The sequence below is a fragment of the Herpailurus yagouaroundi genome, unplaced genomic scaffold (assembly GCF_014898765.1).
Source record: "Herpailurus yagouaroundi ecotype Mexico unplaced genomic scaffold, PumYag 186, whole genome shotgun sequence".
NCBI classification, from domain to species: Eukaryota; Metazoa; Chordata; class Mammalia; order Carnivora; family Felidae; genus Herpailurus; species Herpailurus yagouaroundi.
Window position 1 is genome coordinate 47785565 of NW_024412417.1, and position 69365 is coordinate 47854929.

The 69365-nt window shown below is 52.4% G+C and overlaps 2 protein-coding genes and 2 long non-coding RNA genes across 5 annotated transcripts; 2 read left to right on the top strand and 2 right to left on the bottom strand.

The window, feature by feature from the left end:
* The first annotated feature begins 1259 nt into the window (after positions 1-1259).
* Positions 1260-2271, top strand: LOC121043071 (uncharacterized). Its single transcript, XR_005796678.1, has 2 exons — positions 1260-1729; positions 1958-2271. It is a non-coding gene; the product is annotated as an uncharacterized LOC121043071 (long non-coding RNA).
* An 8437-nt stretch (positions 2272-10708) lies between these two features.
* LOC121043246 (uncharacterized) lies at positions 10709-12584 on the bottom strand. Its single transcript, XR_005796758.1, has 2 exons — positions 12490-12584; positions 10709-11477 (listed from the first exon to the last, which is right to left on the bottom strand). It is a non-coding gene; the product is annotated as an uncharacterized LOC121043246 (long non-coding RNA).
* Positions 12585-20251: 7667 nt separating this feature from the next.
* On the bottom strand, positions 20252-21844 carry LOC121043072 (lymphocyte antigen 6H-like). The gene is made up of 4 exons (XM_040494591.1): positions 21722-21844; positions 21514-21570; positions 21174-21293; positions 20252-20879 (listed from the first exon to the last, which is right to left on the bottom strand). Exons 2-4 carry the CDS (start codon positions 21563-21565, stop codon positions 20623-20625), a joined length of 429 nt encoding a protein of 142 aa, XP_040350525.1. The 5' UTR covers positions 21566-21570; positions 21722-21844; the 3' UTR covers positions 20252-20622.
* A 27613-nt stretch (positions 21845-49457) lies between these two features.
* LY6L (lymphocyte antigen 6 family member L) lies at positions 49458-53126 on the top strand. 2 transcript variants are annotated; one of them, XM_040494593.1, is made up of 4 exons: positions 49481-49923; positions 50068-50160; positions 50257-50373; positions 52101-53126. In XM_040494593.1, the coding sequence occupies exons 2-4, from the start codon at positions 50085-50087 to the stop codon at positions 52316-52318; spliced, it is 411 nt and encodes a 136-aa protein (XP_040350527.1). In that variant the 5' UTR covers positions 49481-49923; positions 50068-50084; the 3' UTR covers positions 52319-53126. The 2 variants fall into 2 exon arrangements, with proteins under 2 accessions (XP_040350526.1, XP_040350527.1); XM_040494592.1 differs by having other exon boundaries at positions 49458-49923; positions 50257-52203.
* The last annotated feature ends 16239 nt before the right edge of the window (positions 53127-69365 follow it).

Consider the following 69365-nt stretch of genomic DNA (forward strand, 5'->3'; position numbering starts at 1 on the left):
CTCTCTCTGCCCCTCCCCCGTTCATGCTCTGTCTCTCTCTGTCCCAAAAATAAATAAACGTTGAAAAAAATAAAAAATAAAAACATCTAATCAAAAGCCCCTATTACTGATGTCACATCAGCCTGGAAGGCACCACAAAAGCCCCTAGTTCACGACACTTATCTTTCAGAAGGCTTATGAGGCCCTTCTTAGAGGAAATCGAGTTGCCTAAGTAACTAATTTCCGTTCGTGAAAGAAACGGAATGTTCAGGGCAGATGAACTTGACCTGAGCTGTGGAAGCCGCGCCTGGCCCCGCTGTGAAGTGCGAGTGGCCTCCTGGAGTCCCACGGGCGCCCCCCACACCTGGGGACCCTCCGAGGGGTCCCCTGTGCCCTCGAGCAGAGCAGGCGGCGAGCAGGCGGCGAGCGGGCTGCAGGAAAGGAGCCCCGCGGGCGCGACACGCTCCTCGGGCCTCCCAGGCTCCGTGTCAGCAGCGCCTCCCCTCGTACAGGAGCTCGGAGCCCGGGGGACCGCTGACTCGGGTCCGCGGGTCCACCCGGACATGGGCAGACGGGGGTCAACTCGCGGTCTGTGGCAGGAGGAGGGGGGCGGTGGGAGCCTCTTGGGCGGGGGGAGGGAAGAGAAGCTGAGGGGTGGGGTGAGGCAAGGATGGGCAGACACAGCCGCGGAGGAAGAGGAGCCCAGGCCTGGGGGCGCCCGGACTACGTGCGCGGGTGGCGAGCCTGCGCTGAGTGCGCGCGCGCGCGTGCACGAGCGGATGAGCCGCAGTACAGGAACGTGCCTGTAGGGGGAGCCAGGTAAGAAGACTTAGCCCACCTGTAGACTCTTCGTCTGCCCTCCGAGGAAGGGGGTGCACCCCCTACCGGGTGCAGCAAAGGACAGGGTTCCCCACCTCCCCTCTCTTACAGCATTCGCTTGAGAAAACTTGTCCTTGTGAATTCTTTCGCTGCCCCTTGGAGATGCATTTCAGTCTCTCCAAGAGGGGACTTGAGGATGGGCTGTGAGAGCCGATGGTGGGTGCCGTCCCCCAGGCCTACTCCTTCGTCTGGAGACTCCGAACCAGGGGGCTGGCCCTGCGTGGAGGTGAAAGGTGAGGTTGCCAGGGCCCCTGCCATCCCTCCCATGAACCCACACTCCGGTTCAGTGCTGATTCAATAATGTAATTTGATGAAGTTTTGGGGTGATGGTGGAGTGGTCTGTAGCCGACGACCAAGAAAGAATTTTTGAGGACGTCTTGGTGCAAAAAAAAGTGATTTTATTAAAGCACGGGGGCAGGACCTGTGGGTAGGAAGAGCTGCACTGGGGTTGTGACAAGTAATTCATTATACACCCTCAGCTTGGGAGGGGATCAGGGATAGAGTCTCTAAGGTATTTTCGAAGCAAGGTTTCCAGGACCTTGAGGGGCTAACCGTTGCTACGGAAACACCATTTATTACTGTTTCCTAAACCTCACTCGTGAGGTTTCAGATGCATATCCAGGGCCATTGGCTTGGAGTATGATTGCCAGCATATATCTTGGGGCAGTTGAGACAAAGGAAGTTTCCCAAGGAATTTTTATATGTTAAAGTAGACTTACAGGATGGGGGATTGGAGGGGGTGGGAGGGGGTCAGAACAATGTTAAGCCAAGGTTCCCTTTTGTCCCCAGCAAAGTGTCATCATCGAGGCAGCTGAGCTCCCAGAGGAGGTCACCCTGCCTGTTTCAAGGACTTGTCAATGGGCCGTAGGCAGTAAGGGAACTTAGTTTTTATTTGCCTTAGTTTCCCACATCGCCATGGCAAGCACTTAAGCCCCTTTCCTTTGTTCTTGGGCGGCCAGGAGTGTCTGAGGAATATCCCACAGATCCCACCAGGGAGTGTGGGAGGTGCCAGCCTGTATTTTGCCCTCAGAGACCCCCCCCCCCCACCATGCTCCCTCATCATATCCCCCTGAACAATTTTGACCCTTAAATCTTTCAGGTTGCTGAAGGTGGAAGGTCTCATCTTCTGTAGCTTCTTGCTGCTGAGAAGGGGTGTAGAGACGTCCCTACCTACATGGGTCAGTATTGGTCAGGTGGGGAATGCATGAAGGAATCACGAAAAGCAGAGGCAGCTGAATCCAACACGGACAGTAAGGTGGTATCTCTGTGGGTAAGGATCGTCTGCCGTCGAGAAGCCATTGCAGCGATGGAATCTCTGCACCAAGCGAAAGGACACGGGAGAAAACAGCAAAACATAACTAGAATAAGTAGAAGGATTAGCTCGAATAAAAGTTCTTTGGTAGTTGACAAGAATCCTCCAGTCCAAGAGTTTAACCAACCATCAACGGAAAGGGAGGGATTGCGTAAAACATCACTTTGAGTATTCGGGTCAGTTAGAAATCCCGAAGTATTTGTGTGGTCGTCTGGAGCGCACACACAGCACTTTGTTTTTGTGAGAGTGTAAGTTCCACGTTGTGCAGCAGTTAGAACATCTAATGCCATTCTGTTTTGTAGAACCGTTTCATGCATTTGAGTTATTTTAGTATTTAATGCTATGATGTTAGCTGGAGAGTCATTTAAGGCCTTCACCGTGTGACAGACGGTGTATTGCCATCCTATAGACTCTGTTTTGTTCAGTAAGCAATCAGATCATTAATAAGAGGTATTGTTTTTAGAAACAAGAAAAGTGGAGGTTAATGGTTAGAGCGAACTGCAAACCCAGGGCCTCCCTGTGCTGCCAGTGAGGTTTTTAGATATCTGGCTTGGAGCCTCCTGGGATCAGAGTGGGAACAGGCAGCAGGAATCAGATGGGTCTTTCTGGTTTGTAACTCAAGTGCCTGTGGCGGTCCTTTCGAATGGCCCATTGTAAGAAGGAATTGTTAGTACAAATCGGGAGAGGAGAATGAAAAGGAAAGACACAACATCATGAGAGAAGTTTGAGGTCTTCCACAGGCTCGAAAGAACAAGAAGGTACATTGGTTTGCTCATTGACTTCCCGGGAAGGGGGCACAGGCTTTACTTAGATACGGGAGCCCATGAAGAGTGCCCCTCTAACTTACTGCAGTGGGAGGACATACTATGACCCAGTAAGGGCCTTCTCATTTTGGAGTTAAGTCCCCTGCTGTATTAGACTTTTAATCCTTTACATAAACCAGGGATGGGTTTCCAGTAACTGTCAGATCAGGTTTAGGGAGGACATGGTTTGCCTATTTAGAGATTTATGAATTAACCCAGCCTCAAGTGAATAATAAAGCACTGTGGTCTTTATCTATTGATAGGTCGACAGTGAGAAAAGTCTTTGCATACGGTTGTTCCAGGAGTCTATCCCACTTTCCAGTTGTTTAAATAATCCTATGCCCACGGGGTCTTATTATTACCCCCACGGAATAACAAGCACAGAAGATTTTCTATACATGAAATATTGTGACAATTTTTCTGAAGTTTACATCAGGCTGTCTAGTTTAGGCCCACAGCAAACATTTAAAGACAATCAGAGCTGGAATTTAACATCCATAAAGATGTTATTGAAACAGCGTTTCTCTCTAAAAACCTCATTTCCAGAGACAGCCAAATCAAGCCTAATTTGTTTGCAAAACAAGTCCAGTTTTAACAAACTTGGCCTAATGATTTGCATAACCTCAGCAGGAATTGTCATTGATCATAGGGATCTTTTCAAGTTTGCTTTGCTGGAAACTTTCATAAGGAATCTCCAGGTTGAACTTTTAGTAGCCTCTCCAGGCCGGAAGCCAAGCCAAGTACTTCCATCGACAGTCCTGCAATACCCGTAGACTTGGGCGAATTGCTCTCCATGAGGTCCCCAATGTATCCTGAAGTCCCTGCACCTGCCAGGAAGGGACATTTTTTACCCACCTTGTGAGGTTGCTGGGAACTCTGGAAGCGGGTATCAGGCCAACATTTCCAAGGGGCTTTATGGCTCCATGTTTCACAAAGTCAACCTTAGATCCTTAGAGCTGTATGGTCATATCTGAGTCTATGCAGGACTCTCATATATGACATTCCAGTCAAAGCCTTGGTAAAATGACCAGTATTTCCAATGGTGTCCTGTTACAAGGAGAATAGATTCTTATTGAACGTACACAAACAATTGTAATTGCCATGAAAGAAAGAATACTCTGAGAGTTTTTGAGTTTCAGAGGGTTTAGGCAGAGAGAAAAGTTCAACGCTTCAGTTTACAAGTGAATATTTGATGACATTTTTTAGATATCTTAAGAGAAAGTTTAAAGAAAGTTTTTTTTTATGTTTTTAAATGTTTTATTTATTTTTGACAGAGAGAGAGATAAGCATGAGCGGGGGAGGGGCAGAGAGAGAGAGGGAGACACAGAATCGGAAACAGGCTCCAGGCTCGGAGCTGTCAGCACAGAGCCTGACGTGGGGCTCCAACTCACAGACCACGGGATCATGACCTGAACCGAAGTCGGATGCTCAATCAACTGAGCCACCCAGGCTCCCCAAGAGAAAGTTTCCTTAATCTGGAAGAGAAACATTAGAGAACCAGCAATATTTCAAACAAGGGTCAAAAAACTATAATCTTCTTCAGTTCATTTAGTCTCATGTTCCTAATTCTTGTTTAATTTGAATGCAGCTTTTTAGTTCTGCCCATTTTAGTGTTAATCTTCAAGATGCCAAATACCTGTATTTGTCCTAAAAAAAAAAAAAAAGGCCTTTTCGTGAATCTCCTTGAAGATGAAATAGGTTTTGTGAGAGAATAAGAACAATTATAAATGACAAAATCTCAGAAATGGACATTGTTAAAGATCTGATAAGAGTTCATTATGATGCAATTGACAAGGGAATTCAGTTATTTCTGTGACACATAACACTTCAATAATCAGAATATCAAGTGAGGGCCTTATACCAAAACCTTAAAACTTTAGGAATTGCATATATATTTGGGCAGTTACAGCAATACAACCTAAGGTTTACCATTGTACAATGGTGCTTTTCCCAGTAACTCAGCACCCCAAATAAAATGCCCAATTGGTCGAAAAAATTTCATTTACAATTTAAACCTTGGAAGTTTGTTAAAACCTTAGAAAGTTGTAAAGCACATCCTAGATAGGGTTACAGATCATTAAAATCTTAATTTATTTACCCAACATGGCAATAAGAGATCATAAAGGCAAATATGTGTCATTATATGTTGTTAGCGAAACCAAGCTACTTAAACATTGAGAAGTTTTAACTTTAACTAATCAAAGACCTGATAAAAAGGAAACCTAAAATTAAAAAAAAAAAAAAAAAAAAAGGAGGAAACCTAAAGCTTTGGTTTTCCTGGCAGACAACAGACAAAAAAAAAAACAAACAAACACCTTTGTTTACATTGTCTTATCAAGAGCAGATCAACAGTCCAAGAAAACTTTGTCTTTTGAACAGAGAGACTAGCAGAATTTCAACCTTAGGCCAGTGTACTTTTAAAATTCCATTCCTCTCAACCTTAGACCATCCTGAGCACACATAGAATTCCTTTCCAAAGATTTCCCTTCATGAACCTTCTACAACTTTCCTTTGCCTTCAAATTTTGTCCCAAGCCATTTCTCTCCAAACAACCAGTCTCATTTAGGACAAAATTATTTTCTTTAACCTTCAACCAAAAAAAAAAAAAAAATGTATTTCCATTCATTTTATCTTTCTTACACATCTCCTACTTTCTTACATACAGGGTTGCTTTTCTTATTTCCATCCGTCTTAAGTATACTTAGCAAAATTTTAACTTAGAAACCTTAGTCCCCAAGGAAAACTTAGGAACCAATCATAAACTGTTACACCAGAATTCGTTAGATAGCAAATTCATGAATCAATTAAGCACAAAGCATGTTTTTTCAATAGACCCAAATAGTCTTAGTTTCTCTGCAATAAGTCAAAAGCAGATAAACCTTATGCTTAATAATCCATGCTTTAGCCCTCCGTTCGGTTTGGAAAAGACCTAGATGTCCAAAGAATTTGCTCTCATTTGTCATGCAAACTTTAAAGCAAAATTTTAAAGTTTCAGGTTACCAAAGACTTTGAAAGCTATCTTCACAATTACCCATGAAAACTTTGAGAGGGACAAAATGAACCATTATTTTAAGTCATCTTTTTGCCAACAAATTGCAACAGAGATAACATGAGCTTCTTTGACCTTTAGTAAACCTTGGTAGAATAAAAGTTTCGTATTTAATGCTGATAACTCTAAAGATAGGTCTATCTTAATTAAACCAGCAAACTTAAATTAGTTTAAACAAATATGTTCAACTTGGGTCCACTTAAAAGACAACCTGATCCCCATTGTCCGTTTCTGCCTGGGACACTGGTGGGCAAATCTGAAGTGGGCGGTCCAAGGGGTGGTGCTCTGTCAGAGGCACAGATGCCACGGTTTTTGTTCTGCCAAAGTGGAAATAGTCCATGTCAGGCTAGAGAACACAGGGAACTTCCCCGAAACAAATGGAGTTGCGGTGGTGGCTTGGGAATGTTCCTTAAAGTCCCCTTCCTGAGGTAGACTAATCACAGTTGGCTCCAATTATCGTAGTCATTAACCCAGGAGATGAATGAGGGAGAGGTCCTCACATCTAGTAGGGGTAAGAATAGAGAGTCAGTGTTGCCTTTATCGGGATGGCCTGTGTTTCCTCCAGCGACCTGGATTTACTTGGACGTCCAATATGTCTAAAGGGGGTCTACTAACCTGGTTGGTCCTTAGGCACATTCTGCAAGAGGCCCTCAGGTCCAGATCCTCATACCTCTGTCCATTTGCCCTGTTTGCTGAAGGAGAGATCTAACTGCTAGATCCTACTGAGGCCATGCAGGGTTACAGGGAATCAGTCCTTTCCTAAATTTTGCAATCCCAATTGTTCCCAGTGGGTTAAAAAGGCATCCCAAGGGAGAGTCCTTGGGGACTGAGGAGAAGCTCCCATGCTCCTCCTAGAGAGAAAAGTAGAAAGAAAGGAGAAGAAGGTCCATTACTCCTGAAACCACACCCCCCCCCCCAACTCTTGGGTGGCATCCCATGGACAGGATATGTCAGAATTTCCTGGTGTAAAAGTGACCCAAGGCGTCCCTCGAACAAAGCCACTATGACCACCGACCAGCTGACTGAGGGTCCCTGAAGGGATGCTAGGGTCCCCCCGCTTCCCCATTGCATTCTAGACTACAGATGGGTGCCTGGCGTATGGACCAAAATATTGTACCCTGAAGCCCGTGCCCTAAAAGGCAGTGCCTCAAAGAACATGCCCTGATTACCTAGTCTTTGAAGAGCATGCCGTGGGAGCCATGCTTTAGTTTCTTGAAGATCTGCTGTTTTTAACCCATGGAAAACACTAGAAAAGTTTTACAAGGGGGAATTACCCAACTTTGTAATTTAAGTGGTAGTTAGTAGGGGACATTGACCAAAAGCAGTAAAGGCAGAAATCCATCATGATCTCAGCGAATAAAAGCACTAAATAAATAAAGGCAAGAATAAAGAGAGGGCATCAAGTTTCTGGGTCTTATTACCATTCTGGCCAGAGTACTAACTTCCAGCCCAAAGGCAGGCTTCCTCCTCCCTGTAGAATAACCATGGGCTAAAGGGTTGCAGCCTGAGCAATCAACATGAAAGTGTTCCAGAAAGACCATACTCCTCAGAAAGCTGCTACAATGAGTGTAAAGGAGGGAAAAAGCAAGTATACTCGACGAGTTTGCACCGAAGGTCAAAGTCCAAATGAAAAGACTCATTGCCCCACGTTGGGCGCATATGATGAAGTTTTAAGGGGGGTGATGGGGTGGTCTGGAGCTGATGACCCAGAAAGAATTCTGTGTCATCAAGAATTCTTGAGGACATATTTTGTGCAAAAAAGGTGGTTTTATGAAAGACAGGACCCGTGGGCAGGAGGAGCTGCCCTGGGGTTGTGACAGGTGACTCATTATATACCCTCAGGTGGGGAGGGAGTCAGGGATAGAGTAAGTCTCTAAGGTATTTTGGAAGAAAGGTTTCCAGGACCTTGAGGGGCTAGGACAATGCCATTTATTACCGCTTCATAAAACCTCAATCATGAGACATTTCAGATGTATATCAGGGGCCATAAACCTGGAGTATGATTGCCAGCATATATCCTGGGGCAGTAGAGATAAAGGAAGTTGACTTACAGGGTCCTCGAGGTTGGGACAATGTTAAGCCAAGGTTCCCTTTTGCCCCAGCAAAGTGTCATCATGGAGGCAGCTGAGCTCCTAGAGGGAGGTCACCCTGCCTGTTTCAAAGACTTGTCAATGGGCCTTAGGCAGTAAGGGAACTTAGTTTTTATTTGCCTTAGTTTCCCACATCGTGATGGCAAGCACTTAAGCCCCTTTCCTTTGTTCTTGGGCGGCCAAGAGTGTCTGAGGAATATCCCACCGATCCCGGGGGGGGGGGGGGGGGGGCAGCCTGTATTTTTCCCTCAGCTAATCCTACACTCCCTCATCATAATTCACATGGCACTGTTTTCTGGGTTGGCAGGTTTTCTTTTATTTTGCTTTATTACATTTTATTTAAGTAATCTGTATACCCAATGTGGGGCTCCAACTCACGACCCCCACGATCAAGGGTTGCAGGCTTCTCTGACTACAGGCCAGCTGCCCCTTGGCTCAAGATTTTAGTTTCAATTACGTTTCCCAACACGGCTGTTTTGCTGTCGGGCATGAGTGAGTGTTCACAAAGGTCATCGTGGCCCCACTGATGACGGGGCATAAGGCAGGCTGACACCCTGCAAACACCCCTCCCCAGGTGCTGTCCTTGTGACACTCCTCGTGCACTCCCGGCTGCCCAAGAACAAAGGGAGGGAAAAAAACCAGTGGTTGACCAATAGAGATCACAGTCCTGGAGGACCTGAGTCTCCATCAGTTTACAAACGTCTTAGTAAATTCCAAGAAGGCAGTCTTATCAATAGCCTCATCTCCAGAAAACTATATGATGTGGGAGACAAAGGCAGAAGGAAATGGCAGATAGAACTAACTCTCCTTAAAATCTGCAGCCCTTTGACAGATACTTAAGGCCAGCTGAGTGAAACATTTCTCCAGGAACTCCCTATGTCTTAATGCTAATGCTTTGCTAGAGGGAAGAACAACCTTAGCTTACCCATAGCTAGGCCTCCAGTACCTTCCGCCTCCTCTATAGCACAGGAGAGTCCTTCTACCTCCCCCAACCCCTTAGTATGTAACCTGTCTCTCCTCACAGCCTCACTGCAGCTTTCTGCCCCCAGGTCCCCGCGGTTTAATAAAATCACCTTTTTGCAACAAAGACGTCTCGAGAATTCTTTCTTGGCCGTCAGCTCCGGACCCCCACCACCACTCCAAAACCCCACTAACACCAGTAAGGCACTGACTTCAGCTCCTGGTGATGTGGAAAATGTCGCGAAAGAGGACTCCCAAGATACTGGAGGCCTGGCTATTGTCAATTAAGGTTGTTTTCCCTCCAGTAAAGCATTAGCATTAAGACAGCAGGGAGTTCCTGGAGGACATTACACTCTGTATTCGCCTCAAGTATTTATTTGTCAGTGGGCTGCGGGTTATAAAGAAATTTAATGTAGGGGCACCTGGGTGGCTCCGTTGGTTAAGCATCAACTCAGGTCAGAATCTCCCCGGTTTGTGGGTCCAAACCCCGCGTCGGGCTCTGTGCTGACAGCTCAGAGCCTGGAGCCTGCTGCCGATTCTGTTTGTCTTTGTCTCTCTGTGTCCCTCCCCCACTCGAGCTCTGTCTCTCTCTCTCAAAAATAAACGTTAAAAAAATTTTTTTATAGAAATTTTGTTATTTACATTTCCTTCTTGCCTGTGTTCCTCATGTCACTATGAAGGAGAGGGTGGTGTTGGGGCTCCAGGAAACTGAGTCTCTAGGTTGCTGGAGATGAGGCTATTGACAAGACTGCCTTCTTCTTGTAACTTACTGGAGACTCAGGTCCCGCAGGACTGTGATCTCTATCAGTTAACCATTGGTTTTTTCCTTTCCTTTGTTCTTGGGCAGCTGGAGGTGCACAAGGAATGTCACACGGACCCCACCTGGGGGGAGGGTTGCTAGGTGGCAGCTTGCCTTATGCTCCCTCATCATTTGCACACCTAATTCCTGCTCCGGAGCCCCCTCGTCCTGGCTGAGCCTGGAGGCCCCTTTCTGGGACAAGCTGGTCCCTTCCGCCCCCGGTCCCCTTCCTTTCCCCACCTGACCACTGATCTTGGCTCACTGAGTGCTGTCTGGCTGTCGGTGGGGAGGAAGGGTGGGGGGCTTCACCAGTCCCCCCAACCCCTACCTGGTGTGATTTGATGTGGAGTCCAGAGCTAACGGTCAAGAAAAAATTCTTGAGATGCTTATTGGTGCAAAAAAAAGGTGGTTTTATTATAGCACAAGGACAGGAGCCCAGGACAGAAAGAGCTGCAGGGATTGTGAGGAGCGATTGGTTATATACTTTTAAAGGGGGGGAGGGAGGTGGAGACAAAGGAAGTTTCTGAAAGGATTTTAAAGAAGACACAGGATCCTGGAGGCCTGGCTTTCATCAGGCTGAGCTTGTTTTTTCCTCTAGGGGAGCATGAACAGTAAGACAGTTGGGGAGTCCCTGGAGGAATGTCTTCCTCTGCCCCCCTCAAGTATCTGTCAGTGGGCTGCAGGTTCTAAAGCAGGTTAATTTTATCTACATTTCTTTTGCCTTTGTTCCCCACATCATTCCTCCCCTGAACAATTTTGACCCTTAAATCTTTAAGATTCCTGAGGGTGGAAGGTCTCTAAAACAGGGTGCTGTCGAAAAAACCACCAGACGCCGAATAGAAGCGAGGCAAGATTTTATTCACGGCCGGGCCAAACCTGATCTCCTGATCTTAAGGAGAAAAGTGCAGAGAATGGCCCCCAACAAAGGCAGCCGTGAGCTTATATGGATTTTAGCAAGTCAGAATACGTCATTATTTGGTTAACCAATTACAATTTACAGCATTTCATGGTAGCCAATTATATTGTGACACACAGACGTCAGTTTTGGCGGGAACCTATCAATTTAAAAGTCTTTGTCCTAAGAGGGCTTAAAATGACCAATCATAGTTGGACACCTGAGATGCCGTAGGTGAGTAGGTGACGTTTTACATGTTGGTCTTGCCTAGGCCAGATCTTGGTAGAGGGGGAGGGGAAGCGTTTTCCATCCTAAGTTATCTATACAGCAAGCTGGCAAGGTCACAGAAGTGAGATAGGGCGGTTAGTAATTTCCGATCACCCTAATAGGGAACTACATAAGCCTTTTATCTCGACTATTCATGAAAGGTGAGTTTAAGCCAAACTTATATACAATAAGCTTTCTGATATCTTATAAGTTGACCTATTACAGTCTCATCTTCTGTAGCTTCTTCCTATTGAATAGGGGTGTAGAGATGTCCCTACCTATGGGTCAACACTGGTCAGTTGGAAAATATGTGTCCTATCTCTATCTCTAAGAGTTACCAAAGGCAGAGGCAGCCATTCCAAGGTGGACAACATATGTGAACCTCCCTTGCGTAGAAAGGATCATCTGTCGGCTGGAAGTTATGGCAGGGAAGGAGTCTTGACCCTAGGCAGAGAGATGCCAGAAACGACAACAAAATATTATTATTTCAATATCATAATATTTTTATGAGAAAAAGAAGCCCAATAAAAAAGGCCTTTGATAGTTGACAAAAACCTTCCTCCAGTACAGGGTTTTAGCCAATCACTGAAGGAAAGAGAGAGATCATTTAAAGTGCAGATTTGAGGGGCGCCTGGGTGGCGCAGTCGGTTAAGCGTCCGACTTCAGCCAGGTCACGATCTCGCGGTCCGTGGGTTCGAGCCCCGCGTCGGGCTCTGGGCTGATGGCTCGGAGCCTGGAGCCTGTTTCCGATTCTGTGTCTCCCTCTCTCTCTGCCCCTCCCCCGTTCATGCTCTGTCTGTCTCTGTCCCAAAAATAAATAAACGTTAAAAAAAAATTTTTTTTAAATAAATAAATAAAGTGCAGATTTGAGTATTTATATCTTTTAGCAATCCTGTCATGTTTTTGTGATATCAGGAATGTATACACAGCGTTCTGTTTTTGTGCTAGCAAGTACATGTTCCACCTTGTTAAAATATCTAATGCCATTTTGAGAGTCATTTAAGGCCTTAATTGTGTGGCAGGTGGTATTAGCCATGATATACTCGGTTTTGTTTTGTAAGCAATCGGGTAATGAATAAGAGGCACCTTTATGGAAACGAAAGAAAAATACAAGTTCATAGTTGGAGCAAATTACAAACACAGTGTCTTGAGTTTTGAGCGCTTAAAATCTAATATCTACGAAGATGGGTTATTGGAACACATTTTCTCTCTATAATCACCTTCATTTTTAAACAGAGATAACCAAATCAAGACTAATTTGTTTGTAAAACAAGTCCAGTTTTAACAGACTTGGCTTAATTATTTGCATACACTCAGCAAGAATCACGATTGACCACACAGATCTTTTAAAATCTGCTTTGCTGGAACTTTCTATGAGAAATCTAGATAGAACTTTTAGTAGTCTCTCTATTCAGAAGCCACGCCAAATATTTGCCATCAGACATGCCTGAAGTACCTGTAGATTTGGGGAAATTCCTCTTCATGAGGTCCCCAAACATCTTGAGGTTCTTGCACCTGCCAGGAAGGGACATTTTTTACCCACCTTGTGAGGTTGCTGGGAACTCTGGAAGCGGGTATCAGGCCAACATTTCCAAGGGGCTTTATTGGCTCCATGTTTCATAAAGTCAACTTTAGTTCCGTAAAGCTGTCTGGTCATATCTGAGTCTATGCTCTCAAATACGACACTTCAGTCAAAGACTTGGTAGGACAACCAGTGTTTACAAGAAGAGGTTCTTATTGAACTTAATGCAAATAAATGTAATTGCCAAAGAAAGAATACTCACTGACGCTTTTTCAGTTTCAGAGGGCTCAGGTACAGAAAAAAGTCAAACATTTCCATTTGTTCACAGAAGAATATTTTATCCTATTTCTGTGTATCATGGATAACTTAAGAGAAAGTTTTCTTAATCCGGAAGAGCAAACATTAGAGAACCAGAAATATTTCAAAAAGAGTCACAAAACCATAATCTTCTTCCTCAGTTCATTTAGTCCCATGTTGCTGATTCTTGTTCAGCTTCAATGCAACTTTTTAGTTCTGGAAATTCATACCAAATTTATTTGTTTGTTTTTTTTTTCAAGTTTACTTATTTATTTTGAGAGAGAGAGCACGAGCACGGGAGGGACACAGAGAGAATCCTAAACAAGCTCCGCACTATAAGCTCAGAGCCCAATACCGGGCTCCATCTCATGAATCATGTGATCAGGGCCTGAGCCAAAATCAAGAGTTGGATGCTCACTGACTGAGCCACCCAGGAGCCTCCCTCCCTTTTTTTTTTTTTTTAAAGATCAAAAAAACCCTGATTTTGTCCAAAGCCCTTTTTTTTTTATGAATCTCCTTGAAGATGAAACACATTTTGCAAGAGAATAAGAATAATAACAATAAATGACAAAAGACTCAAAATGGACATGGTGATTTTGAGGTCATAATATAGCTGACAAGGAAATCTCATTATTTCTGTGACACAGAACATTTCAATAATCAGAATATCGAGTGATGGCCTCATACCAAAGCTATTAAAAGTTTAGGAATTGCATGTAATCTCAAGAATAGTTATACTATTTACCTAAATGCAATCTAAGCTTATTTGTTTAACAATGCTTCCAGAGTCACTTCCCATACCCAATAAAAAGACGGAATTAGTCAAAAAGACTTCATTTACACTTTACATCCGGGAAGTTTGTTTAAGAACCTCAGAAAGTTATGAAGCACATTTCTGAATAGGATTACAGATCTTTAGAAAACTTAAAAGTTAATTATTTATTTAACGGAAGTGGATTTATTTAATCCAAAGGGAAATATGTAGGGCTATATAGTTGTTAGCAAAACTTTAACTCCCTTAATATAGAGAGGTTTTGACCATCTTAAGTAATCAAAGACCTGCTAAAGGCAAAACAGAAACTTGGGTTTTCCCAGCAGACAAAAGAGAAAAGAGAAATTTATTTACATTTTCTTATCAAGAGCAGACCAATCCAAGAAAACTTCGTCTTTTTAAGAGAAAGAAAACAGAATTTCAGTCTCACGCCAGTGTACTTTTATTTTTTTAAATGTTTATTTTTGAGACAGAGAGAGAGCATGCATGACAGTGGGCAGAGAGAGGGGTGCAGAGCGTCTGAAGTGGACTCCGCACTGACAGCAACAAGCCCAATGTGGGGCTTGAACTCACGAACCATGAGATCATGACCTGAGCCAAAGTTAGATGCTCAACCAACTGAGCCACCCAGGTGCCCCACCAATGTACTTTTAAAATCCCTCGATTTCAACCTCAGTCCTGATGATATATAAAATTTCTTTCCAAAGATTTCCCCCCATAAACCTTGTATCACTTTTTCATTCAGAGTTGTTTCCCTATCTCCAACAGTCTTAACTACAGTTAGCAGAATTTTAACTCTTAGGAAACTTAGTCTCAGTGAAAATGAAGAAGTAACCAATTGTGAACTGTCAAAATAATTTTTTTAATAAATCTGAAATTTATAAATACATGCCACAATTTTCAAAACACATTTTTTCCATAGTAAAATCTTTCAATAAAGCACAAAGCATCTTTACCAATAGACCCAAATATTCTCAGTTTCTCTGCAATTGGAAAGCAAAAGCACAAACCTGTGTTCAGTGATTGATGCTTTAGTATTTTATCTCTTTTGGAAAAAACTTACAGGTGTTAATGAATTCATTCCAATTTATCATCCAATCAAAACTTCAAAGTTCCAGGTTCCCAAAGACTTTGAAAGCTTTGAGACAAAATTGACCTTCATTTGAAGTCACCGTTTGGGGAACAAATTGCAACAAAGATAACACGAGCTCATTTGACCTTCAACAAGCCTTGGTAGAATAAAAGTTTTGTATTTAATGCTGACTGATGTGGGGAACAAAGGCAGAAAGACATGTAGATAAAATTAGATTTCCTTATAACCTGCAGCCCTTTGGCAAATACTTGAGGCAGGCAGAGTACGATTTTCCTCCAGGAACTCCCAACGGTCTTGATGTTAATGCTTTGCTAGAGGGAAAACAACCTTAGCTTGACACTATCCAGGACTCCAGGATCCTGGGGGTCTTCTTTAGCATATGAAAGTTGCTTTGGACACTTCCCCTTGCCTTTACCTCCCCCAACTCCCAAGTATATAATCAGTCACTCCTCATAGTCCCGGGACAGCTCTTTCTGCCCTTTGCGGCCTGTTCCCGTGCTTTAATAAAACCACCTTTTTGCACCAAAGACGTCTCAAGAGTTCTTTCTTGGCTGTCAGTTCCAAAACCAAACACCCCAACATTTTCCACATTACTGATAACTCTAAAGTAATGTCTATTTTAATTAAACCAACAAACTTAAATTAGTTTAAATACTGAATTTTGTTCCACCTGCGTCCACTTAAAAGTCAATTTGTTTCCCATTGCTAATTTTTACCTGGGACATCGGTGGGGAAATCTGAAGTGGGAAGTGTAAATCCAAGGGGGTGCTCTTTGTTCCTTGACAGCGAAGGGAGAGGAAGAAGCCAATGATGCCTGAGGCATGCAGGATGGTATAGGAGCCAGTTGTGCACGCCACACCCAAGTGATGAGGAAACGGGAAGGTGGGGAGGCAGAAGAGGTGAGGTGCCACCAACAAGGCTGGAGCCAGATAAAACCCCAGAGGGCAGAGAAGGAGGACTCCTGGTCCTAAAGCTCATCAGCTTGGAGAAATGAAAAGACAGGTTTTCTTTCCACCAACAAGTGGAATTTAGCAGTCCATGTCAGGCCAGAGAAGACCAGGAACTTCCCTGAAACAAAGGGAGGTTCAGCAGCTGCTTGGGAATATTCCTTAAAGTCTTTGTCCTGAGGTAGACTAACCAGAGACAGTTGTCCCCAATTACCATAGCCATTAAGTTGGGAAATGAATGAGGGAGAAGCCCCCACAGACAAGAGTTTCCTGGGTCTAATAAGAAGGAGGAACAGTAAGAGAGAGTCAGTGTCCCCTTCATCAGGGATGGCCTGTGTTTCCTCCAGCAACTTGGGTTTATTTGGAAGAGGCCAGTTTAGACAGTTACCATCCAATATATCAGGAGAGAGCTTTCTAGCCTGGTTAGTAGACAAACACATTCTGCAAGAGGCCTTTAGGTCAGGGTCCTCATCTAAACCTATGAAGGCCTGGACCAAGGGTACCTCTGTCCATTTGCCCTGTTTCCTGCAGAAGAGATCTAACTGATCGATCATACTGAAGCTGAATGTCCCATTAATGGGCCATTTCCCTTCATCTCCTAAGGAATACTGAAGCCATGCATTCTGATTACAGAAAAATTAGTTTTTTTCCCTTAAATCTTGCAATCCAAATTGTTTCCAGGGGGTAAAAGGCATCCCAAGGGAGAGTCCTTGGGGCCTGAAGCAGAAGATCTTATGCTCCTAGAAAAATACAGACCAGGTGGTGTCCCATGAAGGATAGGTCAGAGGTTCCTGGTGTCAAAGCAAACCAGGGGTCTTATGACCAAAATCGCTATGATCACCACCCTGCCCCAGAGGAGGGATGCTGGCATCCCCCTACTTCCCCGTTGCATCCTAGGCTACAAATGGCCGCTGGTGTATGGACGAGATACAGTGCCTTGAAGAACCTGCTGTTTTCAACCCATGGAAAACACTAGAAAAGTTTTACAAGGAGACATTACCCAATTCTGTAATTAGTAGGGAACAATGACAGAAAACAGTAAAGATAGAAATCCATCATGGTCTAAGTGACGGTCTAACACATGGAGTCTTTGCAGCCAACTTCCTAGGAAATGGTCCCCAGTTGGGTTTTAATTCAATCTGGCACTGGTTTCGGCCAGCTCCCAGTGGAGGTCTCCCAGCCAGAAGAGACTGGACCACAGAAGTGGAGTGGATCACATTTGACCAACGAGGAGGAAACCTCACACGAGGGTCTTGAGATTGGCGGCCGTCCTGGTGACTTAGGTGGCTGTCCAGTGCCCAAGACAGCTTTGTATAAGGACAGGAATAAAGAGAGGGCATCAAGTTTCTGGGTCTTATTACCATTCCAGCCATGGTACTAGCTTCTAGGCAAAAGCATGCTTTCTCCTGCCCGTAGAGTAGTCACGGACTAGAGGATTACAACCTGAGCAATAGACATGAAAGTGTTCCAATGAGACCATACTTCTGGAAAAGCCCCTGAAATGAAAGTAAACAGAGAAGAGAGGAAGTACTCACCAAGTTTGCACTGAGGCTTGGAGTCCAGATGAGAAGACTCAGGCCCCACGTTGAGCGCCAAATGATATGGTTTATGTTTGAACCCACGGGCGAAAGGCCAAGAAAGAATTCTTGAGACATTTTGAACATGAAAGGTGGTTTTATTATAGCACAGGGACAGAAAGAGCTGCCGTGGGCAGAAAGAGCTGAAGAGATAGTGAGGAGTGACTGGTTATACACTGTTAAGGAGGGGGGGGGCAGGTAGAGACAAAGGAAGTTTCCAAGAGGATTTTCTTATGTTGAGGAAAACTCACAGGATCCTGGAGGCCTGGCTATTGTCAAGCTAAGGTTGCTTCTCTCTCTACTAAGGCCTTAACATTAAGACAGTAGGGGGTCCCTAGAGGAATGTCCTTATCTTCCGGTCTCAAGTGTTTGTCACTGGGCTGCAGGCTATAAGGAAGTTTAATTTTATCCATGTTTCTTTTGCCTTTATGAGGCACAGACCTTACATGTGAACCACCCAAACGGACCAGGGCAGCATCTCTGCCTCTTTGTCTTTGCCACAGACTGGCTGAGGCTCCCTGCGCCTCCCTCTCCTGGCCTCTGCCTCCACCCCTGGAAATGCCGGGCAGCTCTCTCAGGAAGGGTAGGCTGTGGCCAGGCTCTCCGTGACCTTGAGGGCTGACTCCTGCATTGTTTCTGCATTGGCATTCCCTTTCTGGCGGAGATTTTATCTCCTCGCTAGGAAGCCTCCTCCCCCTTCAGGGAAAGGTCGGGGAGGTGGGGGAGGCCAGGAGCCCGGATCCTCTGGCTCTGGGTGGGCTGGGGGCGGCCCCTCGCCACACTGGGTGCCCAGCCTCTTGGCCTGCTGCCTTCCGGGCTAAAGGATCCCAGATGTCTTGGAGCTCCTCACCATCCCTCTGCTGCTCAGGCTGGGCCAGGCCCTAGAGGGTGGGAGTATAGTTCTGAGGAAGAGGGTACCGGAGGGAGGCCGTGGCCTTGTTCTCGCCCAAGGCCCACCCAAGAGTTCCACTGGTGTAACATGCCCTCCCCAAACACGCACGTAGCACGCATAACACACACGTAACACCCACCCACACGACACACGACACACACAACACACAGGCATACAGTACGCACGCACACCAGAACCATACACCACTCATGTGCAGCATCGCACCCATGCACGCACCACACATACACATGCACGCTGCCCCCCGACACCTGGCAGGCCAGGAGGCCTTCCTGCCAAGTGTGACTGGCAGCTGGGCCGTTGAGGCAAGCGAGGCCATTCACCCATTGCACGGAAAGGAGAGCGGGGTGCGGGACAGGGGACACTTGGTCCTAACTGTGCGGAGGGTCCAGGCGGGATAGAACTGAATCCGGGACAGATGGAAAGAGCCACTCTGACTCAAGTTGGTCAGCTTACCCCAGGCCACTGCTATTCAAGCCCGTGCCCAGCGGCCTCCCTCAGATAGGAACACGTTCAGGGTGGGCTGGGGGCGATGGGGTCGGACCTGGGACCTCGCCCCTTGTGGTGCCTGGAGACCCTGGGTGAGGAGGCTGGGGACCGGGCTGGGAGTGTAGTGCCTGTTCCAGGACTGGGCTCTGGCCCCCAGGAACGTCTGGTGTGCAGCGGGGACCTTGGAACAGGGTCTGCGTGCAGCTCTGTGAGAGTCAGTGCTGATTTCCTGTTTTTGACCCCGGTTATGTAAGAAGTTAGTGTGCGGGGAAGCTGAGTGAAGGGAAGATAGGAACTGTGTACTATTTTTGAAACTTCTTTGTGTGAACTGATTTCAGAATGAAAAGCTGAAACGTTTTAAAAGCAGACTGAGCCTGCCCAGCCCTGGTCCAGATGGGACCCGGGTTTTCCTGGAGAAAACACTTCAGATGGATGAAAACTCAGATTGCAAATGGAGAACTTAACAATTTTAAGAAAAACCATAGGAAAATCTCTTCATATAGTAACAGAAAATATTTTGAAGTAACCCACTAGTACATTTAAGAATATTAATGGTGAGGGGCGCCTGGGTGGCGCAGTCGGTTAGGCGTCCGACTTCAGCCAGGTCACGATCTCGCGGTCCGTGAGTTCGAGCCCCGCGTCGGGCTCTGGGCTGATGGCTCGGAGCCTGGAGCCTGTTTCCGATTCTGTGTCTCCCTCTCTCTCTGCCCCTCCCCTGTTCATGCTCTGTCTCTCTCTGTCCCAAAAATAAAATAAAAACGTTGAAAAAAAAATAAAAATAAATAAATTAAAAAAAAAACTGTTTAAGAATATTAATGGTGAAAAAGTTTGCCTGTAATCATGATACAGCAGTAAAAAAAGACACATACTAAAATACTTTCAATAATCAGTACTAGTTATCAAGATGGACCGATTAAAAAGCCCGAGGAAATTAACTGGCCGGGAGGCACGGACTAGCGGCTCTGGCTGTGGCTGCTGCAGGGGGATGGGACCCAGTGCGCCCCGGGGGGGGGGGGGGGGGCCCGGTCGCCAGAGAGAAGTCACAGGGGCAGGCCAGAGATGTGGGCCCAAGGTCACCCAGGGGACAGCGTGGCAAGGTCAGCAGTCTGGAGACTGGCCCACCAGCCGTGGTTCTCCTAACTCCTCTGCCCACAAGCACCTCTGTGCCTCACGTAGGTGCCCTGGCTCCGGAGCCCTCCCCCATCTCACTGTGGGTGGGGCGTGTAGGGTCAGGGTGTGTGGGTTGAGAAGGTGTGAAGGAGGGAAGGAACCAGCCCAGGCCCCCTCTTCCACCACCACCCCCTGCCTCTGCTGAGGATTCCCCCCCGCACAGCGGCCACCAGAGGCCCTGGGAAGATGCCTCCCTGGGAAGTCCCGGGTAGGCCCCCGGTGGGGCTGGGGGGGGTGGGGTCAGGGAGGATGCACTGGACGCTTCATGGGGAGGAGAGGAAGCCATCACCCAGCGGTGCAGGGCTGACCCCAGGTCACAGCCCCTGGGCCACGGGCGCTTGCCTGGCTGAGGCAAAACCGAGCGGAAGCCGAGTGTCCCTCCCAGGCAGGCCACAGGAGCCACCCACCCTGCCCCGGCGGGGCGAAGCAAGCAAAGAACGCTGGGGTGTTGAAAGCGTTTATTCTCTTTCGGTCTTGACTGGCACACCATTAGCGGGCCCCGGGCTGCGCTGTGGGCTCTGCTTTCCTGGGGGCCCCCGTCCAGCCGGGGCTTAGCGGCCTCTGCATCTTGGGTCGGTGGTCAATCCATGGTGTTTGCAAAACGGGACAGACTTGTTGGTGCGGCAGGGCCCTGGGCGCCTGACGCCGGGGCTGGCCAGGTGGGCAGGCAGGAAAGCCTGTGTGTGGGCGAGCGTGCAGGGTGTAAATATGTGCGTGTGGGTGCATATGTCCGCGTGCGTGTGCGAGGCCGCGAGCTTGCTTAACGCGCAGGCTGCAGGAAGCTTCGGCACGCTGGCCGGCCTGCGGGGTGCTTACGGCAGGGCCCGGAGGAAGGCGGGTCCTAGGCTGAGCAGGAGCCCTCCCACCAGGGCCCAGGAGCTGCGCGCCACCTGGGCCACCCCGTTACAGAGGTCCTTTTCACAGCACGTCACCTCCTGCACTTCGAACTTAGTCGGGACCCCCTGGCTCAGGCTCCCAGGGTTGGTCATCTGTGAGAGCTGCGTCATAATATTCGAGGCCACCTCGCAGGAGGGGGTGCAGCCCTTGTGCTTGGACTTCACCTTCTTTCCTGGGGGCAAGGAGGGAGGAGCGTGGTAGGCGAGCCCCGCAGGTGGCCCGGGTCACTCATCCCCTGGGGGCACGAGGCCCTCCTCTGCCGCTGGAGTCCCATCCGGTCCCACCAGGCCCCCACACGCTCCCCCGGAAGGCCTGGGGGAGGCCACCCCTCAGCTGGCGGATGGGGACACTGAGGGAGGCTGGAGGAGGTCCCCTGCCATACCTGCACCCATCCGAGAGACTGGGAGGCCTCAGGGCAGAGCTCCCTGAACCGCCCGCCCGCATCCTCTGGGTGCTGGAGACTCACCAGTGCCCAAGGTCACGGTCATGTCACTGTTGAAGCAGACGCCGGACATGGGACATTGGATGGGCTGGCACTGGCTCGTGGTCTCCAGTTCCAAACAGCTGTAACACTGCAGGCTGAGGACTAGGCCGGTGGGGAGGGCAGGAAGGCTGGGTTTAGAGCCCCTGAGGCCAGAACCATTGTGGGGGGGCCGGGACCATGTCCTGGAGGACAGACCCCTCACATGCACAAAACCACCCCGCCTCTGGGGGGGGGGGGGGGGGGGGGGGGGGGGTGCCACCCACGGTCCCCCCCGCCACCCCCCACGTCCCGGTGCAGACCCCTCCGGTGCCCTGATGCTCACCACGCTCCCAGCACAGCAGGAAAACCAGCAAAACCAGCTGGAGGCCTCTCATGGCTCCTGGAAACAACACGTGTGGGTGGGACCCTGGGGGCACCCCAGGCTCAGGCTCCTACCTCCCAAGACCCTGGCCCTCCCTGGATGACCCCTCCTGTGCCTCCGCAGGGATTCAGACGGGGATACAGACGGGGCTCCTTCCCGCTTCACTCACCTACTGACGTCAGGCTCCCTTCGGGTGAGCGGGCATCTGGAGCCTCTTCCCTGGTGGCCAAAGAACTTGTTCTCCAATCTGTTGGTGCCCCACCCAGAGGAAGCGGGGGCCGGGCTCTCCTGTCTCCACCTCTTCCGGGAGTTCTAGCTGTCGGACCCCAGGCAGGACCCTGAGTCCCAGACCAAGAGGGGGTGTCACCTAGCTGACAAGCAGTGACTTTGGGGAAATTCCAGAAGGAAGCTGGGCGCCCCTCCCTCCCCCCTGCCCCGTTTCTGGCTCCACCTTCAGAGGTCGTCTGTCTCCCTTCCTCCCCCAGTCCTCCCCACCCCCCCACCCCACAAGCCTGTCCTGTCCTGCATGCATCGTCCCCGAAAAAGTACCCCCCGAAATCACAGAAGCAAAAAGAAAAAATTTTGAACGTTTCAATACATTGTTTTTCGTTTTCCTGCTGCACCTGACTTCCATGTAGTAATGGGTGTCGAGCAGCTCATTTTTATGGCCTCTTCACCTTGTACATTGATTCTTCGGTTGAACTGATCACTTATATAATCTTAAAAAAAAATATTTATTAATTTGTCTTTGGAAGAGCAGGGGAGGGCCAGAGAGAGCGGGGACAGAGGGTCCGAAGCAGGCTCTGTGCTGACAGGCTGACAGCAGTAAGCCCGATGTGGGGCTCGAACTCACGAACCCCAAGATCCTGACCCGAGCCGAAGTTGGACGCGCGGCCAACTGAGCCACCCAGGCACCCCTAAATTCACATGATCTTAAACATCCAGTAGATGTAACATTAGCTTATTTGACTGGCAAACTCAGAATAAAATCAAAACGTATGCTTATGTTCTACTTAGTGATGCGAACTCAGGAGACATAGCTGTGTTTCCTAAACCAACGATATCCGATCTTATTTACCCAAGATTTACCCAAATCACATAAACTTGAACAGCATTTGGTTGGTTTCTAAAATTCATAAGAGTTTTAGGGATATTTTGTCTATGTGAGCACTCACTGACCTCTAAGCAAATTAGAGCAATCCTCTCTACAAGAGTTTATAAATTATTTCGATAGTCTTATCCAGAGGCAGGAGAAGATCATATATACACGGCACAGTGGACACAGAAACATCCCAGAAGACACAGATAGATGCGGTATAGCTTTATTCCAAAATGTTAGCAGGTGAGGCATAAACGGAATAACAGAAAACTCCCTGGTTTATATAAGAGTTGGTTCTTACCTTCGCCCCACTTTCTAGTTTTCTCTGAACTGCGTTTCTGCAGAGGAGCCCGTGTGAGGTCACCCATCGGTGATTGTGGAACATCCCTCGAGGTTCTCTCCTGCCCCGATGTGTGGTCTCTCACGGGGGCTGCGGACTACACTTTGGTCGAGGTGCTGAGGGGTCGCCAAGCAGCCCTCCGGTGTCTCCAAAGCTCCCCTGGGCGGATAAAACTGTTTCCGATTAGCCTCTCAGCCTCAGTGGTTGTTGTCGGGGTCCCTGCGTCCCTGAGGGCCCCTGGGGGTGGCAGGTGGCCTCAAGTTGGAGCGACCGTAGAGGCTGAGTGTGGAGCGGAAGGGAGGCGGAGAGGAGGCCGGAGGACGCGAAGCAGGACTCTCGGACGCTGGCGGGGAGGCCGGTGGTGGTGAAAGGAGGCACGGGGACAGACAGGTCCTGCAGAAACTAATTTGGGGAGATCTTCCGTCTCTTCAGGAGGTCACCAAAGGTCCAATTATCTTAGAAAAATCTTGCCAACAGGGAGGAAGTGGACAGCTAGCCCCGTCGTGGCAAGGGTAGAAGTGTGCAGAAACCGGGGGCGGGGAGGGGCGTTCAACAAAGGAAAGTTCCAGCAGGGCCTCTGCCAAGAAAGAGCATCCTGAAAAGCAAGAGACTGAATTTCCATCAAGTTAGACTCCAGGGTCAAGCTCCCATGTTCTGAACTGGGGCCGGGGTGGGCCGGGGGGGGGGGGCTGTGACAGGCCCTGTGGTGGTATCCCTCCCACCTGGCTCGCTCCACTCGATACCTTAGCCTTCAGTACAGGAGCCCCTTGTCCACAGGAGCCAGCTCCAAGACCCCCAGGGATGCCTCAACACGGATAGTACTAACCCTTGTATGCACGACGTTTCTTCCTGTGTGTACATACCTATGAGAAAGTTTGATTTACAACCGGGCACAGGAAGAGATTGGGTCCCTAAGTGAGAAGAAAAGGCAGCCACGAGAAGTATACCGTCGTGGAAGTCCCGAGAACCTGCGCTCTCTCTAAAGCATCCTGCCTGCCCCGGCCCTTCTTTTCGTGAGCGGGTGAGATGATGGAGTGGCCACGTGGCCCGAGGGAGCGGGGCGAGGGGGAGGACCATCCGCCCGCGGGCCACACGGGTGACGGAGACCGCGGGTGGTGGAGACTGGGCAAAGTGAGACCGCAGACAAGGGGACCGCTGCACCTCATCGTGTGACTGTCTGGAGACGGGGCCCTTCAAGAAGTCATTAAGTCATTAAGGGTACATGAGGTCCTATGGGTGAGCCCTAATCCGATGTGACTGATGCCTCATAAGAAGAAGACATTTGGACACACGTCGAATGCCAGCATTGGAGGAGGTCATCGAGAGGACGTGAGGGCTGGCCCTGTCCTTGGAACGGGCGCTCTGCCAGCCACTCCCACAGCGGCTGCTGTTCCAAGGACACGGCCTTGACAGAGGAACCTGACATTGAGACGGTCTGGACCAGTTATGGCCTTTACATAAACTTGGAAGGTGCGGCAGCCGGGCCCCGCCCGAGATCTAGGGGTCTTGTGGCTCCCAAGACAAGCCTGGTGTGTAAGTTCCCTCTGCTTATAAACCTGCTACCTACCAACCCGGCCTGCTTCTTTCTTCCACTCTCCCTGTCCTCTGTGTGCCTGGGCCGGTTGGCAAACCAACAGCCAGAGATGAATATTCACGGAAGACCACGCACGCAAACAGCTGTCCCCGCCACGCTTCTCGACTGGCACCCAGAGCACCGGCCCAGGGGGCGGACACAAGGCTTCAAAGATGTGCACCTGGGGCGGGCAGGGGGCATCTGATGATGCATCTGATCCTTCGGAGGGACGGCGCCGGGCTCTTAAAGAAGAATCACGCTGACACTTTCTCCAATGGTAGCAAGATTTTATTCGAGACACTCAACGTGCGGCAGTAGGAGCTGGGATGACTGCCGGAGGGGGGAGGGAGTGAGCCCAGCTCCCTGAGCGGAGAGAGGGGAGGGCCTGGGACATCTCGGAGAGGAGTCCAGGCCAGGAGGCTCTGGCTCCTGACGCAGAAGGGCTTACGGTGAGTCACGGTCACGGGTGGAGATAAGGGATCTCATCCACAATCGAGTGCGGCAGGAGCCTCACCAAACTCCCTTAGCGGGGCACCCGCGGGGCTCAGTCCACTGAGCGTCCGACTTCGGCTCAGCTCATAATCTCGCGGTCCGGGAGTTCGAGCCCCGCGTCGGGCTCTGTGCTGACGGCTCAGAGCCTGGAGCCTGCTTCGGATTCTGTGTCTCCCTCTCTCTCTGCTCCTCCCCCACTGGTGCTCTCTCTCTCTCTCTCTCTCTCAAAAATAAATAAACATCAAAAAAAAATGTTTTAATACATAAATAAACCCACTTAGCAGGATTCTTTGCTAAACGGGGGCAGTTCAGGCCAAAGAGAGGATGGGGGCAAGGTGCAGGCCTTGTCAAGAAGAGGGCTCAAAAGATCCTGCCAGAATTTGGTTGAGGGTGGAGTCTTGGTCAGATGGTAGTTGAAAATAAGCCGGCTGGATATGACTAGAGCCCCGCTCTGTCATTAATAACGAGTCCAGTCCATCATAATCCGGCCGGAAAACATGCCCCTGAGCAAGTGACTCAGGCGACTTCACAGGCCCCCGCTTGGCCCCAGAAAGCCCTTGCTGGACCGTGGCCTCACCTTTTCTCTTGGCGACCCTTAGGGGACAGGAATCCTGACGTTAGCATGTCCCAGCCAGGAGCAATTGGCTGTGCCAGGGGACATCTTGGCCATGTCCAGGGTGTGGAGACGTGGGAGGAGAGAAGAGGCTGGGTTTGGAAGGATGCACGGGAAAGGCAGCGCACCTGAAAGGTTCAGATGGCCACGCCTCGCCACATCCAGGAGGCAGTGTGGACGAGGAGTGAGGCGGGAGGTAAGTTCTCGGCACCCAGCATGTGCCCCACCACCTCGAGGAGCCCCCCAAGCCTCGCGGTGGACGCTTTTCCACCATTTCCCAGCCAGGGCCTGGAGCAGACACAGCGCGGAGGGAGGGCTGGCGCTCAGAACTGCTGTCTGCCCAGGAGCTGAAGGAGCCGCAGACGAGCTCCCTCCTCCTGGTCTCTGGGGCTCTGTTCACCCCGCTCACCAGGCGAGCGTGGACTTGGGGGCGTCCACCCCGTGCAGTAGGCTGAGATCCGACTCTGTCTCTGTGCAGTGTGATGCTCAGGTTACCCCAGACGTGGTGCTCCGAGCCTTAGAGCTGGTCTCTCTGTCCTGCCGTGTCCCCGTCCTGCAGGGGGGGCATCCAGGCTTTCGCATCTGAAACGTTCCCAGCTCCTCTTGCTCTGTTCTGGAACCAGCCCTGGAGCAGCTCTTCTCCCAGGAGCCCGGCTTCTTCTTGGCAGAGCGGTTCCGGGGTCAAACTGTAGACACGCTTGTCCCTGCTGGGTGCCGCTGTGAGTGCACAGACCCAGGAAACACAGGCCACCGCTGTCTTTCACCTGGACACTTGTGGCACATCCGTGCCCTGGGCCCATCGGAACCGCGCGTTCAAACCAGTGTCTGCATGTGATCCAACACGGGGCGGGGTGGGGGGGGAGCTCATTCCGGGGCCACCTTTCCCACAGGCTCCGCCGCCCACAATGTTCAGTCTATTCACTCTGTCCCGCTGCAGGTGGCCAGTCTCCATCTCCCCTCTTCTGGGTGGGACTGTGTTCCCCAAACAATCTGTCCAAGTCCTACCCGCCCGTGAATTTGACCTTACTTTGCCGTAGGGTCGTTGCAGACAGAATTGGCGAAGACGAGCCCCACCCGCCGCAGGGTGGGCCCTAAGTCCTGTGTGACTAGTGTTCTTGTAAGGAGACAGGCGTGCAGGGAGAGGAGAGCCAAGTGACCACAGGGACAGAGACTGGAGAGATACAGCCAGCAGCCAAGGACCCCGGAGGGCGGCAGGGGAGGTGAGGCGTGGGTCTGCCCTGCTGTCTTCAGAGGGGGCCCAGCCCAGCCTACACGTGGGTTCCGGATTCCCAGCGTCCAGCACTGCCACAGAGGACAATTCCAGTGTTGGAAGCCACCTGCCGTGTCGGTCCTTTGTTGCGGCGCCCCTCCCCCACCCATGCGCGCCCCCCATCGGATGCCCGTCGCTCAGGCTGAGGCTGCGGGGAGTTTCCACCTGCTGAGCAACCACCACCGCCCCCCCCCCCACCGCCCGCCATCTGGGGCCGTCGAGGCAGAGAATGGGGCTGTAGGGGCCGGTGGACTGTCCCGGTGACCGAGGGATAAGAGCTTACAGCTTCACTGACGGAGCAAGAGTGGCGAACCGGATGCCCTGGGGTCCCTCCCTCCTCCCGTTCCTTAGGCCCCGACAGCCCCGGGCAACGGGAGAGCTGAGAGGGGGAGCCCCTGCACCTGCCAGCCTGCAGCCGCGTGCTCACATTGGTGGGGGAGCAGAAGCAGGGGCCCTCACCTCCCCCCCCCCGGGGGGCTGCTCACCCCCACGCCCCCATCCGCCCACCACCGTGTCTCCCCAAACGCGGCGCAGGCCAGCTGCTGGGGGCTGGGGTCGGGGGACGGCGGAACAGGGGGCTGGAGAGAAGGGGACACAGACCCGGCCTTCTGGGGAGCCCCGGTCCTCGGGTGGGCTCTGCTGAGACTGGGACAATTAAAATGCACCAGGAGAGAGAGGAGTCGGCTGTGTCAAGCCCGGTGTAAAGGAAGAAAAGGAAGGAAGGGTGTGAAGGAGGAAGCGGGAAGGCCCCCCTCCCCGCAGCCCCAATATCCGCGATCCAGGGGCCTTAGCTCAGGCAGGTAACCCCTACCAGGCCCCAGTCACACGCCCGTGTCCACTTAGCACCTGTTCTTAACGAGCAGTGTGCCAGCGACTGGGTGCACATCAGGGGAAAAGGACACTTCTGTGCCCTAAAGAGACCTGGAAGGCAGCAAGTCGGGAGTGGCTCACAGGTAACTCCCTGTGCCCAGCCCCGGAAGTGCTCTGGAGCGTGGGGGGCAGGGAGGGGTTTGTGTGCAATTTTACATGTAATTTTGCAACTTCAAAGGTCGCAACTTCAAGGTGGAGAAAGGCATTTTTGAGCAAAGACGGAAAAGGGAGCGAGCGGTTAGTGCGCAGCGTGCATAGAAAGTTCCAGAAACAGCAGCGGGGGGGGGGGGGGGGGGGGAGTGCAGGCCAGTGTCTGAGGGGGCCGCCAGCCGGAACAGAGGTCTATCTCTAGGGCTCTGAGGGCAATACCCACAGGATTTCCTTGTGAACAACCGATAAACTCGATAAACTCGGTGAAGAAAGACTGGGCCCTTGCTGAGGAAATTCTGATTGTTTTTGCGCAAACAATGGAATGTTCTATAGCCTGTAGCCACTAAATTAAGCCAGAGGTCCTTCCCACCGTGCGCGCCCTGCTCACTAGGGCGGGACCTGTGTGCGCACAACGTGTCTGTGTCTTAGGAGGTGACACCCTGCGGCTCTGTTCCCTCTGAGGTTCACTTTGGCTTTTTAACATTTTTATTTTCACGTAACCTCTAAACCCAACGTGGGGCTCAAACTCATGACCTTGATGTCTAGAGGCGCGGGCTCCATCAGCTGGGCCAGCCTCGGGAGGAGACTGTGAGGGTTACTTTTCTGAGCCCTGCCCCCCATTTCTAGCTCAGCTTGGGGCCTTTCACTAGCCTTGGTGATTGAGCCCCTTCCTGGGGTGGGGGGGGGGGGCCCCGCCGGGGCGGGGGGGGGGGGGGGGCGGCCAGGCGGGGGCTGAGGTGGGTGGGCCACCTTGGGAGGGTATCGGCTCTGGCAGGCAGTGAGGACTATGGGCTTCCAAAGCCAGGGCCAGGAAATCATACTTGACCTGGAAAACACTGGGAGCCTCTGGACACAAACTGAACCAACCTTTTGGAATCTCCGACAGTGTTATTCCAGCCCAAGTTAGGAGAGCTGGTCCAGGAGCATGCTGTTCACAGGAAAGAAAGCGCCCCGGAGAATGAATGGTTGTTACAGGGTTACGCTCGTTTCTACATCTTGTAGGAGCTCAACATGATACATTAGCATCTGGGCAGGAAGCACAAGTTCTGTGTCAAGGAGCACAGAGTGTGGGATTGGCGCACACGTTAGGGACAAGACGGTTTTCCTGTAGACTACTCATTCACAGCGTAGGTGCCATAAACCTGGCTTTTGGTTTAAACAAAGTTCACGCGTGGTCACACTGATTTAGAAAGAAATCTAAAGTGGCGTCCCCCTATTATTTTCTTGAGATAGAGTTCATTGTCAAGTTGGCTAACGCACAGTGGGCTCTCGGCTTCGGGAGTAGAGGCCCGTGATTCATCGCTTCCATACGACACCCAGTGCTCATCCCAACAAGCACCCTCCTCGATGCCCGTCACCCACTTTCCCTGCCCACCCGCCCCCCACTTCAACCGTCAGTTTGCTCTCAAGAGTTTCTTATGGTTTGCCTCCCTCCCTCTCTGTTTGAAACTTTTAGCCCTTCCCCTCCCCCATGGTCTTCTGTTAAGTTTCTCAGGATCCACATATGAGTGAAAACATTTATCTGTCTTTCTCTGCCTGACTTATTTCACTCAACATAATGCCTTCCAGTTCCATCCACATTGTCGCAAATGGCAGGATTTCATTCTTGCTCATGGCCAAGTAGTATTCCATCGTATATATAAACCACATCTTCTTTATCCATTCATCAGTTATGAACATTTGGGCTCTTTCCATACTTTTGGTATCCGTTATTAGGTATTTTGGTTATAGCGCTGCTGTAAACATTGGGGTGCATTTGCCCCCTTGGAAACAGCATACCTGTATCCCTTGGATAGATACCTCATAGTGCAATTGCTGAGTTGTAGAATAGTTCTATTTTTAACACTGGTTTCCAGAGTGGCTGCACCAGTTTGCGTTCCCACCAGCAGCGCACAAGGGTTCCTCTTTCTCCGCATCCTCGCCAACATCTGTTGTTGCCTGAGTTGTTAACGTTAGCCATTCTGACAGGTGTGAGGTGGTATCTCAGTGTGGTTTTGCTTTGTATTTCCCTGATGATGAGTGACGTTGAGCATTTTTTTCATGTGCCTGTTGGCCATCTGGATGTCTTCTTTGGAGAAGTGTCTATTCATGTCTTCTGCCCATTTCTTCACTGGATCATTTGTTTTTCGGGTGTTGAGTTTGAGAAGTTCTTTATAGATTTTGGCTACTAACCCTTTATCTGATATGTCGTTTGCAAATCTCTTCTCCCATTCTGTCGGTTGACTTTTAGTTTTGCTGATTGTTTCCTTCACTGTGCAGAAGGTTTTTATTTTGAAGAGGTCCCAGTAGTTCATTTCTGCTTCTGTTTCCCTTGCCTCCGGAGGCGTGTTGAGTAAGAAGTTGCTGCGGCCAAGATCAAAGAGGTTTTTGCCTGCTTTCCCCTCGAGGATTTTGATGGCTTCCTGTCTTACATTGAGGTCTTTCATCCATGTTGAGTTTATTTTTGTGTCTGGTGTAAGGAAGTGGTCCAGGTTCATTCTTCTGCGTGTCGCTGTCCAGTTTTCAAGCACCACTTGCTGAAGAGACTGTCTTTATTCCATTGGATGTAATCTTTCCTGCTTTGTCAAAGATGAGTTGGCCATATGTTTGTGGGTCCATTTCTGGGTTCTCTATTCTGTTCCATTGGTCTGTGTGTCTGTTTTTGTGTAAAGTGGCATTCCCTTATATCTCAGGCCTTTAGAGAGGTTTTTCTCTTACCAGAGCACCAGGCAGAGGCAGTGGTGGGCTATCTGTGTGCCCTATCTGTGTTCCTGGTAAAAGTAGCTTAAGCTTCCCTCTCTGGCACCTACTGTTCTGCAGGTGACATTAATCTGAATCACCCTGCCTGCACCTGCACTCACAGATCACCATGGTCATACCGTTTCCAGAAGTGGGGACTGAGGCTGGGTATTGGAGCCACTTGCCCTCCTGGGTGGACAGCCCTCAGGCCCAGCACTCCTTCTGCTCTGGGTCGAAGGGCCAAGTCCCTGTAGGGCTGGGGTCAGAAGCTGGTGCCCCCCCCCCCCCCCCCCCCCGGTTCCTGCTGCCCCTGCCTGGGGAGATGGGAGGCTGGTGGGGGGCAGGCTGAGTGTGGGAGCAGAGGGAGGCAGGGTGGGGCTGGGTGAGGTGCAGAGGGGATGGGAGGAGGAGCCTGGGGCTTTGAGTTTCTATTTCCTGCAGGCTGGGGGAAGGTAGGTAGGGTGGGGAGGGGCGGGGCTGGGGAAAAGAACCTTGCTGGGTGGCCCTGCCCCAGACTCTCCTGGGCCCTGGCATCTGTCCAGGCTGCAGCGAGGAGCCCTGCGAGGACTGTCGGGCCAGGCACCGCTCTGGCCAGGAGCCCAGGCTCCCCAATCTCAGCGCCCAGGTGCCTGGGGATGCCCCTCCCCACCCTGTTTCCGGGTAGCCAAATTCAGCTTTGTCTTCTGACCCCGCATTTCCTGCATCTGCCCACAGAGGGGGGCTCTCTGGGGAGTGCATGGGTGTGCCTGGCCCCTGCCCCCTGGGCTGCCCCTCCCTGGCTGCTGGGTCTGCACCTGCTGGCCTGGGAGGTGGAGGGGATCCTGCCTGTCCTCTGGCTTCCTCCCGCTGTGCTCCTCCAGGGGTGCCCGTGGTCCAGGCCGGCGGGGCACTGCACCTCCTCCCCCGCACCCCGTCCTTGGCATCTGCCTGCACTAGACCCGCTCTGCTCTCTTATGGTTGATTTTCGAGGTCCCCCAGCCTGCTGGCCGGTGGGCCCAGGTGGGACCGAGGACATCTCCTGATAAGCGGGGAGAACAGAGCTGCAGATGGGGACAAAACAAGACCCGGGAATGACAGGGCAGCTGTGGCCAGCGCTCAGGCCTGCTGAGACCTGACTGCCCCAGCCAGTCCCCCCGCAGCCCACCCAGGACGGGTGGCCTGAGGGGCCATGCCAGCAGGCCAGCCGTGCGGGGGCCACTGTGCTGTGCTCCAGCCTGTGGAGATGTCTCACATGGAAAGAGCGTGCCTAATGTCCCCAGGGAGGCACTCTGTGACATGCAGAGGACGCTCTCTCCTCACTTGGGGTCCCAGAGTATCACCTGGTTCGGTTTTTCTGGAGTCCCTTTATCTGCCCTCGGTGTGAGAAGGTGCAGTGGAAACATCGGAGCCTCTAAGGAAAAGGCATAAGAAATTGATTCGGGGTGTGGGGGCGGGGAAGGCACAGAGAGGAGATGGGCTGGGGGGTGGCGGCAGGCAGGGGGGTGGGGAGGAGGGCAGGATGTGGGTGACAGCCGATACCACCTGACCTCGGCCCACTCGTCCTCCACAGCCACGAGGGGCTATAAGGTTGGGGGTGACCATCGGGAGCCCAACAGAGACCAAGAGAAGATTGACGTTGGGTGTTGACCCCATGGGCTCCCTCCTGCAGGCTTTCCTGGGACGCTCCTGTCACCTCTCCTGAGCAGCTCCCCCATCCCCGCCCTCTGCCAGCTTTCCAGCCTGGGCAGTAGACAGTGGACATCCCTGCAGCCAGCCCTGGAGGGGACACCACGTGGCTTCGCTAGGTCCCGCCCCGCCCCAGCACCTTAGGCCAGTCTCTTCCTATTCTTCTGATCTGGATGCAGCATCTGTTTCCTGCTGGGAGTTTGGCTGAGTCGGTGGCTTTGCTGAACTCTCACCGTGGGGGAGGGACTCAGCCTGGCAGCCTTTCATCCCCTCCCCAAGCAGAAGATAAACTGACCCCTCCTCGAAGGGTCTCTGGGGGAGTAGAGAGGAGCTGGGCCCCGCAAAGACAGTGACATGGCAGGTAGGGGTGCCGGCCTTCCCCAGCCGGCCTGGGTTCCAGGGGGGGGCCACACTGCAAGTAGCTGACCCAGGGCCTCGCCCTCTGGGGTTCTGGAAGCAGAGGTCTGAGCTTGGCCCAGTGTTGTCACCCTGGCCTGGACTCAGGCTGCCCTCCATTCCTACCCAGTAAGTAACAGTGCCCCGGGGCCGACAGCGGGACTCTGAGGCACCAGGGTCCCGCCCCCTGCTGCTTGCACCCTCTTGTGGCCCCTTCCCTTTGACAGCAGGCAGGACCTGAGACCTAAAGGCGGTGGGGGTGGCCGATGTCTGTGATTACATTGCGCAGACTGAAGCCCCACCTGGAGGGCAGCCGTACGGTCTCACCCGCTTTGCGGAAGGAAGTTACCCTGTTGTGCCACAGAGAGAGTCCTGGGACAGGGGACGGCGGGTGCCCTCTGCTCGCTATAGTATCAACATCTCCTGTGGGTGAGGTTTTCCACCATGGTTTTGAACAAGGACCCGGGGAACGGCCTGGGTGTAAGTTTCTTGTACGGAGCCCCCTGCCCCCGCCCCCAGCCATGGAACGAAAGCTTCCTGCACCAGCCCCAGAAGGAGACCTTGCGTGGAGAACTATCTCCCCGTCTCCTTGCTTTCTGCAAGTAATAAACTGTTCGCTCAAACCAAGAGACTTGGGCTGCTGCACCCCAAGCGGTGGGCCCTTTGCCCCTGGTGACAGGAGGGGTGCTCACGCCCTGAGTACGAGCCCGCAGGACCCCCTGGAGACCCAGGCCCTTCCTTGCTTTGCCCAAAGGGTCCCGAGTTAGCCAAAATAAAGGCAACCCCTTCATGCTTTTGGGGGGAGCCAGTCGGTAGATGAAAACAGACAACCATAGTTCTTTGAGAACAATCTGGGCTCCGGGCCTCCTGGCACCAGGAGCCCACAGCAAGCACAGGAAGCGAGGTGCCTCCTCAAGACAGACTCCTCAGACTCCTGGGGGGCCGGGGGCGGGCAGGGAGGAGAGAGCGTGCAGCGCTCCCCCACCAGACGCCTCTTTCTTAATTAAGCTTGTGCTTGCTTGCCCGAAACCTTTGGCTGTCTTTCAGACTCCAAGAAAGTTGGCTCTGACGGTGTTTTGCCAGTTTCTTGCGTGCGTCTGTGGGGAAGCAGGCCCGGGAGCCCCCACTCCACACTCGGCTCATCCATTTTAAAGGCTCTCGGGGCGCTTCTGAGTGTTGGCCCTTCCGCGGTCGGCATGTGGCAGATTCGGTCTCTCCGCGTGTCTGTCGGTGGCTTCCGATTTTGTTTACGGACAATGTTGGCTTTCAAAAGATTTTATTTTTATTTTAAGGCCACCGGGTTCATCGATGTGCTCTGTGGGTGGATTTTGACTCATGAGAAGTTCCTTCCTTCATCCCAGGCCTGCGTCCACACACGATTTCACATTTACATCTAGGACCCACTTGGAGTTTACTCCCACGATGCGATAGATCTAATTCTGCCATTTCGCAAATGTGAGGCGTAAGGGAGATGATTCGTTTTCAGAGATAATAAAAGCTGGGCTGTCCAGTTAACAGGAGGTTTCCACCCGCCCGCACACAATGGAGTCCCAAACCTTTAGACACGTCACTTCCTGGTTCTCCCACCCCTCTCGGTTTAGCGGGCTTAGTTTCACGGTTTAGCTTCCCGGACTTGGCGATGAGCTTTTGCCTAGAATAACGGGAGGAGGGACTGAAAGTCTCTGGTCATCTCAGGCAAGGTACATTTGTTCCAATCAGACTACTGCTTACTTCCATGGGCATAGGTGGGTTTCCGGACAGGCTGTAACCTCTGCAGTACCCAGCCAATGAGGAATCAGGGAAGCGACTTACCTCTGTAGTGCTCAGCCAATGAGGAGCCAGGGGAGGGGCTTGCCCGCTAGGAGATAAATTGTCTGCTGTAACTGCCCTGAGTGGGCCTGTCCCTCAGACACCGCTCCTGCAAGAACGTTCATTAAAGCTTCCCTTCACTGTGCTCCGAACCTCCGTGTCCCTCCTTTGATTGGGTCCGTGGGCTTATTTCTTACACCAAACACCTGTCTGGTGGTCCCATTACAAATTCCATCCTTCCCCCAGTCATTAGAGATGAAATCCGGTGGGTAGAATTCTCAGATGGCCTCTGTGCTCACACCTGTGACTCCGTGTGAGTGTGAAACCGGGAACTTGTTTCCACAGAATACAGGAAAAGTGAAGGGACTGGACGGATGCATGAAAGGTCCAGATGGGTCAACTGTATGATAATCCCAAAGCAGACAGCCTTGGTGGGCCTGATGTAATCAGGTGAGCCCTTCCCAGTCTGCCCCACTGTGCTGGCCTTGAAGAAACCCACCCACCTACCACGGGATCTGCAATTGCAAGCACACGAATTTTGCCTGTCCTGGCTTTTTAAATTCAGCATTATGTTTGTGAGGTTATTGTGCTGATGAGTGTAGCAGTAAATAATGCTTTTCAAGACCATGTAGTGTTCTATTTTGTGACTATGATGACACTTATTCACCTGTTCTGTTGTCAGTGGACATTCAGGTTGTTTATAGGTCTGGGTCTCTTGGAAAATACAGCTCCGAACGTCCTGGGCATTTATCTCATTGGACTTACTTCTCTTTGGCACACACCTGGGAGTGGAACTATGGGTTCCAGGGTATGTGTGTCTCTAACTTTAATGGGTGATGCCAAACGTGTCTCAAAGTGCCGTCGTTGTACCAGCGAAGCGTGAGCCCCAGTTGTCCCTCGTTCTCAACAATACCGGGAATCTTCAGTGCCTGCAACATTAGCCATTCTGGTTTGCATTTCTTCCTTTCCAATACGTTTTATTTATTTTTATATACTTTTAATAATTTTCACTTATTTTTCTAGATTAATGGCATGGTTGAGCACATGACATTTTTGGTCAGTTTTTAAGTAAAAATCCAAAGAAATGTGGATGCTGATGCTTGGTATCATGTTCTACATAGGTCTGTTAATTTTCCACATTTTTTTTTTTTTTTTACAGATTCGTGTATTCTAATTGGGTTTTGTCCACTTGTTCTATTACTTGTTTAAAATTTTAGGGGCGCCTGGGTGGCGCAGTCGGTTAGGTGTCCGACTTCAGCCAGGTCACGATCTCGCGGTCCGTGAGTTCGAGCCCCGCGTCGGGCTCTGGGCTGATGGTTCAGAGCCTGGAGCCTGTTTCCGATTCTGTGTCTCCCTCTCTCTCTGCCCCTCCCCCGTTCATGCTCTGTCTCTCTCTGTCCCAAAAATAAATAAACGTTGAAAAAAAAAAAAATTTAAAAAAAAAAAATAAAAAAAAAAAAAATAAAAATAAAAATAAAATTTTATATAAAATATCTAAACGTGATTGTGGACTTGCCTCAACTTTTAACCTGCTGTCTTTCCCTTAAACATCCTGAAGCTGGTGTTAGACGTGTGCACACGTGGGACTGATGTGTCTCTGTGCTGTGTTGACGCTTTATCACTATGAAGTCTCTCTTTCATGTCAGTCACAATGCTCGGCTGCCGGTGTACTTTCTGTGGCATTGGCACGGCAGCAAATCTCCTGGGTGACTCTCATCGTGGCGCATCCGTGTGCATTCTTTGTCTTTCTGCTGTTCTGTACCCTTATTTTTTAGTTTTTTTTTTAATGTTTATTTATTTTTGAGAAAGAGAGAGCGTGAGCAGGGGAGGAGCGGAGAGAGAGGGAGGCACAGAATCCGAAGCAGGCTCCAGGCTCCGAGCCTTTCAGCACAGAGCTCGAACCACAAGATCATGACCTGAGCCAAAGTCGGGTGCTGAACCCACTGAGCCACCCAGGTGCCATCCGCCCCCCCCCCCACCATATCCATATTTTTATTTTTATTTTTTATTTATTTTTTAATTTTTTAAATTTTTTTTAACATTTATTTATTTTTGAGACAGAGAGACACAGAGCATGAACAGGGGAGGGTCAGAGAGAGGGAGACACAGAATCTGAAACAGGCTCCAGGCTCTGAGCTGTCAGCACAGAGCCCGACATGGGGCTCGAACTCACGGACCTCGAGATCATGACCTGAGCCGAAGTCGGCTGCTTATCCGACTGAGCCACCCAGGCGCCCCTCCATATTTTTAAAATGAGAGTTGTTGGGGCACCTGGCTGGTTCAGCCTGTGGAGCATGTGACTCTTGATACTTAAAAATAAAATCTTTTTAAATAAATAAATAAATAAATAAATAAATAAATAAATAAAATACCAAGTAAAATAAAATGAGAGTTGTAACCAGTTTATTCTTTTCTATCTGGTCTGTCTGAACGTTTTCGCCTGTACATGAGGGTGGTCAGCGCGCTCGCACTTGGCGTGAGAACTATACTCTCTTCTTTTTCCCAAGTGTTTCTTTTCTGTTTCCTGCATTCTTTTGGGCTTAAGAAATGTTTTCCATATTTCATTTTCTCTTCTAGAGACAAATTTCTTATGATTCTTCAGGGGTTGCCTTGGAGATGACAGTACACATCCTTGCCCTGCCGTGACCGAACTTGACTTAGCGTGGCCACCCCACCCGAGGAGTTCAGGACGTGCACCAGACCACTTTGTCTACACCATTCCATGTGCTTCCACCATCTTATCCCGCAGACATGTTATAAACTCGGCCATTGTGGCCGTCGTTACTGTTTCACACCAGAAATACCCTTTTCTATTTGTCCAAATAGCCATCAGTTCTGCTTCTCTGACCTTCCTAAAGCTTCCTCTTCCCACGTGTGGGCATTTTATTTATCTTGAAGAACTTCCTTCCTTATTCTTTGTAGTCTGAGTCCACTGGCAATGAATGTGTCACCGTGTGTATGAAACCCTTTTGTCTTCTGTATCTCAATACTATCTTTACTTGTCCAGAGGTCAGGGGCGCCAGGGGCGTGTGGGTGCCTCAGTCGGTTAAGCTCCCGACTTCGGTTCAGGTCATGATCTCACAGGTCTCACGAGTTCGAGCCCCGCATCGGGCTCTGTGCTGACAGCTCAGAGCCTGGAGCCTGCTTCGAATTCGGTGTCTCCCTCTCTCTGTGCCTCTCTCTCTCTCTTTCAAAATAAACAAACATTAAAGAAAGAAACGAAGTCAGGGTCACCAGATTTTGTCACTCATCACTTTAAAGATGCAGTTCCATTTTCTTCCGGTTTTCACACTCGTTGTAAGGAGTCAGCTTTAGATCCTAATTGTCGATAGTGTTTCTCTTTCCTTGTGAACAACAGCAGTGCCGTCGGCTCGAATAGCGTGTCAGACGAGCTGCGGTGATATTGTTCCCACTTACTCTGCTTGGGGTTTTCTGGGATTGATGAATCCGTGCGTTATCCTTCATCAGTTGTGAAAACTTGTCTTTTCATGTGTCTCTTTACCCGCTGTCCATCACCCTTCCTCCCGCTACTCCAGTCTTGTGAAGGTGGACCATTGGGCTGTGCCTCATGGACCCGCAGCTCTGACCTGTTCTTTCTACTGCTTTGTTCTCTCCAAGCATCACTTGGGCTATGAGTGTTGTCCTGCCCCTCCCTACTTTCCTACTGTCTTCTGCTCTTGAATTCACCCAAATGAGTTCTTAACATCAGATGCTTTATTTTTCAACTCCAGAATATGCTGGTTAGTTTTATGTGTCACTTTTGCTGGGCCACAGTACCCTGATGCCGAGGTCCCGCCCCAGCAGGTCCGGGGGTTCCCGAAGGATGAACGGCGTCGGTGAAAATAACAAATGGACACGGACAACGGCAGTGGGTTCGACTGGCCGCTTTATTGTGGCAAGCATGGCCTTACATTTGTTAGCAATTTTCTTGTGGCGTGCATTATCTATGTTTCTCGGCATTACCTAATTCTAAAAACGTTCCTTTGTGTAATCACCCATTAAGGAACAACATAGTTATTTTCTTGTAAATTTCCCTCCTGCCCTTTCAAGGTCATCTAGCTGTCAACACCTCAAGTGGAACGTTTACAGGGACGTGACTTCTTAATGGCACAAGGAACAAAGGAACAAAAGCGTTCGCTTTGGTCTGGGTGCCGGGAGGGAGCCAGGAGGGCCCTGGAAACCCACGCCTTATGCGCTCCCAGAGAAACAATGTTTACCTGGGAACTAATGAGCCATTCTGTACCTTAACCCCCCCAGGTCCGGTTATCATCTGGAATGCCTCCTGGGGGCCAAGCGGGCCTAGGGGTTGGAGCAACGTGTATCCATAGGTACATTCCTTTGTTGCCGGAGTGGGGATTTCGAACCCATTCGTCCCCCTCCTCGGCTGGGAAATATATGGGCCCATCCTTCCTTTGGGTAGAGGAGTCTTTCTAGGGGGTGGCAAGGGCTGGATGCAGGGCCGCATGATTTCCCTGCGGAATCTTATGTCTTTCCCCAGTGGTTCTTCTCCCGGGGGGCCTGTCGTGGGCAATCCCAACAGACAAATCCCCAGGCACTTTCATTGGTAGGGGGGCTGCCCCGACCAACGCCAAGGCCAAATTACATAAAAGCAGGAGGACAAGAAGCTTCCCTTCTGGAGGGCCACCATGCAGCCCCGATCCGTCCACCGCCCGGGGCCCTGCCATCAGGCTCCTTGGATAGCTTGGCTTCCAGCACCCTGATATGTAGCCCAACACTATTCTGGATGTTTCTGGGAGGGTGTTCATAGATAAGATTGACCTTTCAGTTGGTGACATTCCAATAAAGCAGATTGCTCTCCGAAACGTGGGTGGGCCTCTCCCAATCAGTTGAAGATCTGAATCGCATAAAAGACTAACTTCCCCCAAGCGAGAGGCCATCCTGCAGCAAACAGCCTTCAGACTCAACTTGCAACATTGGCTCTCTCTGGTCCCCAGTCTGCCAGACCACCCTGAAGACTCTGGACATGCCAACCTCCGTGACTATGTAAGCCACTTCCTTCAAATAAGTCTTGTTTTGTATATATAAACATTCTATTGGTTCTGTTTCTTTGGGGAATCCTTCTTTTTTAAAGTTTATTTATCTTGAGAAAGAGACAGAGAGAGAGACAGTGGGAGGGGCAGAGAGAGAGGGAGAGAGAGAGAATCCCAAGCAGGCTCACACTGTCAGCGCAGAGCCCCGTGCGGGACGTGACTTCACAAACCGTGAGATCTTGACGTGAGCTGAAATCAAGAGTCAGACGCTTAACTCACTGAGACACCCAGGTGCCCCTATCCGGAGAATCCTAATACAGAATATCCGCTTGATTTGTTTTATGGAGTCTTGCTCTCCGTCAAAACTCCCAGTCTGTAAATCTCTTCTGTTCAACTTTTCCTCGATTTTATTGAACACAGTTGTCCTTGTTAAAGTCCTTTTCCGCTAACTCCATCATGTGGACCATCTGTCGGGGTGTGGATGGCTTTCCCGCTATTCTAATTGGTAACATCCCCTGCCTCTCGGAGATCCAAGAACTTTTTATTGCACGCTGGGCATTGTATAGATTAGAACGCCGGAGGCCACATACATGCGCACTCCCTCCTTCCCGGATCCGTGAGCGCCAAGTACTAATCGCATAAACTCCATCACAAGTGGAGCTTGGTCGGGGCTGGGCTGCACTTGGAGAAAGACTCCCATAACCTCCCGTTTCTCCCTTTTCCCAGGCAGGCCCCCCACCCCAGCCTCTGGCCGAGATCCTTCTGGCACGGTGAGCGCGAGAGACCCGGCTCTGCCCGCTCACTGTGTCTTCTGCTCTGCTGGTGAGTCTCTGGCGCGCAGCTTCCAAATCTGGCCCGGTCTCTTCAGAACAGGATCACACAAGCAGGCTCCTTCCTGGGGTGGGGGTGGGGGTGCTTCCCAGAACCGGGAGGCTGTTGGCGGTGCCTGCAAGGGCGCCGTGTCCTGCGTCCCCACCTCTGCAGCCGCCCGCACAGAAGAATGTGTTTGCAGCTCTCCAAGTTTCTAGCTGGCTGGGAGATGGTCGCTGGTTTCCCCTGCCAAGCCGAGTCTCTGGGCCACACCCATCCCCTGGCGGCGCCCGGGTTGGCAAACAGCCCCGGGGAAGGAAGGCGCACAGCGCCAGCCCACCTGGCGGGGTTCCCACCTCTGGTTCCCGGTCCCTCGGTCCCTCGGCTGTCGCTCCTGTCACGGCTCGCCAGCGTATTTTAGATACGACATTTGCAGTCTGGCTTCCCCCCGGGGGAAGGCTTGTGACCACAAGGCCCGCGTCACCCTCTCGCACGTGGAAGGCGAAGCCGCTCTGAGGGCTGCGGGGCTGTAGGCTCACTGCATCCCAGTTCATTGGGATTGTTTTCCACGTCTGCCCTTTTTTATTACTCATTCTCCAGGATTTCCAGGTACGCTATCATCTCGTCTGCAAACGGAGCTGACCCTACTTCCTTCCATTCGAGTGCCTGTCATTGTCCAATTTTCCAATTGCCTGGGTGAGTACTTTAATAGAATTCCAGATTATGATGGGAGCGTTTCTGGTATTTTTCTTATAATGTAAGATGATAACTTCAGGCGATTATATTCTTCTTGAATATTTATTTTTTTATCTTACGGACAGAGAGTATGTGCCAGTAGGAGAGGGGGGCAGAGAGAGAGAGAGAGAGAGAGAGACCATCTCAGCCGGGCTCCACACGCAGCACAGAGCCCATCGTGGGGCTCGATTCCACGACCCTGGGATCATGACCTGAGCTGAAATCAAGAGTCGGACGCTCAACCGACTGAGCCACCCAGGTGCCCCCTGAATATATATGTTTTTAGTGTTTATTTATTTTTTGACGGGGGGGGGGGCTTGTGCCCACAAGTGGGGGAGGGGCAGAGAGAGAGAGGGAGAGGGAGGATCCGAAGTGGGTTCCAGCTCTGCCCTGACAGCAGAGAGCCTGATGCAGGGCTTGAACTCACAAACTGAGATCATGACCTGAGTGAAAGTTGGACACTTAACTGAGGATCTAGGCACCTCAAGTATTTTTAATCAAGAAAGGATATTTAACTTCTCAGAGGTGTTTTCAAAGCCTGTAGATTTACTCCTATAATATTTATTTTCATATCTATTAATATGAGGAATTGTGTTTTTAAATATTTATTTTATTTTTGGGAGGGACAGAATGAGCAGGAAAGGTGCAGAGACAGACAGAGAGAGAGAGGATCCAAAGTGGGCTGTGAGCTGTAAGCACACACCTGATGTGGGGCTCGAACCCGCGAACCACGGAGATCATGACCTGAGCCAAGGTCGGCGGCTCAGCGGAGACACCCAGGTGCCCCGATATGAGGAACTATATCAACCAATTCCCTGACATTTAACTGTCACTGACTCCTGGGATATAACCTACTCTGTCATACTGTATTACTTTCTTAATGTGCTGGTGGATACTGCTCGTTAATATTTATTTAAGATTTTTGCATTGGCGTATCTAAGAGATACTGGGTCTGTGATTTTCTGTCTTTCCGCAATGTTTATTAGGTCAGTTACCAATGCTATTAGGTCAGTTCCCAATGCTTCGTTCTTGGTATTAATTTTTTTGTGTATTTGTACTGTTTGTCTTTTATCGATTAGGTTAGTTGCTTGTCTAGTTATTTTAATTTTCCAGAGAACTGAAGTTTTAATTTATTAACGAAGGCCGGGGGTGCCTGGGTGGCTCAGTCGGTTAAGCCTCCGACTTCAGCTCAGGTCACGATCTCACGGTCCGCGAGTTTGAGCCCCGCGTCGGGCTCTGGGCTGATGGCTCAGAGCCTGGAGCCTGCTTCCGATTCTGTGTCTCCCTCTCTCTCTGCCCCTCCCCCGTTCATGCTCTGTCTCTCTCTGTCCCAAAAATAAATAAACGTTAAAAAAAAATTTATTAACGAAGGCCGGTGTGCTGTCTACTCCGCTCCCTTCCACTGTGACCCTTCCACTTCCCTTCCCTGTTCTTTTTTCGGCTGCCTGGTTTTCCTTCTCCGGGTTGAGTTGGGGATTTGATCTGCGTCCTGTCAGTCCTTTTCCTTTTCAATGAAACCAAAGTTCGGGCTTTAAAAGCTTTTTCTATAGCGTTGATACTTGAAGGACTTCTGACTGCACAGCGACTATTTGCTTCAAACGTGTTTTCTTGACTCTTCTTTTTATCATTTCTGCTTCGCTGAGAAGTCCCATGTCAGGCTCTCTCTCCCCTACGTACACCCGGGGGCCCAGGCACTGAAGATTATTTCCGTATCTTCCAGCCCACCGCTCCCACCGGCCCCCCCCCCCCCCCGGCCGGCCCCCCCCCCCCCGCCCTTGGCTCGCACCTGCGCCGACCCCCCGCGGAGCGCCCACGCAGGTGTCTAAGCTGCCCTGGTGCTTCCTTCTCGCTCGGCTTCATCCGTCCTCGCTTCGCATGTCCCTTTCTGTTGTCCACCCGTGTCTCGCGGCTCCGAGTGCCTGTCGCAACGTGTCGCTTCCTGTCTCCAGGTGTCTTACTTCAGCTATTACACCTCCGGGCCGCGTCACAGCTGGTTTTCAGGGACGTGTTCAGCCGCGGGTTTCACGCTCCCTTGGGGTTGTCTGCGAACAAGGCTGCCCTCTCCCGGCGGCGCGGGGAAGTGCGGCGCCTGTGACTGCGGTCGGTCCGTCGGGCGGGTCTGTCGGTCGGTGGGAGGGTGGGAGGGTCCGCGCCTCCGAGATGGTGCTTCTTCCGGCGGCGGCGAGTGCTTTTCCCTTCTTATCTTTCTCCACATTTGCCACCAAGCCTGCAAGGGTCCGCGCCCCAGGAAGGGATGCGTTTGGCTGCCCCTGCGTCCCTGTCCACGGCGTGGGGGGGGGGGGGGGAGCAGTCCTCGGGCTACCAGGTCTAAGTTCTCCAAAGTAGCCCCGGAGGCGCCACCCCTCTCCTTCTGGGGCTGGCTTTTGCCTGTGGCCGTCGCCCTCGGACTCTCCCCCCCAACCTCGGTCTGCACAGCAGGTGCCCAGGACCAGACACCCCTCCCAGAACTGTGCGGCTGCTCCTCCCCAAGGACCTTTGTGGCATCGCCCTCATCTCCGGGGCGCGCTGAGGTCATGAGAAAGGTGGGGTTCTGTTGCCTTTCCGTTGACCTGCGTTCCTTTCCTCCCTAGGAAGAGGACGCAGGCTCGGATACAGGCAGCTGAAATTGTCCTCGGGCATCCCACACTTCAACGTGGGTTTTTTAAATTTAAGATTCTCAATTTGTTGTTAGTATATGGAAAAACGGTTGGGTTTTATATGCTGATCCTCCAGCCAGTGACCTTTCTGAATTCATGTGTTCGTTCCAATAGTTGCTCTGTACCTCATACTGGACTGTCTAAATTCAAAATCATAGGGCGTCCAAGGGATGGCAGCTTGACCCCATCTTAAATAGCAGTGGTGACAACAGGGGAGAAACAGTGGTTCCTCACCATCGCAGGTGCCCCTTATCAGATCGGAAAGGCCCCTTCATTCCTAGCTCGCTCAGAGAGTTATCGTAAATTGTGTTGAATTTAATCAAATTACTTTCTGCATATATTAGAAGAAAGTATGTTTTCTTTTGGGGGGGGGCACTGGTGATTTCCTGATATTATTCTTAGGATACATTTTCATTAAATTTTATGGGAGATTGCCCTGGAGTTTCCATTTCTTATAATACTTTGTCCATTTTTTAAAAATCTAGCTTATAGGGGCGCCTGGGTGGCGCAGTCGGTTAAGCGTCCGACTTCAGCCAGGTCACGATCTCGCGGTCCGTGGGTTCGAGCCCCGCGTCGGGCTCTGGGCGGATGGCTCGGAGCCTGAAGCCTGTTTCCGATTCTGTGTCTCCCTCTCTCTCTGCCCCTCCCCCGTTCATGCTCTGTCTCTCTCTGTCCCCAAAAAAATAAATAAACATTGAAAAAAAATTTAAAAAAAAATCTAGCTTATGCAGCCTCTGAAAATTAATGAGGGAGTGTTCATTTCTTGGTTTCCTCTGAAAGAGATTCTGGAAGATTGATGTTATCTTTCCTTTGATTGCTTGGAAGAATTAACCAGTGAGAGCATCTAAATCTGAAGTTTTTCTTTGTGGGAAGCTTATCTTCAATCAGCTTTGGGACTGTAATTAGGTCCCAGGTGCCTCGGGGCTCAGCCTCAGTGACTCTGGGGGCTGTTGTCTTGTATTTACCACCTTGTTAGGTAGTATTCTCTCTCGTGGATGTACACACATGTGACTAAAACTTCTATCCAGGTCTGTTTTCATTCCTTTGGGGTAAAAGCCCAGAAGGGTGACGGCTGGGTCGCAGGCGAAGAAGAGTACGTCTAACCCTATAAGAAACTGCCCAACATTTTCCCAAAGGGCTGCAGCTTTCTGTGTCTGCCCCTGGCACCTCCGGAGAGTTCCAGCACTAGGCACCGTCTGTCTTCGACCGTAGCTGGTTTTGCAGGCATCTAGGGGTATCCCGTTGCGGTTTTAACTTACATTTTCCTGGTGGCTAAAGATGCTGAACATCTTTTCGTGAGCTTTTTGCCGTCTGGATTTCTTCAATGGTGAAGGGTCTATCCAGATCTCTTGTCCACTTATCATACGGTTGTTTCCTTTGTATAAAATCGTACGCACCGTTTTCACAGACACAAATATTTTCTCCTGGCTTTGGGTTTCAGTTTTATTCCCTTAAACTATCTTAAGAGCAGACGCTTTTAATTCCAATGAAGTCGAATTTATACTTTTTTTTTCCCTTTAGAGATCATGCTGTGTGTGTCCTAAGAGACGTTTATCTAGCCAAAGTCACGCAGATTATCTCCTGTACTTGTTTCTAGAAGACTGTGAGTGTTGGGTCTTATGCTCGCATATTAGACCCATTCCACAGATGAATGCTGGATGATTACATCCAGTACCTGAGGAGCCACATGTATGCTTAGAGATATGTGCTGAGATTTGCTCTCCTAGGGAAGCTTATTCCAACACCACTTACTGAAAAGACAAACCTTTCCCCGCTGAATTAGCTTGAAGGCTTTATAAAAACCAATTGAGTGGCTAGGTGGGGTTTGTTTCTGAACCTGCTGTTCTGTTCCACTGACCCACGTGTCCATCCTGATGCCCAAAACAATATTATTGTCTGAATTACCGTGGTCTTACAGTCAGGCTTAAAACCGGGTAATGTTGGGGGCGCCTGGGTGGCTCAGTCGGTTGAGCACCGGCTTCAGTTCAGGTCACGATCTCACTGTCCGTGAGTTAGAACCCCGCGTCGGGCTCTGTGCTGACAGCTCAGAGCCTGGAGCCTGTTTCGGATTCTGTGTCTCCCTCTCTCTCTGCCCCTCCCCCGTTCATGCTCTGTCTCTCTCTGTCTCAAAAATAAATAAACGTTAAAAAAAAATTAAAAAAAAAAACAGGTAATGTTGTACCTCCCGATTTGTTCTTCTCTTTCAAAAATGCTTTTGGGGACGCCTGGGTGGCCCAGTCCGTTGAGCGTCCAGCTCGTGGTGTCGGCTCAGCTCACGATCTCGCGGTCCATGAGTTCGAGCCTCGCGTCGGGCCCTGTGCTGACAGCTTGGAGCCTGGAGCCTGGAGCCTGCTTCCGATTCTGTGTCTCCCTCTCTCTCTCTGCCCCTCCCCCGCTCACATTCTGTCTCTCTCTCACTCGCAAAAATAAACATTAAAAAAAATGAAAAATAAATAACATGGGTTTTTGTGAGTGCTTGTAGCCACCTTCGATTTTGTCTGGTCTCCAGAAAGGGTAGAAGGGGGGTCCCACGTGCAGACTGCGACTTGAATAACCACCAAGCAGCGAGCACGTCTGCAGGAAGGGTCAGGTGACAAGCATCCTTCCAGGGACCTGGAGCACTGAGCCCCGGACCGCTGCTCCGGATGTGTGGTCCAGCGGAGGTTATCTTGTCCCTTCCACTCAGCTGCCTCAGCCTGCCCCTAACTGTCCATCAGCACTCAGTCACCGTGGTCTGGGACAAAATGGAGTCCTGAGAGGTGAGGGGCGAGTGTCCCTAGCCCGCTGTAGGACTAAGCCTACGGATGCACAGCCTGGGCTACCACCCAGGGCTGTTCCTGGAACCTGAGCGGGAACCAAGTGCAGTCATGGGGGGCCCAGAGAGCATGGCCAGGTCCCCGGAACATACTGAGCTGAAGCTGGAGAGAGCGTCAATGCAGCCGGGATCCCAGAACCCTCTGGACGGGGCAAGATGCCCAGTGTGATCCCAGGAGTGCCCAGCTCTGCCCCTCATCTCGGAGCCTTTCCGGGCAGCATCTGGCCTCGGTGGGTCTGCCGGGCCCACAGCCGTGCCCTGCTGTCTCCACTCTGGGGGCACAGCCAGCGCACGGGCCCAGCCTGGGATGGTGTTCGAATGGCCGTCGTCTGGAGAAGTTGGAGCCGGCAGGCCGGGCACGTCCGTGCTCGGGGCACAGCAGGATTTTTCTCTGTGCCGCTGACAAGGGAGGGTTCAGAGGGCCCTCTCTGCCGGGCAGCCACGTGGTCACAAAATGCTTCTTGGGAGAACGGAGTTTTATCCAAACCCCTGTCCCTACAGGGGCTTGTACATGCCAGTCTGGGACAGGCCTGCAGGCCCCCAAGGGTGGCCCTAACTGCAGCGATCTTTGTCAGGCCCTGGGGGCAGAGGCTGACAGTTGTGCAGGACAATACGCCAATACCCGTGACACTCTGCGCAGGGGTTGCGGGGGGGAGAGCACTGGGACTAAACGGTTCTAGAACCAGAATTATCTTTTCCCTCATTGAACCTGAGCCTCAGCACAACACAGGCCCCTCTGTCCCTCCTGGGGACCAAGGGACATAGGCCTCACTCAGGCTCTTGATTTCTGAAAGCCCAGAGATCTGGGCAAAGGGGCCCTCCCCCTGCCCCTCCCCTACCAACAGGGCTCTCGGTGGAAAGTGACCAGCGTTCCCTGCGGGGAAGCAAGGGCGACCAGTAACTGGGATAATATGGGCGCTGATGGCTGTGTGGCCCGAGCACGTCCCTCTCCGCTGTGACCAGGATGGCATACAGTCAGCCCCGCTCCAGGGGTACTGGCCTCACTCCTCCTGGACCCCGCCACCCTCACCCCCCTGCCCAGGCTCCTTTCTTCCCATCTGGGTTTTGTGGATTTCACAGTCCCAAATTCACATTCAATTCCGTCCCAGCTTGGACAGACAAATGAATAAACATAATGAATGGTTCGGGCCCCCCCCCCACTTCTTCCGTCCTCTCTAGGCCCATCCCCAAGCCGGGCCCCCACCAGGAGAGACCGGACAGGTGGAAATGACAGGAGCATCACCAGATAAAGGTCCTGAGGCTGCCCGACCGACCCCCCTCACCAGGGCTGCACCTGGCCAGGTGGGGCCCTAGGATGTGCCCCAGGCAAGGCAGGGAGGGGACGGTCCTGGATGGACCACTGCGTGGACTGGAGGGGAACTGACCCCAACGGGTTGCACACCCTCATTCCTAACCAGCACACTCTGCCTGCAGCCATCACTGGGCCACCTGGGGGCAGGGGGGCAGCGTGGTCTGAGGAGGGTACAGAGGCCCCAGGAGCCCAGTTCTGGGAAGGGGAGGCCCTTCTCCACCACCTTCCACATAGCCGCCACCCCTCTCACCTCCTGCTAGATTCCCGAGGGCAGGGAGGCTGGGTTCACACCATCCAGGCGGATCCAGACCCAGGGCCCACACCCTGCCCCGCTCGGCACGATGCTCAAAAGGATACGATTCAGGAAATCAAGGCCGGAAGGAAAAGAGAAAGGAAACACCAGGGGAGACTTTGCTGACAGGACGTGGTGAGGCCACCTGACATCCAGCTGAGGCCCCCCTGGGCATGAGGCACTGCCCCTCTGGGCGGCAGCCTCAGGAGACAGGGGGCAGGGGACTCAGAGGAGAGGGCAACATTCCTGAAGCTCCAGGCTGTCTGGTGATGAAGATTCTGTTTGACCAACCTCTAGTCAGGCTCCAGAACCTTCTCCTGGGCCTATCTGCGTCCTCCTGTGACCTCCAGTTTTAGCAAAAGCAGCCCCCACCCTCCACATCCAATCGCTCCCCACAGCTGACCGCCTTCCACATCTGATCGGTTTCCTCATCCTGCGCACGTGTGCACGTGCGTGCGCACACACACACAAACACACACACCCCAGTGAGGTCTGACCACCTGGCCTGCCCTCAGCAAGAATCCTGGCAGGTGGGCTCAGCCTGAACGCCTCTGCCCCGGATGTGCCCCGGATGGGCCCTGGCCGTGCCCGGACGTCTCCTCCCGTCCATCCACTCACCCGCAGCCCCTGCTGCTTTCTGATGGAGACAGTCTCCCCTCCCACGCGTGACCCCAGTGCCCTGGTCCTCGTGCCTGGGCAGACAGCCCTTTGCATAAGTCTAACCGGGCTTTACCAAGTGCCCGTGAATGTTGTGTCTTTACCGTCGGCTCCAGCAAAAGCAGGCTCCGGGGAGCGCAGGGCCCACAGAGTCAGTCCTAGGCTCTTGCAAACAAGGATAACGGGAAAGGGACACAGGAATGTCGGGAGGGATGAGCTGGGTGGGCAGGGTCCCGGGCTCTGTGCTGGGAAGGGCCACCCTCCACACCGTGTCCAGATCTTCCCCAAGCAGGGGGGGATTCTGATGGGAGACAGCCTGGCCTGAGCTGAGGACATCAGTCTCCAAAGCCCGGTCGCCCCGCCTTGCGGTGGGTGCGGTGACGCCCTGCTCAGCCTGTCACAGGTTCCAGACCCTCTGCGGAGCCCCAGGGCTTTCCAGGGTCCCCAGGCCCAGGAGGTGGGAGGAGCTGAGGGGCTGGTGGACAAGGCAGCCTTGCTGGCCCTCAAGGCCTCAGGCTAGAGGGTGCTCTTGGAACTCACCGCCCCACCTCTCCTGCCTCAGGACCCGGACCGCCCCTCACCGCATTCCACAAAGACTGAAAAGATTAAAGATATGTACCCCGTCACCTCTCCCTCCGCCCCCGCCCGCGGGTCCCCCCCCCCCCATTCTTGGGTTCTGGCTCCTGGCCTGGCTCTCAGGCTCTCCCCTGCGGGAGGGCCCTCCCTTCCTCTGTTCTCCGGCCAATGGTCCCTCCTCCCCTGCTTCCCTCCCTTGCCCCCAGCTTCCACCTTTGAGGCCTGAGGGGAGGGCCCTGGAGGCAGGGCTCCAATCTGTCCGTGGCCCCGTGGTGAGAACAGGGCCCTGCTCCCCACGGGTCTGTTACAGCGAGAAGGAAGGACAGCAGACGCGGGGGCTGGCCCACCCAGGGGACGGACCCTCAGGGGACAAGGGGGCCCTCCTTCTGCCCAGCAGCTGAGGTGGCTGGCTGCTGTCCTCAGGGACCCGGGGAAGCCCTCCCCAGGGCAGGAGCTGCAGAAGAGGGGCTGGCAAGTGCCCTGGGGCCCTCCCAGGGCTGACCCTCCTCAAAGGCCAGCGATCTGCAGCAGGTGTGAGCGGTGCAGGAAGTGGGTGCTGAGAGAAGCCACCCGGGGAATCAGACCCCAGAGCCTGGGGAGGGTCCAGGGAGGTGGGGAGGCCAGTGTGGGGCTGGGGGGTTGGGACGTCCCTCCCCTGCTCCTCCCCACCCTCAGGCTCGGCCTCTGGCGCGATGGGGGGACTGGGGCCAGTCTTGTGGGCTCTGCTGGTGTGTGTGGAGTTTGCCGGAGGCGGCAAGAAACAGCCAGGTAGGGGGGACCGCGGGGGGGGGGGGTGGGGCGGGGCTCGCTCGGGGGGGCGGGGCCCCCCCCCCCCCCCCCCCCCCCCCCCCGGCCGCCCTGCAGGCCTGAACCTGAGCTGCTACCAGTGCTTCAAAGTCACCAGGGAGGAGCTGTGCGCGCCCACCCAGTGCTACCCCACCGACCGGGTCTGCGTGTCCAGCGCGGTGGTCCTGACCAAGAGTACGTCCCGGGGCTCGCAGGGAAGGGGCGGGGCGTCCCGACACCGGCCGGCCCCACCACCCCCTGCCCTCTCCTGCCGCCGGACTCCAGGGGGAGTGTGCGCAGATCCTGAATTTTTCTCCTCTTTCCGAAGTACCAGGTCTTCCGTGCCCCCACCCCCCACCCCCCAGGAACTGTCCTCAGGGCGGAAGATCAGGTGTGACCAGAGGGATGGCTGGGCAGGGGAGGGTGAGCCCGGAGGGGCGCTGGCCAGGCTGCCCACCAGGCCTCCACCCCCTCCCCAGCGGCTGCTGTGGGCCTCAAGCGATAGGACTTTTCAGAACAAGCCTTCGAGGAGATTGTAATGTGGAACAGGAACCACATGAGACGTCACAGAGCAGACCACTAGAAACACTCTTTTTTCAAGTTCCAAAAACATCCAGAGAGTGGGATGCGGAGAGACCCCAACGCTCTCCCGACAGCCACCGGGCTTGCTGGTTCTAGCCGGATGGTTCCAGGCCCCTGGGGACCCGCCAGTGCCCCTCCCCCTCCGGGCCTGCTGGACCGTCGTCGTCCGTTGAATCACCTCCCCCTCATGAACCTCAGGAGGGGTCTCGAGGGGTCTCGTCTCCTGATTTTCCGGTAATGATGCCAGAAAATCCATGTGGCCCAGCCGGGCTTCCCGGAGATAAATCCGTAAAGTGGACGCGCCTGTGAGAAACGCAGGTGCATTTGGGGACACCCTGGCCCCTTTCCACGTGCACCCTTCAGGAGGGAGCCCCCGCCCCGTGCTCTGCGCCCCCTCCAGGCCTGGCTTCTCCGGAGGACGGGGGATAAGCACGTTGACGGCTGTGGTGCTCTAACGCCATGTGGTTCACGCCTCTTCCCCGGGTTTGCTCTTTTGTTCGCATTGTCTCCTTCGCCCTGGGCTCCACCCAGGGATTCCATGTCGGTTTGTGGCCTGAAGGCCCTGTGTGTGGCGGTGACGTGTAACGGTGGCCCTCCCTGCTGGAGGGAGCCATCGGCCCGGGCTGCCTCGGGGTCTCCATGCCGAGCACTGGGCGAGGGGGCGCGGGGGGGGGGGGGGGGCTCCAGGAGAGGAGGAGGCCGGCCTCTTGCCTGCCGCCAGGGACCCCGCGGCAAGGCCAGCCCGGAGCCTTTGCGTAGCCCCGGGCCGGCCCTGACATAACGTAACCGGTTCTCACGTCACACAAGCTGATAGAATTCAACACGACAATCTGCACGCCATAACGTAACGCCACCCGAGAAAGGTGGGCGGCCTTCTCTTCCACAGTTTGGGCTGCTCTGCGTGTTCTCCTTTCTCCCCACGTTCCCTTCGGAGGCTTGTGCCACATCTTGACAGGAACAGTGGGAGACGGGGCCACGCCCGGCCTGAGCGCAGCAGGGGGACAGCCGAGTCCAGTCTGTCGTCCCTGCTTCAACCCACATCCCCAGGACTCGCAGGCTCCTGGGCTGGCCAGGGCGGTCCGGGCCATGGGGCGCGGCGGGGAAAAGCCCCCACCGGGGCCAGCAGTCCCGAACCCCAATTTTGCTGTGACCTCGAGGGTGACCGTGGGGGCCGCTGTCCTGCAGGCCTGGGGCCTGGGAGGTCCGGTAGGCCCCGCGGGGTCACGACTCTCTGATTCTCAGGTTGAGTCTGGGCTTTTGAGGCTCACGTGGAAAGCGCCCCTCCCCCGCCTGCCCACCTCCCCCAGGCTGGTGGCCACCTGCTGTCTCCTCTCGCGCAGGATCAAGAGTGATGGTCCAACTCAGCAAGCGCTGTGCTCCCAGATGTCCCAACACCAACATGAAGTACGAGTGGATGTTGGGATCTATGGTGTTTGGCAAGATCGTCAGGCAGTGCTGTTCTGGATATCTCTGCAACGGGGCCTCCGCCACCCGCTCGGCCCTTCGAGGAGGGTTCCTGCTTGGGGCAGCCCTCGGCCTCCTCTGGGCCCTGCTGTGAGCCCCTTCCTCTTGGCCCCGCAGACCCACTGCACCCTCCCGACCCCCGCCTCTGCCCTGCCTCCGTCCCTTTCAAGACACTGGCGGGGGGACCCTCCCCCTCTGAGGTAGCGGGAAGGGTACCGCTGCCTCCATCCTGGACTTGGCCACCTCTCCCATCCCTGCGGGAGCCCTGTGCTCAGACAGCCAGGAGTTAGCAGTCCTGCCCTGCCTGGGGGATGGTGGGCGTGTCCCAGCTCGGGGTAGCCGCTCCCTGTGCAAGGTTTCATGCCCCGAACACACTGTCCAGGGCCCTGCAGGGACAAGAAGGGCCTGGCCAAGGCCAGAGGGCGGCTGCGGCCCTGATTCTGGCTCTGACGTGGCCACACACACCCCCGGCCCCGCCCCCTCCATCCGTAAGTGCTGTGGGTGCCCACCCCGGGGCGTTGAGACCACCACCACCACTGCTTCTGGAGACAGTGAACTCACTGCCTGACCGCTCGGCGCCCCTGTGCCTCCAGCCACCTCCACCTGCCGTGCCCGGACCACGTCCCTCCAGCCCACCTCTCTACAGACCCCCGTGGCTGTGCACCGTCTGGACAAAACCATCCAGCTGGGCCGACCGAGCATGGGGACGGCCCCCGGGTCCCGGGCCCAGCACTGGGTTGCAACCCACTGGGTTGCTTACCGGAGTCATGGGCTCCGGAGGGCCGGCAGGCCGCTGCGTGGACGTGGGGGAGAGACCGGAGGGTCGGTCAGGGTCTGGGGCGTGTGGGTGGTGCTCATGGAAGGAACTCGGATGCAGAGACGCCAGGAGGGGACGGCTGGGGAGTGGGGTGGACGAAACCCACGTTTGGGGGGCAGCTGGGTTGGAGAGAGTGAGGGCTGGTGGAAGGGACAGCCCCTGCCTGGCCTGCGGGAGGAGGGTTGCCCAGGCGAGGGCACAGGTGAGGAGGAGGTTGGGACAGGTGGAACCGGTGACAAGCTCAGGGCTGTCCAGGCCGAGCTGGGGCACCCACGGGACACCCGGGGGCACATGCTGGAGGACGGGGCCGGGAGTGGGGGCCCTGGGTGGGAGGGGGAGCAGGAGAGTCTGTGGGCGGGGCTAGCATCAACAGGTGGCAACATCCTGGGCGCCCCCCACCCCCCAGTGCTCCTCCAACCAGCCACCCCCGGTCCTCACACCCCCCCCCAGCAGGGTCTGCACACCAGCCTGCCTTCTGTGGCGCACCTGCCCCCAGTCCCCAACTACTTGTCATTTTCCCCATGGACTCAGGTGGACTCATGCCCACGGCCTTTGCAGGGTGGGGACAGCCCGGGGTCGTGGCTCACCGCTGTGCCAGGAGGTCACTGGAGGTAAGACGAGATCTCAGGTGAGATCTGGGACAGGGACAGGGCCCGGGGCAGGACCTTCCCTGCACTATGCTTGTGAGTTTTCGTGCCGAATTTAACCTCACCGGTCCCCGAGGCTGTCCGGGCAGGCCTGTCTCCACCTTCGTCCCAGTGTCCCCACGCAGGGCTCGTTGGGGCACCAGGAGTCTCTGGTTCCCTGAGCTTGGGGCCGGAAAGCCAGGGCAGAGGGGACTCAACCGCTGGTGCAGGGGTCAAGGTCTTCCTTCGAGCGGCGTTTACCTAGGAAATACGTGTGTGTGAACTGGGGCAGGAGCCACCGTGCCCTGTCCACACGCCCACCGTCCCAGCCCCTCTCTGCTTCCCTCGCCACAAAGATAAGACCCTTCAGAACTGGGGGCCCTGGTCCCTCCTCTGGACAGAGGACCAAGGATTGCAGCCCCTCAGCTGGAAATGAGAAGCTTTGCTGAATAAATGGGAAAATGCGCCCATGAAGAGAGAGTGACCAGTGGGGAAACCCCACGAGTGCCGTCAGAGGCTCAGCGAGGCCAGTGAGATGGGGCCAGGGCCCGCAGCGGGGCCTCTGTGTTGGACCCAGCCACTCAGCTTCCCAAGTCCCCAGTGCCGTGTGACTGTCCCCAGCCCTCCTGGACGCCAAGCCACATGGGACCCCTGTTGCACAGTAGGAAGGCCACACTGTCCATGGGTGTTGCTATACTCACTTATTAGTCCCAGGAGTTTTATTGCTGATTCTTTGGGGATTGGGTTCTCTTTCATACTCAGTGCTGGAAAACTCAGGTCCCGATACAAGCCTCCCCAGCCTCCTGGTGGCGCATCTGTGCCCACTGGGGGCTCATCTCCAGTCTGGGTCACGCCCTGCTTTCCGTTTCTTCCACCCGCCTCCTTCATAAACACTTGAGTTTCTGATTCTCCTATCTGGCACTACCGTAGCTCTTTAGCTATAAAACCGATATGGTGATTCAATGTTCTTGGTCTCTCTCTTTGATGCGGGTCATTGGCTCTGTGTGCTGGGCTCGACCAGGGGAATCCCTGTCCCGTGGTGGGACTTGACTGCCCCGATGGAGCTCAGGTGTCTCTGCCCAGACGCCCTGCGTGAGGAAGAGCTCTCAGAAGGCACTTGGAGAGCAGGCGAGGGCGGTGCGTGGGCTGCAGACCTTGAACGGAAGAGCCGGCCGTGGGGGGTCCCAGGGTCACTGTCACCCCCTCGGCCCTGGAAAGTAGACCCAAACATCTGTACTGCAAGGCCGCCATGCCTGCTGGACGGATCTGTGCATTCGGTCACATGCTAACTTCACGCGTGAGAGAAACCACACTCCCAGCGTCTCCCGCGGGCTCTGGTCCCTGGTACACCACTGACCCCGGGGCACAGCCACCGGGGCCCTCACTTTGTCTTCAATGCCCAGATTTTGCCATTTAACAATAAATTATCCCCTGGGCCATGTTCTCTGACCACGTCTCCCTGTAAATTAAATGGCCATGACAAGATGAACTTGAACATCCCAAATATTTGGCGATGAAATTATTGTACCTCCGTTAGCTCATCTGCTGAAGGAAGAAATTATAGCGGTTCTTTCGTTCCCTGAACTCAGCAGTAATAAAATCCGTACAGACTTTTTGTCTTAATATTTTCGTTAATGTTTATTTACTTTTAAGGGGGGGGGAGGGGCAGAGAGAGAGGGAGACACAGAATCCGAAGCAGGTTCCAGGCTCCGAGCTGTCAGCACAGAGTCCGACGTGGGGCTCGAACCCACACACTGTGAGATCATGACCCGAGCCCAAGTCAGATGCCCAACTGACTGAGCCCCCCGGGCGCCCCCGGACTTTTTGTTTTAAAATGGAATCGGCACTTTGAGGAACGCGGGTGGACCGAAAGCTCGCGGGAGGGACGGGGCTGAGACCCACAAGCCGTGTGTGTGATCCAGCGCCTGGGGAAAGAGCGACAAGTCACACACAAGTGTGACTTTGCCACATGGGACACCAAAATGACAGAGAAGATCCACGAAAGCCACAGAGTGACAACGTGGTGACGAGCAGGCTTGGAAGGGAGAAAGAAGGAGGAAATGGGGAGGGGGCCACGGAGCACGGGGAGCTGGGGGGACTCTGTACTGGGGGGGGCGCCACCGACTGGCGGGGCAAGCGCCCTGATCTTGAGCGTGACGGTGGTCATGTGGCACAGAACCTCGTGGGAACTCACCCAACTGTCCACTTGGAAAGGGTGACTCTAGCATATGTAAATCACACTTCAGCGAAGTTGGCTGAATGGGAGAGGTTCATTGCACACCTCCGTGGAATAAGGCTGAACATTTAGGGGAAACGGAGTGTTTCCTGGTGAAAGCACAGTTTACTGACATTTCAAAGTTTCCTTCACACACAAGCACAGCACTGACAGCTGCTGGCACAGAAGAGGAAATGGCATTTTTGCGTCGGTGCTGTGGTGAGATCTTTGCAAACGTATCACGCGAGGACGTGCCGTGTGTGTGTGCGTGTGTGTGTGTGTGTGTGTGTGTCAATAAAATCGTTCAAGGGGCGCCTGGGTGGCTCAGTCAGTTCAGCATCCGACTTCAGCTCAGGTCATGATCTCACAGTCTGTGGGTTCGAGCCCCGCATCAAGCTCTGTGCTGACAGCTTAGAGCCTGGAGCCTGCTTCCGATCCTGTGCCTCCCTCTCTCTCTGCCCCTCCCCCACTCTCACTTTGTCTCACTCTGTCTCTCAAAAGTAAATAAATGTAAAAAATTAAATAAATAAATAAATAAATAAATCGTTCAATAAGGCAGCAGAATATAAAATTAAAATGAGGTCCACTGCCTGCTAAAACATTAAAATGAAAACCAAGAGCCTTTTTATATACAAGCAAGACCCAACTAGAGGGCGTAGCTGGAGAGAAAACCTCCTTTACGTTGGGGGCAAGAAAGCTTATACTTGAAAATAAACCTGACGCTAAATGTACAAAATCTACAAGAAATCTAAATTTCACACCCTTCCGAGAGGCAGCCCAGTGACCCCGAACAACTGTGAAGAGGCTCCTTGCTCCTGGATATGAGGACTCGGAATGGCATGAAAATGTCAGCTCTCTGTAACCTATAGATTTTTAAATGTAATGTGATTTCCATAAAAAGTACTGGTTTTCTTCTTGAATGAGATGAGTTGAAACGCACATAAACAACAACATTCTTCAGATCAGCTAGAAATACTCTGGGAAAAAGCAGAGTTGTGGGGGAATTAGTGCTACCAGACGTTAAACCACACAAAAAACAAACAAACAAACAAAAACCTCAAGACTCTAAACAGCGTGTTATTGTCATATGAACAGATAATCAAGTGAAAAAGATTGTGGGGACCAAAAACAGACCCAAAACGTATGGAAATTTTGTGGACGACAAAGGAGGAATCTGAAATGACTGGATCAAAGACGAGGTTCAAAAATGATTGGTATGTAAGCAAATGCAAACGCATGGCTATGTGGAAAAGTAAAACTGGATCCGGATACGAGTGTCCACACAGCACGTGAGAGCAAGCAAAATGCTAATTAAACAATGAAAACTACGCAGATACCAAAATAAATGGGATGTGAATATCTTGAAAACCTGGGTGCAGAGAAAGTCTTCTTTAGTATTAATCAAGATCCAAATATAAGAAATAAAGAGATATGTGAGATGACCCTGGGGGGGCTCAGTCGGTTAAGCAGCCAATTCTCAATCTTGGCTTGGGTCATGACCTCACGGTTTGTGGGATCGAGCCCCAAGTCAGGCTCCGAGCTGACTGCTTGGGGCCTGCTTGGGATTCTCTCTCCCTCTCTCTCTGCCCCTCCCCCTGCTCGTGCTCTCTCTGTCCCTCTGTCTCTCTCTCTCTCTCTCAAAATAAATAAATAAACATTAAAAATAAAGACAGATTGGGGCGCCTTGGTGGCTTAGTCAGTTAAGCATCTGACTTCGGCTCAGGTCATGATCTCACAGTTCATGAGTTCAAGCCCCGCATCAGGCTCTGTGCTGACAGCTCAGAGCCTGGAGGCTGCTTCGGATTCTGTGTCTCCCTCCCTCTCTTCCCGTCCCCCACTCACGCTCTGTCTCTCACTCTCTCAAAAATAAAAAAACATTAAAAAAAAAATTTTCACCCCAGGGGCTATATTGAGGAAAGGGGAAAAGCCTGATAGCAAATATGAGAAAAATATGAAAAAATGTAACAAAAATGATATGAAATACCACTTAAACTTAAGAAAAGATGTCTGCCGTCACCTGCGACCGAAATTCCGATGAGACGGTACCAGGGAGGGGGTGCCGCACGAGGTCGTGTGCAGGGCGTCCAGGGCGGCCTTGCCGGGGCTGGGTCAGGTTGGGGGAGGGTGGGCTGGGCAGGGTCCCCTGCACGGAGAGAAATTCTGTAAAGATGCTTATGGAAACCCAGGCTCGCTCCTGAGCTGTGCACACAGGCTGGGCCCTGAGCAGCGGAGACCATGAGGACCGGACCACGGGCACCAGACGGGCCACTGGGTGTCCAGAGACAGCAGCCTTGGAAACCTGGGCCAGCACAGAAGCCAGAACGCATGAACCCGGGTCTGCGCTCGTAGCATAAACCGAACCGGGTGGACTGCGTCTGCCAAAACGAGAATATCAACACTTCCCATCAGATGGAAGGAAGCTTCGGCGTCTCCTAGCCTCACGTTCAAAGTTACTCTTTTTTTTTTTTTCAACGTTTATTTATTTTTGGGACAGAGAGAGACAGAGCATGAACGGGGGAGGGGCAGGGAGAGAGGGAGACACAGAATCGGAAACAGGCTCCAGGCTCCGAGCCATCAGCCCAGAGCCCGACGCGGGGCTCGAACTCGCGGACCGCGAGATCGTGACCTGGCTGAAGTCGGACGCTCAACCGACTGCGCCACCCAGGCGCCCCTCAAAGTTACTCTTTATACGGAAGATCGGGCAAAACCCAACTAGGAATCATCACACAAAGCCTTCGAAGCAGTTGGTGTAAAAATGCCCCAAGAACGGAGGGCAAACACGCTTGAGGCGAATGGAGAGAGAAGTGTCAGCGAGAGGGGAAACACACGGAGAATGACAAAACGGGACTTGTGGCACCGAAAGACACAATCGCCAGATTAAAACCCTCACCTGCTGGGCTCGGTAGCATGATGAGGACGAGAAAAGAAAGACTCAGACAACCTGGGGATAAATCGCAGCGATCATCCAGTCTGAACACGACACGAAGAAAAGGCGCCGAAGAAATGAACAGAGCCTCGGGGACAACACCAGAAAGTCTAACACGTGTGCAAATGACACCCTAGAAGAAGATGACAAAAGTGGGGGACAGGAAAAATATTCAAGAAACAGCGACTGGTAATTTTCTGAATTTGGGAAAAGACATAAAACTATGGGTTCAAGATGCCCAGTGAATCCCAAACATGGAGACTCCAAGAAATACACACGCAGACCTTCCCTAATGAAGCCACTTAAATACACTGATGTCAAAAAATAAAATAAAATAAAATAAAATAAAATAAATACATACACTGATGTCACATGACAGGATTCTCACTGCGGGAGAACAGAGACAAAACGTGTGGAAGGGGAAGGAAAGACGGAATGTGATGGAATGTGATGGAAGGGGGTATGTGTGCGAAGGTATATCCTGTGGCACACCCCAATAGCGACAAGCATGGACTGGCCCAGATGTCGGTTTTCAAATACTACCAAGTATCATTTCTTTTTCAAAGGAATCTGAATTTAAACAAAAATAGATAAATAAATAAAAAGCTAATCCCAGGACAGGGAGAGGAGAAATACAGCAAAATGCAGTCCAGTTCCAATCCGTGTAGAGAGAGTGATGGAAATACTTAATGACCGTTTGGCAAAAAATCACAATAACAATTGTTTTAGGCAAGCATCATCAGAAGAGACTAAGCAGGGGGTGCTCGGGGTGGGGGGGGGCGCTCAGTCGGTTAAGCTTCTGATTTCGGCTCACGTAGTGATCTCGCAGTTTGTGGGTTCAAGCCCCGCGTCGGGCTCTGTGCTGACAGCTCGGAGCCTGGAGCCTGCTTCGGATTCTGTGCCTCCCTCTCTCTCTGCCCCTCCCCTGCTCACGCTCTGTCCCTCTCTTTCTCTCAAACATAAATAAACATGAAAAAATTTTTAAAACAAAAAAGACTGACCGCCTGGGCAAAAGAGTGATGGGAAAGAAAACATTATGTAATTTTGAAAACTTTCTCACAAGACGCGTCTTAAACACTATAGGACAAGGGGTAACTTTGCAGCGGACGAAACTGGCAGATGCCACCTTAACCCAGTGATCAGAGTGCACACTGCCAGCGACGGGACACATCAGCTTCCCGGCCTCCTGATGTGATGCACCAAGAAGAACACAGCCACGTTCCCGTGATATTTTTGTCAAAAGCCTTGAACTAAATGTAATCATCAGTAAACAGCTAGCCGGAATGAAAAGACTTTCTACATTGTTCCTGTTCAAACAGTGTGAGGTCCTGAAAGAACTCAAGACTGGGGGCCGTCCCAGACGGAAGGGCGTGGGGACACGACGGGTAAGATCAGAATGGGACCCGGGGATTAGGTGATCATGCGGGATCGGTGCTAACTTTGTGATTTGGATCATCGTACAATAGTTGTATACGATGTTACCTTCTGAGAAATCTGGGTAAAGGGTTATATAGAATAATTCTTGTACTTGTTTGCAACTTTGTTATAAATCTGAAGTTATTTCCAAAGGCCGAGAGTGTAAGCTGCGAGCCTCCCAGCCTAATATCCCTGTTGATTCTTCCTCCACGCAAGTGCAGGGACAGACATTTTGAGAAGGCACATGTCCCTCATTCGTGTGTCCTAGGTATTTACAAAGATACTAAGATGCTCGCTTTGTAAAGACTGTGTCGATTTGAATGTGCTCTCACGCTGTCGCTCTCACATGGAGAAGTGTTCCTCTGGTCTGTTGCTGATCTGTAGCTTTCTCGTATCTGCGTCAGAGAAGATGGTCCTGAGCCGGGAGATAAAAGAGACTTTTGAGAACGGATCAAATCTGGCCTTGAACAAAAGCCAAGTTCCGGAAGGTCCTGTTCAAGTCCCAGCTGAGCAGCCGGGTGCCCGGGGCATGGCTGTCTGGTTCCTTTCTCAGAGCGAGAGCCCGAGGGAGCCGAAGGGTCGAGTGCTTTATGGACCGAGACCGCCATGCCTGAGCGGTCCCCTCCGGTCTCGGTGAACAAGCCCCGCGCACTCTCTGACCTTACACCCCACACCCCAGCAGCTCTAAGGTTCGGTCAGCTTCTCAGGGCACCCACGGTGGACGGGAAACGGCGAAGCGGGGTCTGTCCCCGCACGTGCGTGGAGGAAGAATAAACACGGATATTCGGCTGGGAGGCTCGTAGCTTACACTCGTCATTTCTCCTAGCACAGCTGTGCTGGCTGTGAACTTCCATAGCTTCATTCCCTCAAATAAAAGTATTTTACCTTCTTTTTTTTTTTTTTAATGTTTGCTTATTTTTCAGAGAGAGAGACAGAGCATGAACGGGGGAGGGGCAAGACAGAGGGAGACACAGAATCTGAAGCAGGTTCCAAGCTGTCAGCAGAGCCGGCCGCAGGGCTTGAACTCACGGACCACGGGATCATGACCTGAGCCTGAGCCGAAGTTGGACGCTTAACCGACTGAGCCACCCAGGCGCCCCTATCTTGCCTTCTTTCTTGAAGAATATTTTCACCGGATATAGAATTCTTGGCAAATAATTTTTTCTTCCAGTACTCTCAAGATATTGTTCCACTGTCTTCTGGCCTCTACTTTTTCTGAGGAGAAGTCAGCTGCTTTTTAGTTGCTCCTCTGCTTAGTAATGGGTGTTTCCCTCTGGCTGCTTTCACAACGTTCTTATCTTTGGTTGTCGGCAGTTTGACCGCGTTGCGTCCAACTGTAGTTTTTCTCATGTTTACAACCTTGGGGGCTGCAGACCTTCTTGAATTTGCAATTTTATACCTTTCATCAAATATGAAAGGTTTTGGCCATTGTTTATTCAAACAATTCACTCTTCTCCCCATCCTCCTGCTCCTCCTCCCCTCTTCCCCCTCCCCCCTCCCCCTCCCCCTCCTCCCTCCCCTCCTACTTCTCTTCAGTCTCTTTCTCCTCCTTCTGGAACTCCTATAACATTTACGATAGACCCTTCAATATTGTTCCCCAGTTCCTTGAGGCCATGTACATTTTTTGCTATATTTTTCTGTGTCTTCTTCAAATTGGTTAATGTCTACCAATTTATCTTCAGGTTACTAACTCTGGTGTCACTTCCAATCTTCTCTTCGGCCCAAATGGTGAATTTTCAAATGTTTGATTTTTTTAGTTCTAGAATTTTCATTTGAATCCTCTCAGAGTCGCCATTTCTCTGTCGCGATTTCCTATCTTTTTATTCGTTTCATTCATCGCAAGCATATTTTCCTTGACATCCTTGAACGTACGATATGGCTGCTTTAAAGCCTTTACGTTGTGATTACAGACTCTGGATTCTGGATCATCTCAGTGTAGATCTCTAATCATCATCTTTTCTCTAGACTATGCGTCATAATCTCCTGTCTCTTCAGGTAAGTTTCCTCACGTAGTTTTAGGCTGCTTCCTGGACACTGAGAATGATGGGCGTAGAAACTCTGAATTTGCTGGGTTCCTCTGAAGGGCACCAGGCCACCAGCCTGGCTGAACCCCACCTGCAAACGGTCTCCTCTTCAGTGGGCGTCAAGGAAACCTGAAGTTCGATCTAGCAAGCTTAGATGGACTGTTCGGAAACTTCCGTACACACCCAAGGTTCAGAGGTCAGCCAGAGATTTGAGGAGACATTATACATGGGATTCGGGGCTGCCCTGCTCTATCTTTTTCGGTTTGTTCCCTCGTTTTCTAGCTGCTATGCTGGTCCTGAACTCTGCCCTCGGGTCCTTAAAGTCATTAAGACTAGGGGTTCTGTCCCTCGTGTTAGCGTGCCACATGGCACAGATTGTCCCCAGACTCAAAGCCACAACAATAGGAAATTTACCAGTGGTTCTCTTACCCCCGGTGTTGATGACCCCTCAGTATCTGCCTGCTTTGGGTCACCGGGGACGGTACAGTCAGAGACAAACAGGTGAAGCCAGACTTGACCCGCAGTGGGTCAGATTTTTGCCTGGCAGCTGTAGTTTGCCAAACTCTTCCATAATCTATAAATAATGAAATTTTATTTTTTAAATTTTTTAATGTTTATTTTTAAAAGAAAGAGACCGAGAGAGAGACGGGGGGTGGGAGGGGCAGAGAGAGAGGGAAACACAGAATGTGAAGCAGGCTCCAGGCTCTGAGCTGTCAGCACAGAGCCGGATGTGGGGCTCGAACTCACGACCTGTGAGATCATGACCTGAGCCCAAGTCAGACGCTTAACCGACTGAGCCACGCAGGCGCCCCTAAATAATGACCTTTTAATGTCTTCTTTTCCATCTTTATGCCTTATTTTCATTTTCTTATTTTAGGTCACTTATTCTATCATCGAGTAAAAATGGTGAAAGTAAATATCTCTGGATCATTTCTGACGTTACAGGGAATGCTATTAATGTTTCCCTGTTTATAATTGGTGGTAGGTTTTTTATAGATAGACTTTACTGAGTTAATACTCCTCTACTCCTACTTACAAGGAGTTTTTCATGAATTTGTGTTAAATTTTCTTCAAAAGCTTTTTAGTTGAAATGACCGGGTGACTTTTCTCATTTTTTCTGTTCCTGAGATGATACTTTTCACAGATTTTCTAATTTCACGCCTCCCTTGCACTCCTGGATTAAACCTACCTTGGTCATCTTGAATTATGTTTTTATACATACACATTTTTATACATCTTTTCGGATTTGGTTTGTTAAAATTTGATTTGTAGTCTTATTTCTTTGTTTTTGAGTAAATGGACCCATAACGTTTCTTGTCATGACTCTTCAGGTCTTTGCCCTGTGCTGGCCTCTTGGATTTGGATGGGTGGCTGAGTATTCTCTCTTCCTCTTCTCTGGGGTGATCTCAAGTGGTTTGCTTCGGGGGCGCCTGGGTGGCTCAGTCGGTCGAGCATCCGACTCTTAATTGCGGCTCAGGTCAAGATCCCAGAGTCTCGGGATCGAGGCCCTGAGCTGGGTTCCACGCTGAGCATGGAGAGTGTGTAAGACTCTCTCTCTCTCCCCCCATGATGCTCTCTCTCTCTCTCTAAAATTAAAAAAAAAAAGAACAAAAAAGATTTTGCTTCAGTTATCTCATAATTACAGTACAATGCATGCTATCTAATTACAAGTCCACTTTTCAAGTTACTTTTTTTCTATGAATGTCTCACGTCATCTAATGTTTTGAATTACTTGCTACACCGTGTGTGCTTTCTCTACAGATACGTTCTACTTTTATCTGTATCGACGGTGTTCACCTCACCTACTTCCCTCCCTTGTTGGGTCGAGTCAGGAGCTCCTCCTGCTGGAACCCATAATGGGTTCTGGCGGGCTCCATCACCCCGCCATTACGTCCTTCCTCATTCATTTCCACTTTTACGTTAGTATCTCTTTTGGGGGACCTAATGCATTGTTCATTTTTTAAGTTCAAAGCTGGGCACTTTTAGCTTCTCTTATTCTCTAGCATAAGCAGGCAAGGGTAAAAATCACTTCCTTGTACCCTAAAAATCTTTATATGTAATTTTTTCATTAGTATTTAGTTAGAGATAGTTTTACATTTACGTGGTGATTTCATTTCTCATCCATAAACATATCAGAAGAATATTTAATTTATTCATACAAATAATTGTTTACTTGCTTGTATTAACGTTTAGCTTCAGGTGGGTGGTGAATGGAGAGTGTGGCCGTTGTGGGAAGACGTCTAGGGGAAGTCTGGACCTTTGGAATGAAATCAAAGTTCTCGGATGTACTGTTTAAGGTTCCAGAGCAAATACCTGCCTATTCTTGTGGTGAGACACATTAATTTTGCGGAGTAAGGGGGTGGGAGGAGGGGAGGTCGATGCTGTCATTTCGTGAGATAGAAAGTTGTGTCAAGAGCAGACATCTGACGGCCCAGAGCCCCCAAATCCGGTTAATCTGAGGACGCACCCGTGGCCCGGGAGCACCCGTGATGTCCCCACAGCATCTCAGGGCTCACACCTGCCCGGGTGCTGAATCAACCCTGAGATCCATGTGTACTTACCTTCGTTCCTCGTTTTGTCTCCAGAGAGCTAAAAGGAGTCTGAGAGAGAGGCTCAGCCCACACAGAGGACTCCGGACTCGGGAGCGAAGGCAGAGGGGGGCAGACCTTCAGGGGGTGCTCTGTGTGGGGTCCCGAAACGGGAGGGCCAGAGCAGCTGACGCGCTCACTGCCTTTACAGCCCGAGTGAGGGACCGTGCAAGCTGATAATCAAAGACTTGGGGAGCTGGAGGCAAACAGGGGAGGGAACGAAGACAAAGGTGTGACCTGGATGAACCACGAAGGAGCCAACGCGAGGCTGAAAGGCACTGGGCAGGGGTGGCAGTGGGGGGTGGGGGGAGGGAGGCTGGAATCCGGTGTGGAAAAACAGGCAAGTGCTCCTTTCTCCGGCCCATAAGCCAAAGCAGAGCAAGGTCCCTAGGTGTCCGAGTTCTAATGCGGCGTCCTGGCAGAGGGGACCGTGACAAACAGCAGGGTCTCCCTCACGACCCCAACCAGGACGGGCCTATCGACATCACGCTGAGCGCACGACGGTGACAGTTTTACATCTTCGGTGCACGTTCATGACGCGGGCTGGCAGCTGGCAACGGTGGGGGCATGGTGTGCCCGTCTCGGTGATCTGGATTGATCCAGAAGTAACTTCAGGAAAGTGGGTTGAGTTCGGTCCTTTTTTTTTTTTTTTTTATTTTTTTTTTAACGTTTATTTATTTTTGAGACAGAGAGAGACAGAGCATGAATGGGGGAGGGTCAGAGAGAGAGGGAGACACAGACTGAAACAGGCTCCAGGCTCTGAGCTGTCAGCACAGAGCCTGATGCGGGGCTTGAACTCACGGACCGTGAGATCGTGACCTGAGCCGAAGTCGGACGCTTAACCGACTGAGCCACCCAGGCGCCCCGAGTTCGGTCCTTTAAGCCAGTGGACGTTTCGCTTCTCTGACCATGACCCATATCAAGAAACACAACATGTGAGGCATCCCTGGGTGGCTCAGTGGGTTAAGCCTCCGACTTCGGGTCAGGTCACGATCTCGTGGTTCGTGAGTTCGAGCCCCGCGTCGGGCTCTGTGCTGACAGCTCGGAGCCTGGAGCCGGCTTCCGATTCTGTGTCTCCCTCTCTCTCTGCCCCTCCCCTGCTTGCCATCTCTCTGCCTCTCAAAAATGAATAAACATTAAAAAAAAAAAACACAACACGTGACCGTGCATACACGCTCACAAACACGCACGCACATCCGCGCACACTCACACGTGCCTGGGAAAGAGGGCTAGCAGCTGGTTGTACTTTCCCTTCCTCCCCCGGGGATGCCTCGGAGAAAGCGAGGAAAAAGAAGAAAGGGGGAGGGATCCCGCACATTGCCTTGCAGACTTGCTATCGGAGCTCGCGCTTCCTCCCGGACAGATAAACACATGTTCTCGTGTCGGCCCGTCTAGGCTCATCGCACACAAGTCTGGGTTTATCACGGCCACTGGGAAATGTCAGTGTCTCCGTGTAACTCCTGGATTTCCAAGGAAAATGTTTCTCAATGGAAACACATCCTCGTGTAGGTGAAGGCCCCGGGCACCCCTGGGGGTTCTCTCTGCACCCTCCCCCCACCATGAGGCGTCAGAAGGGCAGGCTGGGCGGTGTCTGGATGCTTCCCCCGGGCTCCCCTCCGCCAGGACGTCTGTCTCCCCATCCTCGTCTGGAGGCCAGAGGCCAGAGCCTGAGCCTCGGAACCAGCCAGGTGGGGGGGGGGGGGGGGGGGGGAACCGGGGGGGGGGGGGGGCCGGGGGGGGGGGCACTGGGCAAGCAGGTGGAGAGCTCTGTCCTCCGGCTGCTGTGCCCGGGAAGAAGCTGGGCCTCCAGGAGCAGCTGGACAATGAGGAAGAGCTTTCCACCCTGAGACAAGCCTTCTTTCTCCTGTGACCGATGAGACAGACGCTGTGCTCCCTCGGAAGGTCACCCAGCCTTGAACACCATCTGCTCAGAGGCTCTGCAAGGGGAGGAAGGCAGCTCCAGGGAGCTGGGGGAGGGGGGAGCCCAGTGGCATTCTGTCGGACAGCTGGGACACCCTGGGGGACGTGACGGCAGAAGTCTGAGGACTGGGCACTGGGGGTCCTCAAATCAGCACCAGGAGGGCAGGCTCGCCCCTCATTCCAGACACTGCTGAGGGGAGGGGAGACTTGGATGCGGTCACCTGGCCACCAGTCCCGGGTCAGCCCCCAAACGGCTACAAGCTGCTGTGAGCGAACGCATTTAACAACTGACTGGCTGCAGCGGGGTGATGGGGGCGGGGGCTTGTCCCCAGAGAAGTAACCGCCCCCCCCAAACTGACATACTCCTTCCAAAGCAGCAGGAAAGTTCCAAGTGCCCGTGGCCTCCTGGCTGGATGTGGCAGGTGCTGTGCCCAGGGGTCTCCCAAGCTGGGTATCTGTTCGACCCCCCCCCTTGGGGCCTCAGGCTGGGGGGGGAGGGGGAGGTCCGCTCCAAGAGGAGGAGAAGGCCGCCTGGGGGCGGGGAGTAAACACGGCTGGAAGTGTCCGCTGTTAGGAATGGGACGGAGAACGGGGACATGGCCAGGCGGGCACCGGGAGCTGCTCACCCCTCATCCTCTTAGGGTCCCCCATCTGTCCCCTTTTCCCCACTCTGGAGCAGTTCACATCCCATCACGACGAGTGGGAGTGAGAAGAGAAATCCTGAGGACGAGGCCCTCCAGCTGCCCCAGTGCAGCTCTGCCGCCTGGTGGGGCCCCCCCCCGGGCCCTCCCTCCCTGACCCAACTCTTCCCGCGGCCCCCCAGCGCCCGCTGCTCGGAACCCCCCTCCCCCCCCGCTCCCCCCGGGCCCCCCAGCGCCCCCTCCCCGGAACCCCCCTCCCACTCTCCCCAGGCCCCGCCTCCCCCCACTCTCCCCAGGCCCCCCAGTGTCCCCAGGCCCCCCTCCCCCCCACTAGCCCCTTGCCCTGCAGCGCCCACTTGGACGCCTGAGTGGTTAACCACCTTCTACTTGTTGAAGCCTTTTTACACTGACTGTCCCCTCCGAGGCCCCGGTGATCTCTGTGCCCCACTGCCATAGTCTTTCCACGGCCAGAAACACTCCTGAGCTGTCCCTTTTGGGGGGAATCACAGTCCTCCTCCAGGAACCCTGTGACTTCTGCTCAGAGTCGCTGTGAGGAGACCTGAACTCGCCGCAGAGGTGGGGGGAGGGGGGAGCATTCCCGGGATGGCCCAGCAGTCCACTTGCGCAGAGGACAGACCCCCCCCCCCATACCAGAGGGTCTGGCAGCTAGGACACGAGAGGCAGGAGCCGCTGGCAGAAATCAAAACCGGGGTGGGCCCAGCACCCTGGGGGACCCTAGACCCACGAGGCGGCCACCGTGTCACCTGCCGCCACCCACTCAGCCCCCGGTGCTGTCTCGCAGTTTGCCCACAGGAAGTCTGGGAGGACGCTTGGGCTCCCTGCAGCCAACGTGCGGCCAGGCTGCGCTCCCCTCTGGGGCCCAGGGGCTCATCCGACAGCTGGCAGAGCTCCTCTTGTAGGGCCGAGCCCCCTTTGTCCTTGCTGAGGTCAGCTGGGACCCCTCTCTGCCCCTAGAGGCCACCCTATTCCTTCCCGTCTCCCTCCTCTGCGGGTCCCCCACACCTAGGAATCACAGTGCCGGAGACTTGGCCGTCCCCTCACCTGCACATCCCCGCTCAGCAGCGCCTGGGCAAGGGTGCCCACCGAGTAACCAGGACCAGAGTCTGAAGGGATTTGGGGTGCCTGGCCTCGTGGAGCGAGGGACTCTTGATCTCGGGGTTGTGAGTTCGAGCCCCATGTTGGGTGTGGAGATTCCTTAAAAATAAAATTTTTTTAATGTTTATTTTTTTTAATTTTTTAAAATGTTTTTATTTATTTTTGAGGCAGAGAGTGACAGCGTGTAAGCAGGGGAGGGGCAGAGAGAGAGAGGGAGACACAGAATCCGAAGCAGGATCCAGGCTCCGAGCTCTCAGCACAGAGCCCGACGCGGGGCTGGAACTCACAGACTGTGAGCTGAAGTCGGACGCTTAACCGACTGAGCCACCCAGGCGGCCCTATTTATTTATGTTAAAAGACAGAAGGGGGAGAGGAGTAGAGAGAGAGAGAAAATCCCAAGCGGGTTCCACACTGTCAGTGCAGAGCCCGACACGGGGCTCAAACTCACAAGCTGTGAGATCGTGATTTGAGCCCAAACCAAGAGCCAGACGCTTAATCGCTTAACCGACTGAGCCACTCGGGTGCCCCTAAAAATAAAATCTTAAAAAAAAAAGAATCTTGGGGGCATTTGAATTTGGCACACCACCACCCTGACCGTGGAAGGCATCAGATCATTCTGAGACCAGAAACGCTGCCCCGTGTCATGGGCAGCGGGAAGAAGCCTGTGATCAGAGAGGAAGCGGCCCGGCGGGTGACGGTCTGGGCCCCGACACGGCTGCCTGATGGCATCGGCCTCCGAGGGCCCTAGCCGGGACTGCCCGGCCGGATCCTGGCTGGATCCCCACTACGGCGGGTCCCAGACAAGGCTATTTTGCTGCTAGGAGATCAGCTTCTGTGCACCGGGCCTGCGGT

What these genes read in the sequence shown, in the direction of transcription:
- LOC121043072 (XM_040494591.1), bottom strand. Translation starts at nt 21,565, where the DNA reads ATGAGAGGCCTCCAGCTGGTTTTGCTGGTTTTCCTGCTGTGCTGGGAG. An exon ending in CCTGCTGTGCTGGGAGCGTG is followed by an intron (nt 21,294 to 21,513) that starts GTGAGCATCAGG and finishes CCACCGGCCTAG; the next exon opens with TCCTCAGCCTGCAGTGTTAC. An exon ending in GACCGTGACCTTGGGCACTG is followed by an intron (nt 20,880 to 21,173) that starts GTGAGTCTCCAG and finishes CCTTGCCCCCAG; the next exon opens with GAAAGAAGGTGAAGTCCAAG.
- LY6L (XM_040494592.1), top strand. Translation starts at nt 50,085, where the DNA reads ATGGGGGGACTGGGGCCAGTCTTGTGGGCTCTGCTGGTGTGTGTGGAG. An exon ending in AGGCGGCAAGAAACAGCCAG is followed by an intron (nt 50,161 to 50,256) that starts GTAGGGGGGACC and finishes GCCGCCCTGCAG; the next exon opens with GCCTGAACCTGAGCTGCTAC.